General features: G+C 36.0%; 2 protein-coding genes across 3 annotated transcripts; both read right to left on the reverse strand.

Annotated features, from left to right (window-relative positions):
• Positions 1-46,536: 46,536 nt before the first annotated feature.
• Positions 46,537-49,023, reverse strand: LOC306862321 (homeobox protein Nkx-6.1-like; the record flags this gene model as incomplete). The annotated part of the gene is made up of 3 exons (XM_079405071.1): positions 46,537-47,511; positions 48,182-48,354; positions 48,483-49,023. 3 exons carry the CDS (start codon positions 49,021-49,023, stop codon positions 47,266-47,268), a joined length of 960 nt encoding a protein of 319 aa, XP_079261197.1. The 3' UTR covers positions 46,537-47,265.
• Positions 49,024-52,107: 3,084 nt separating this feature from the next.
• LOC306862586 (large ribosomal subunit protein uL22-like) lies at positions 52,108-55,468 on the reverse strand. 2 transcript variants are annotated; one of them, XM_079405473.1, is made up of 7 exons: positions 55,131-55,468; positions 54,957-55,006; positions 54,835-54,875; positions 53,420-53,554; positions 52,732-52,830; positions 52,397-52,588; positions 52,108-52,188 (listed from the first exon to the last, which is right to left on the reverse strand). In XM_079405473.1, exons 1-7 carry the CDS (start codon positions 55,196-55,198, stop codon positions 52,141-52,143), a joined length of 633 nt encoding a protein of 210 aa, XP_079261599.1. In that variant the 5' UTR covers positions 55,199-55,468; the 3' UTR covers positions 52,108-52,140. The 2 variants fall into 2 exon arrangements, with proteins under 2 accessions (XP_079261599.1, XP_079261600.1); XM_079405474.1 differs by having other exon boundaries at positions 55,449-55,467.
• Between the last annotated feature and the right edge of the window lie 11,387 nt (positions 55,469-66,855).

Below are 66,855 nucleotides of genomic sequence, written 5' to 3' on the forward strand. Positions count from 1 at the left end.
TATTGAATTGTTAATTAAAAGTACATCAATTAAAATCTGTTAAACATTGATACAACAACTTACCCTAAAGCTGAGTAAATATAATAAATAATTAAAATAAATAAATTGAATCTACGTTAAATACTATTATTATGATTAAATGTAAACATGCTGAATTATAATTAAAAGCAAAACCTTGAAAGGTTTTAAATTAGCTGCTGAGTAAATAAATAAAATGGATCATAAATTAAAATAACATTTGGATAATTGGATTTAAATGTAAAAATCATAATGGCTATGTAGCTAAAAAATATTGAATTGTTAATTAAAAGTATGAAATAATAATAATAACTTACAATCTGTTTAAAGTTGATACAACAATTTACCCAAAAGATGAGTAAATGTATATAATAAATAATTAAAATAAATAAATAGGATCTACATGTTAAAAACTATTATTATGAATACATTTAAACATACTGAATTATAATTAAAAGCACATAACTTAAAAACTGTTAACAGTTGACAAATTTACCCTAAAGTTGAGTAAATAATATAATAATAAAATAATTATAAATAATAATTAAATATAATTAAATGAAATAAAATGAAAATTAATTGAAAATCTATATTATTTTACTAAATATCTATACTAATTTTTTTCCTGTAGAGTGCATTCCCTGCCCTAAGTAGGCCTTTTTAGCCTATGGGGGGAAAAATATTTAAGTAATTTCTCACTTTTAGTCTTTAAATGTCAATGTTACTACGTACTACAATTGGATCCATTCCAAGCTACTTTTAGGGATAAAATGACACCTGTAATTGTGTGAGAAAAGGCTTTTGGTCCCACAGGAGCGAAAGAAAGAAACAGAGACAGGGCGACTCAGTCAGGTGAGGACAGGTGAGACTGACACGCTGAGTTTCTCCCTTCAGGTGTCTGTCATGCTCACGGGCCAGATAATTGGATCTGAAACACATCACACACATTGCCCAAGAAGCACAGTCAGGACCAATTCTGGGCTTGTTTTACTAAGTGACTGATGACCAAACTGGGGTCAGGAGTAATGAAGACAACAGACGTTGCTGGAGATCTGCAGGACACTTGTCCAGCAGGGAGGGGGGCAGCTCAGTCCATAGGGAGATAAATTCAGCCGGGACAAAGAGGACGAAAACAAATGACAGAAGCCCACTCTGACACCAGGAGTAGATTCACAGAGATCTATTAAGCACCAGGGCACAGGGCTGGATGATGTGAATGACGCGCACGGGAAGCCGAACCGGCAAGTCAGAAAACACATTTGCCTCCCACCCGTTAACACCATAATGATCTAATCTATTTCCTCTTCAGAAATTCATAGTTCCCAGTTATTTGCTCACATGTTAAAAATCAAGGTGTCAGTAACAGAGTTTGTCCCCCAACAGAAACATCTTGATCTACCTGCAAATGTCAACAGCTATATTTATGCGGTAATGAAGATAAGGAACGATGGCACACTGCCTGGGATTTATGTGCACTATCTTTGCCTTTAAAGTCAATTCCACCACACAGAGAGAGAGAATGTTCAGTCATACGCAATAAATTACCAACACAATCTAATCGTTTTAAAGTAAAATAAACATTTATAGTATAACAGTTTTTTATACTTCCATGTCTATTAAAATAACATACTCTAATGGTTGTGCCGATAGACAATAGTATCACGTATCGATGTCAGTCAGAGATAAAGCCAGTGTGGCTGATGCCTTTGACGATATCAAGATTATTATTATTATTGTTATTATTATCAGGCTAGTATTATTTGTTTATTTATTTGGATCCCCATTAGCTTCCACAATGTGGTTGCTAGTCTTCCTGAGGCCCATAAAAGTGCTGAAACGTGTATACAGTTAAAATACACAAATAATCTATTATCTAATTAATATTAGGGCTTGTTTGATCCATCAAATGTATTTTTTCACGTTTTACAGTGTTGCACGTTATAACCAATCACACACGATTCTGTTGAGTTTATGAATGCACTGGCCAATCAGAGGCGTCCAGATGAGTCATCGCTGAAACACTAGAGTTTTGTTCGCTGACTGAATTCTGCTCTCTTGCAAATTCTCTCATCGTAAACTATGTGCGATGTAAGTATAAGAGATTCATTCATCATATAATGTATGATAAAGTGCGTAAACCTGCGCTAGTCTGAAGTCAGTGGTGATGTTCTTTGATAATGTAAATATTCTTTGCTCGTTTTCTTTTGCCGCTGTTTGAATAAGCCTTAAAATTGTGTTTCTTTTAAGTTGTTAGTTATGTTAAATACAAATTCAGTCACATTAAAAATATTTTAGAATATCCATATGTTACTTGACTAAAAAGATATAATGTGTAGTTAATATATTACACTATGAACGCGTCATGCGAATTTTCTGCTCGAGTTGAAATTTTTGAACTTGCGCGGAAGACACGATTGAGGCAAATATTGCGCTTTCGCAGCAAACGCGTTTCGCCCCATTTGCGTCGTCTGGCACAAATTTACCTCTATTTGCATCTTTGCATTGACTTTGTATGTGATCTACTTGCATGAATAATTACTAGTGCTGTCAATCGATTAAAAAATTTAATCGCGTTAATCACAGTCCTGGACTGTGATTAATCACGATTAATCGCAAATTTAAAATACTAGGATTTACCTGTAAATGTGTTGAAATAAAGGAATGCATGACAAACTAGTTTAAGAAAACAGAATCTTTCACATCTCCGCCAGATATGAGACATAATCCTTATTATTCTTTTGTTCTAATTCAGCCATTATCAGCCTTTATACTGACAATAAAACGTTTACCAAGCCACGATCGCTTCAATCCCAGTACACATTTACCCAACTATTATCAAAAGTATTTCTAAATAAATACAACAAAACATTTTCTTGCGACCTTCCATGAAGTATTATGATAAAATGCATTATGAAGTAGAATTGGACCTGTTCTGCAGGTGCATTAGAGCTAACATTAGCATCATGCTACAGAAGACAATTTATGAGATTAATACACTTTTACTCAGAACTCACTTTAAACCACCATCGAGTGTTTGTAATAACTTCCTTTTGCAACACTGGTTCGCTGTACCATTATCACATATGAGTATACATAACTCTCGCATACTGTCGCTCTCTCTCTCTCTCTCTTTCTCTCCATGTTCGCTTCACTTTTGTCGAGCCCGGCACCCCAATCACACAATCCCTGCGTCCCAATGTGCATACTATCCATCTTATCTGCCCTAAATAGTATTGAAAATGACTAGTATCACATAGAATTTAGGATGGATAGGGACGCAGGCAATGATTACCTTCCGCGCTGCGATGACAGCAAGTAGGGTCAAACCTTATCGAATGATTAATTTGCGTTAACGTTGACAGCCCTAATAATTACATTCGCATTTGGTGTGAACATACCATAACATTAGGCTGCTTTTAGCCGTAGTTGGTTGAGACTACTCTCAACTCTTGATTGGTTGGAGAGTTGGTTCACTCTCCAGCTATAAATCTAAGTAAGTGTATCGGCAGTCTCACATGCTAACGTTAGGACGGTGTGACTATGGAGCATATCGCCCAACACTATACTCTATGTTGAAACGTTAAACTTATCTAACTCACAGGTTAAAATTGCCGACACCTCACATTACACCCCATTTAAATTATTCACCCCATTAGACATCAATAAGTCCTCTACCTGACTGCTCTCAGTCATGTCTATCAAATGTTATCGAAACCTCTTAGGGTCCTTTCTCTACTCAATAACCGTCACCTGGCGTGTTTGCAAAACAAAGACGTATGCAGTATATCCACATCTCGATGTCAACACACCCGCAGGTCATTTAGAAACAGCTCTGGCATCGTCTGCGGCTGATCGGAGAGATCTGTATTACAGTGAAATGTAGGTAGAGGAAAAACCCCTGTTAGATGCACGACCTCCGTCACAGAACACATTTTGACTGAATTGATCTGGATGATATGAATAATTTAGGAGACACCAAAGGAGGCAATATAAATGCACACATATATTCTAATCTCTCAAGCTGTGTTGCGTAAATGCTCTGTTTTCTGCTGTCTTGGAGCCGTGGAGCGCCGCCGCCTGCCCCTGGTCTAAATGAATCCAGAAATGTTTCCTCCTCCTCAATTCCACATTCAAAGTTATTCACACACAGGTGCATAATCATTATTTTGAGATTAAACTCAGGAAGGAATTTGTTTCCAGTCTCTCTGTTTGGGGTGCAATGAAAAAAAGGATAACTTTTTTCTTTTGCCCTTTAGCTTGCCTATAGGCACATTTCTCAGGTAAGTCTCACTGACATCTCTCATCTGCCTTTATCTGTCTCTAATCCCACTGACACCAGAAACTTTTTGTTAAATACAACTAGAAATGTTTTCGTGGGAAAGAAAAAAATTGGCAGACCCCACATGACACTCAAAAATGGAGGGGCTATTCTACAAAATGAGTGCCTTTTGTGTCCCTCAAATACATCTCTCTGAAACTTCAACAATGAATAGCAGATGCTAACCTAATATTAGTTAGTAAGTTAGTTAATATAGATTTATTATGCTAATTTAACATAGAAATTCAAATCTACTAATCTAATCTAAAATCTAATATAATAATAATAATATAAAAAAATTAAAATGCAGAAAAAGAAAAAGTACTACAAAAATGTGACACTTCTTGCCAGGATCATGTCATTAAGGCAATAATAATAATAATAATGATAATTATTATTATTATTATTTTCTTACTATATATGAGCAAGTATGCACAATTCTACACAAGGACATTTCTACTTTTGTCAATAAGTCAACTATTTAAATGTTTTTTTTTTTGTATTTAAAATGAAACAAAATAAATTTAAAATAATCTAATTCTTTACCACTTCATATTATTATTATTATTTATCCTAACTATGTGACCCTGGACCACAAAACCAGTCATAAGAGTAAATTTTTCAAAATTGAGATTTATACATCATCTGAAAGCTTTATAAGCTTTCCATTGGTGTATGGTTTGTTATGATAGGGCAATATTTGGCCGAGATACAAATATTTGAAAATCTGGAATCTGAGGGTGCAAAAAAATACAAATATTGACAAAAATCACCTTTAAAGTTGTCCAAATTAAGTTCTTAGCAATGCATATTACTCATCAAAAATTACGTTTTGATATATTTACAGTAGGAAATTTACTAAATATCTTCATGGAACATGATCTTTACTTAATATCCTAATGATTTTTGGCATTAAATAAAAATCGATAATTTTGAATTTGACCCATACAAATATACCCCAGCGACTTAAGACTGGTTTTGTGGTCCAGTGTCACATATGTGCAAATATGCACATTTTTACACAAGGGACTAATCCATAAATCTAAAAAAAAAATACATAAAAATAAAACTAACATTAATTAATAAAAAATAAATATATACAGTCCTGGTCAGAATTATTGACACCCTTGGTAAATATGATCAAAGAAGTCTAACCTTTCATTGGAGAATAAGAATTTAAAATGGGAGGAAATAACATTATGAAATATTTTTCTCTAATACACATTGGCCACAATTAACGGCACCCATTTATTCAGTACTTTTTGAAACCTCCATTTGCCAGTTTAACAGCTCTAAATTCTCTTCAGATTCCCAGTTCCATGTTGGTGCTTCTTCTCGTCAGTTCACCTCACTTATTTGCTATAGGGTTCAGGTCAGAGGACTGGAATGGCCTGCAGAACCTTGGTTTTGTGCTCAGTGACCCATTTTTGTGTTGTTTTTGAGGTTTGTGTTTGGATTATTGTACGGTTGGAAGATCCAAACATGGCCCATTATAAGATTTCTAACAGAGTCAGTCACTTGTTGATTTTTTATCTGTTTGTATTTGATAGAATCCATGATGCCATGAGTCTAAACAAGATGTCCAGGACCTCCAGCAGAAATATAGGCCCACAACATCAAAAATACAGCAGTATATTTCATTTTACACATGGAGTACTTTTTTATCCCTGTGTTCACCAAACCAATCTTGAGTGATTGCTGCTAAAAAGCTATTTTTTAGTTTCATCTGACCATAGAAGCCAGTCCCATTTCCAGTCGTGTCTGACAACTGAATATGTTGGAGTTTGTTTTTGGATGAGCTAGGAGAATTTTTCTTGAAACCCTCCCGAACAACATCTGGTGATGTAGGGGCTGTTTGACAATTATTTTTTAAGGTTTTCTGACTCTGAAACTCAACCTTTCTCTACAATTCTCCAGCTGTGGTCCTTGAAGAGTCTTTAGCCACTCAAATTCTCCTCCTCACCGTGCATTAGGACGATATAGACACACGTCCTCTTCCAGGCAGTTTCGTAACATTTTATGTTGATTGGAAATTCTTAATTATTGCCCTGATGGTGGAAATGGGGATTTTCACTGCTCTAGCTCTTTTCTTAAAGCCACTTCACTAATTAGTGAAGCTCAATTATCTTTTGCTGCACATCAGAAATATATTCTTTGATTTTTCTCATTGTGATGGATGATTAAGGGAATTTGGATGATTAAGGGAATTTGGGCTTTGTTTTCCCTCCTATTTACATTTCTGTGAAACAGGAAGCCATGGCTGGATAATTTCATGTTCATAATCCCCTGGAGTGCTCAAAATTGTAAATATGAATTGGAATATACTTCAGAGATATTTTACTCATAAGAATTTCTAGGGATACCAATTAATGTGTCCAACATGTATTTGAGAAAAACATTTATTTCATAATGAGATTTTCCCCCATTTTCAATTGTCTTAGTTCAGTGAAAGTTTAGATTTTTGTGTTTTTAAAAAAAATAAAAGATCAAAAGGATTAATAATGCAGGTTTATTTTCAGAGGCTTCTTTGTTCATATTTACCAAGGGTGACAATAATTATATATATATCTGCATTAGATTCTTGAAGCTTGTAGTTGCAAAACCCAAGCACAAGGCTTACAATACCTCCACCATCAACATGGTACAAAATGTTGAAAATGTCAACATATTAAAACTTATTAATGCTATTTTTAATAGCAATGCAATTTATAAACACTAAAAACACATTATTTGTCTAGTAGAACATTTAAAATTGAATAATAATGCACATTAAAAATCAGCTTATCAGTTTTATGGAATGATCCTTTCCATTACAGTTACTACTGAATTGTTTCTTTGAATCTATTTACCCCGAAGACAATACGGCACATCTTGCAGCAATCACAACTGTACGTTTAGTAAACTATTAACAGCGCAGCATGGTCTGGAGAACATTAAATCTGTAATGACTCTATGGTGATGAGGAGACGGGGCCAAGCCGTGCATGGTTCAGCAGTTTCAGCAGTCTGACGAGAAAATAGATAGGACGCAAGTAACAGATGGCCCATAGAAGTGTGTTCATCTGGACACAAACAAAGACCCTAGGAATGATTTAATGAACATTTTGGACCCTAGTAATGATTTAATGATCATTCTGGCCTCACCTATTATTTATATGGACATATAATCAACTGAAAAATCATATTTCACCACTGAACAACAAACGTCAAATGCAGCCCTCGCAGTCATGAAACCCTGTCAACAACAATCCTGACCAATCGCATATTCCCACTGCGACGGTTTGTTTGTGTACCGAGCTCCAGTTCTCATATTTACAAATGCAGCTGTTCTACTAATACATCCATAACAGGAAATGGTATCGCTATAGAAACGTTTTAAATCAAAATCCTCATAAAAATGACAGGTAGCTGCTGTAACGTAAATTACACACATAATTTGCATGGCTCATTAGACTCTTTTGATAAATATTAGCACAATATTGCTTTCACTGAATCATGTTTGTGGTAAACAAGGGAGGATGAAAATTATAACGGTTAAATTAGAAGTTAATGAGTGGCGTGCGTGTCACACGCGCCGCGTGTCGTGACGCGTAAAGGGAATTCGGGGTCGACCAAGACCGCAGGTTAATTAATGGACTGAATCGCACATAGATAGAATAGCACAAGGCTCAAGTTTAACTAGAGCAGCAGGGTATAACACTGACAGATGCCCTATTACAATGTTAATGATATCAGAACCCTGGACAAATAATTACATTCAAAGCTTTCCCTTGTAAAGCCACAATGAGCGGCACGCCAAAGATGACTTTCTTGATGAGAGGGCAACGCAGCTGGGGACATATGTGGCACGAGTCGGGGTATTCCCTCAGCAACACCTCTAGAGCCATTGTCTAACGTCCGGCGTGTGCTCGGGGCCACTGTGCCTCATGAAGAGGCTGATTTAGGCCCTGATAAGGGAGAGACTGCCCCATTTAGCTGTGCCATGTGGTCTCATCAAAGGATCATTGCAAACCTTTTAATTTACCTCTGGCCCTGATTGTCCTACTCCTCTCATTGTTCTGTGCTGGATAGGCTTGCCCTCGATCTGTGGTAACAGGTGCTGTGTTAACATCAGCATGGCATTGCACAGGCATCTGAACTGAATTTTTGTAAACATCAATGTCATTTAATGCCAATGGTAGACTGTATTGGATATCAAAGCAAAATGTGTTTTATATATATGCAATTTTTATGCATTTAGCAGGTGCAAAACAAACAAAGAAACAAAAAAAAAAACAATATTCAGTCAGACATTGTGCCGAATATTCACATTTGTCATGTAACATTTTAATGTATACTTTCAGGAACAAATTCCAAAAAAAGAACATTATTAGCGCAGGACCTTCAAAGTACAACATCAGCCCTTCCCTACCCCTAAAAGGTGTAGTATGAAATATCATATTAACGGTTCAAACAAAAACTCTTACCCCCGGTTTCACAGACAAGGCTTAAGCCTAGTCCCAGAATGCACACCTGGGCTGTTTTAACGTAAAGAAACTTGAACTGACATATCGTAAAATATATTAGTTCCATTGCACACCAGTAATGGTTTTTTTTGAAGGCATGTTTATAAAAGACACTTTAATGTCTTAATTGAACTATGACCTAATCCTGGTTTAATCTAAACCCTGTCTATGTGGTTCCAAACTTAATTTATTTCTTCTGCGCAACACAAAAAAAGATCATTTGAAAAATTATTTAGTGTTTTTTTTTTTTCCATCAATATAAATTAGTGTAATCCAATGTTGTTGTGGACCCCATTAATTTCACTGCATGGATAAAAAATATACTGTTTTCTAGAAAGAAGGTTTGTAATGATTTTTTGTTTTTCATTTTTGTTTAAACTATCCCTTCAAGAGCGGATTTTAGTACTTTGAGTACCTTAGGTTAATAATATGGCCCCTTCAGGGGACAATAAGGTGTAATGCCCCAAGTATACTTTGGTTTTTCTGCGTACACGAGGGTCCACGTACAATGCGAGTGACGCAAATTTTATCACCAGAATAGTACACGTGTGTATAGTACACGGATCCCCAATTTTTGTAACCACTAATGTCGCACATGTGCATTGACTTAGTTTTGCACTAATCAGTTGTTCCACAAGGTTTCACCACTGGCCCGTGTTTCACAGTAGAAAAACAAAACTAAAGAAACGGAACAACAAAACAACAACAACAACAAAATCGCGGAGACTGCAACAACAACAGATGGGCACATTGACGAGCCCTAATGTGACACAGCACTTATGTGAGAGGGTTATGAGAGAGCTGCAACTTTAGTTTAAAAAAGTACAAAAGGGGTTTTTAATCGGTCATAACTTCTGGAGAAAAACTGCAATTGTTTAATATGACAAACCATCATAGGTGATGTTTTGGCATCTTACAGCTTTGTAAATGAAACACACATGAACAAATTTGTTAAGGAATTAGAATATTAACAAGATGCATTAACATCTCAATGTTCAGTTCTGTATTCATCATGTGGATTTGATGCCATTTTGTGCCATTCTACAGAGAAGCTCTTCTACTGTCATCTCAACATACATTCTATACTGTCACATGTCAAATGCAGGAATAATTTCACATTATTGGACCCGTCCTGTGTGATGTAAACATGCATTATACAGGCATCAAGACAGAAGCAGCAGAGAGCAGACAGACATTAGGAGGCTGATCGGAGAGAAAAGCGCTTCACATGTAGATCACAAGATCAGCGCTTTGGGTCACCTTTGAAAGGCTGCCGTCATAATTCATCTGACCTCCACGTACCAACGCTTCACATCCTGTGAGAACTAATCAACAAAAGGTAAAGAATGGGGTGGGGAGGCCAATGGCACAAGATGGGGAAAAATGAAGAGAGCAGAGAAAACCAAAGAGCCAGAACATGAGTGAAATTTATTTTTTAACCCCTGTCCATACGGCGTATTAATCTTCTTGTGACCTCCTGTTCAGTGAAGTGTCATAGAGTGATTTTCTCCATCTCGAGCCTCTCACTCTCCACACTCTTCCGAAACATTAAATATCACCTGCCATGATTAATCCAAACTTAATTAAATCAATCAGCGAAACAATGGCAAGGCAATGAGGTATGTAATCATTGAAATACTAAATTAAATGATGTAAGGGGCCGCAGTTTGCATTATTGACAGTGATGGAGAGGAAACCGGGGGTCCTGGGAAGGCTGTGCCGGCCGTTCCGGATGACCACATTGGCCCAGCCCCCTTCGGCATGCTGGGGAACTTTCCAATCTGCGCCGCCACGCCGGACACATTTGAATTAATCAGAACCCTCTGCTGGCCTTCCCCAATGGCCCCTGGTTTCTTATGGATGACTTCCATTAAAAAGCTGTTACTAGTGTGTGAAGAGCGTATCTGTGTCACTGAGCTAATCACATGGATACTGTACACATGTGCCACAGATGCTTTTCCAAGACTGAGATTTATACGCAAAGTGTGTACATTGTGTTCATGAGATTTTCCAAGTGAAAACCATGTAACGTGTAAACCACAGATGTTTAAAAGAAAACACTATGTCAGAGACTAATAATGTAATTTTATTTTATCAAACATACTATCACTTTGCTTTTAAACGCAAGTCTAAGAGAAACCCGCAGGTAGAAAGTCATGAAGGACCTTCTGCTTGAAATCCATTGGTGAATAAGCAGTTCAAACTGAGCTGGATTTTGTAAACAAATGAGAATAAATATGATAATTAAACTGTATTTTTTATGGTTATATTAATGCTTATTTCAGTTCTTTTAAGGAATATTGGGGGGAAAAGAAATGGACAACAATATTTGTGTAACACACTATTGATTCACTAAAAAGAACTGACCATTCAGGAAATGGGCTTGGAGAACATTGCTTGCACTATAAAAAAAGTTAAGTACTTCAAGTATGTGAAGTGAGTGAAGTGACATGTGGCCAAGTATGGTGACCAATACTCAGAATTTGTGCTATGCATTTAACCCATCCAAGTGCGCACACACACACAACAGTGAACACAAACACACTTTATACTTTTTATTCACTACAAAAAATTAACTTTGGAGTCATTCATTCAAGAATCGGACAAATCTTTATGTTTTTGATTCACAAAACAGAACCAGCTGCATGGACTGCAATGTCTGTTTCGAGTTCTAGATCCAGTCATGGTTTTGCGGTGCTGTTGAATAAGTATCATAGAAAAGAGTACCATTTTCCGTTAGCATTGTGCGAGAACCATTAACAGAACCGAACATGATTCCATAAATGAAACTGGTTCTTAATAAGAATAAGATACTCTAGTATCCAAACCTGTCCCGATCCTGGAAACGCAAAGGATGAACAGATGTTTAAGGGTGAATGACTAGCAGGTGATGCAATCAAACGCTTCAGAGAAGTGTGTGTGTGCACTTCCTATTAATACAAAAGCAAGTACAAACATTTTGTCATAATGGGCAAACATCAGCCACAGCTGGGATGATAATGCTGGCAAATAAGATTATCACCAGAAAGGATTTCTCTTCTAAGCATTTGCCTCTAATTAGATTTCATCTCAGAAATGAATTGCCTTTTAGCAACGCAAGCTGTCACTGAGGGAGCAGTTAGCTCCTTATAACTGAGTTAAATGAATAATTACTAATACAATTACAATCGCAGGAGTCCTTTGTGAACGGAAAGTAAACATAGATCACAGACAGTTAGGGAAAGTTAAGTGGTTAAATTCAGGGCTCTTTTAGAGCCTGTGCTATCAAGTTTCTCACTGAAAAAGCACATTATTAATAAAAACTGAACAGAATAAAGACATCGCATCAAAGAAATGACATTATGTCAAGGGTATAAAAAACAAACAAACAAAAAATAACTCATGGCAAAGAAGTGACAATTAATGTGCAGAGAGGATAAACCTGACCTGTGAAAGACAACCAGCTGGTTTAAGTAATCAGGGTTGGGTTAGGAAGAGCAAGGCCATGCAGGCCTCAGCTGGCATGAGGACATCTTAGAGAGGAGCAAGCGAGACGTGGGTGAGTATGGATCCTCTTGCCGTGCCTCCCCGGTCCATTCATCACCCAACTGCCGCTGACAGTGACGGATGGGTCAGACCCAGGACTGGCACCGCACCAGCGCCAGAATCATCCGGCCCACGAGCCCACTGACAGCTGGAGCACTGTGTCAAGTGGCAGAGAGACGGTGGCCATTAATAATCCCCGTCACATGATCCGAATGGTGTATGGGCGGGAGAGGGGCCGCGAGTCAGACGGTGGCCCGGAAGGGAGATGTCACGTCGGGTAAGGTGACAGTCATGCAGGCCTGCTCTTTAATCAAGTGTGTAGAGATTGGATAATAACAATATCTCAGTCAAAGTGGAGGAGTGCAAGGGATAAGGATTTAAAAGAAGAGCTGTTTTAATAGCTCAGGTGTGGTAGGGCTATAGGGAGACATTAAATACTGTACCATTGCCTTTCCATCAACAAAGGATAAAGGATGCTGTTAAAAACACGCAATGAAAAATGGATTCTGAGGAAACGTGAAGGAAAAAACTGAATGGAAGATTCTAAATGCTTTTACTTTCCCAAAAAAATGTATATGCAAAAAATAAATAAATAATAACATTTTTGTAAATTCATGTAATCATATACGAAATGTGAATGTTGAAAACTTACCCCAAAAATTATATATATGTCTTGTGGATCCAAATAAAATAATAAAATGTGTGCATAAAATTTGATATATAAATATAAATTTGAACTTAAAATATACAATTATATACAGTAACAGTATATGTACATGAAACAGAAAATTATTTTCATTGTAGTTAAAATATGAGTAATTTTACAATACATTTTAAAATCTTTTGGGAATTGTAATATAAATTACTCATATTTTAAGTAAAATAAAAAATAGAACAAACGTACAACTATATACAAAAAACTATATATGGATTTTGAATGCTTCAAACTTTTGAAAAAAAAAAGTGTCCGCCTATAATTTAGCCCTATAAAATACATTAAAACATCCTGTCAAGTTAATTTACTATTTGTTATTTATTTTTAAAATATTTTTTTTAATAAAAAAATATGTTCATGTCTTTGTTAGTTCAGGATTTTATAGTCTCCTTTCAAACTCTCTCTAGACTATAACATATTTTTAAAATGAATAAAATAATTCATTAACAGTTGTGTTTTTTTGTGTAAAGGCGACTGGTGCCCCCTCAGGTGCATACTTTTGTGATACAGTCAACATAAACCTCAATATGCTTTAAATATGACAAGATATCATGCTATCTGTAATATTATGTGTGTTCCACTTAAAGTGTTCTTCTCACATAATAGGGTTTTAATTGTCTTTCAATTCTCCTTGCCCTGAAGAATGCAAACCATGTGGTAGAGTTGCATGTGCTTAAGCCATTTACTCTCATGCATTGTTTACGACCCTGGATCCCTTAATCCAATTCACCACTGCAATCAAAAAGCCACGTTTAATGCATATAATAACCAAACCTGTAACGTTGTCAACCATTTTGCATCTCATTACAGAGAGTTTTGCTGTAATAAAGTTGCTTTTAATAGGATTTAAAAAAAAAGCTCTCATATCATCCAAGTATACATGCATACTAATTTGGTTAAAAATAATTCAGACCAAAGACAATCCAACACTAGAAAGAGTGAACTAGATTTGTCCTCTAAGAACAAGGACCCTAATTTCAACCTTGGGCAGCGGTTCCCTTATTTGAGTGGGGAGGAAAATATCATTACCTATTTCGGTGTGATTAAGGCAGAAAGCCACCTGGCCAAATGCAAAGTGATTAACTTGAATGTCCTCCACAGCCTTATAAATGCAAATTTGGCAGATATCAGTAGAGACAAAGTCTCTAAAGTAGATCTAAAGTCACATAGAATTACACTATAATTAAAAGAATTACATTATAAAGCCATGCTAGAATTACACACCGCATTCTGTTACATTAATGAATTATAATATTAAACCTAAAAAAAAAAAAATATTTTACATTTCCACTGTTACTTGACATGTATGAAAAACATAGTTGACCCTTGGCTGAATTTATGCAAGTGTGGTTTTATTAAGCTAACTTGTTTACCCAAAAGCTTTTTCTCGGTTAAATTTACATTTATTTAAGCTGTGAGACAGAGACAAAATTTCTCCTGCCATTGATGAGCATGAAAAAGATGAATATTGTTTAACGACAGCTTTTAAGATCTCACATTTCATAACGGAGGGAGACAGACTAGGTTTAACTGGCGGTAAATGTTATTTACCATTTTTATGAAGAATTACAGATCTATAGATCTAGATCTGCGTCTATAATTACAGAGGAATAGCGGCTTGATGGATTGGGTTCATCAATTTAGAAAGATGAATGCATAAATTGCACTTGATGGACCAAGTTCTTAATCCATTAATTATGATTATTAGACTGCAAATTATACGGTCTTCAGTTATAAAAGTGAAAAACATAAGGCTTTTTGATTTGGAAGCTGAAAATAAACATTAATATTCCAGTTCACATTAATATTCTGGAGGCAAATAGCATTTAAAAGCAAATATGGATTCAGGAGAGCAAGGGAACACTTGTGAGAAATTAAATCTAGCTCTGAAAGAGCAATAACTAAATTACTGCAATCTAAGCCTCTCTAAGTCTCAACACCTGAGATCAGCCTTTACGTGGCATCACCACCACAGATTTCACACGTCTTATGCATATCTGAAGGATAATTCCATGGTGAGAGATTACACAGATGAAAAAGTCATTTCTGAATGAATGGTCTGTACAAAGTCCTGCCGTCTCACAAGCCAGAAAAGCACTTGAGGAATCTCAATAGGAAGGAAGTGAACAGGTTCAATTCTAAAGGAATCACTCTGTTCCAAATCACTTAAAGTGCCACACATGTATGAGATTTACACCTAAATCATGTGACAAATTACACAATTTACAGCAATTTTAACTAACAAGATAAATTGCCCAAAACAATTCAATAATTTAATTGAAATTAAATAAAATGAAATAAAAATTCCTTTGCCCTCAAATTAGCATTAATGCTCTTGTCATTTTTTAGGTATATATCAAAATTCTAAATGATAATGTCAGTTATGTTAATTATTTTCATGAATTAATGTTGTTAATTGTTAAACTGGTAAATGCTATTAAAATTCTAGATTTAAATTGTAAATTTATATTTAAATTCTTATATTAAATTTTTTATAAAGTAAATAATGTCAAACCTGGAATCATCTTATGAGCTGTCGGTTCTTAAAGAAGTTACTAAGTTTTTCTATGTCTATGTGTTTTTTTTTTTTTATTATTATTATGTAATGTAATGCTTGTTCAGTGTATGTGCAGGGTCCAAGACAAATTTCCCCATTGGTGACAATAAAGTGTATTGAATTGAACTGAATAAATTCGATTTTCAAAAATAAAAATGTACAAACAAATTAAAATTCAATATAAACCTGTAGTGACAAATTAAAAAACCTAATATGGTACAGATGCATCATGCAGCCCAATTTTATTGTCATAATTCATAAAATGCCTTCGCTAGCAAAAAAAACAACTTGACTAAACCAACTTGCTCATTTTATTCCATTTTTATTGTGCCACGGGACACCTGCAGGGGCAGACAGCCAAATCGGTGGGATGGTTGAGGGGATTTGGGGGCGGAATTCTCCTTAGCTAAGGAACACTGAGCTCTTTTTTCCCCACGACTCCCATCTGTTGAGTGGTCATTGTCCGTAAAGTGTTACAGATGCAAAGGACCAGTCCTACATTCTCCTGTGAAAAGGCTTTTTAACATATTCAAAACCTCCACAACCCATTATGCCAGTACTGTTACCGAGCCCTGATTTATTCATTGACTTTGCCTCAAAACCAGGCATTTGCACCCTGTTTAAAAACTTCACCCCCTACCCCTCTGACAGATTGGCTCCTCCTCTGGCCACCAACTCATTCAGTATTCTCCCTCTGCCTCCCTCTCTTTCGCACCACCTCGTAAGAGAGTCCTAAATGCGTCCCTTCCTGGTAGAGATGACATATGTTTTTTCGCCGCCGCCCAGTTATTCTGTGATCACATCCTGCTTGGGAATTGTTCATCCGTTCACTTGGCTTTTGTGGCCGATTTCATGCCATGTACGAGTCTGTGTTCTTGTCCTTCATGAAGCTGTCAGCCACATAAAAGTGGCCTGACTGGGGTCGTGCCACAATTGGTGGGAATGGGACATCACCACAGCTTCTTGGAGGAAGCCCACCCACAGTTCTTTGCTCCGCGGGGCTTTAATTTGACTTCGATTTTTATTATGCAGGCCCCCTGAGGAGAGAACACTTTTACAAGCCTCCGTAAAGCCCTTTTTAATAATGGGCTGAAGGGGCGAAGAATGGGCCCGCCACTGCTGTTTGACCACTCATGGCATGCTCCAATAAAGTGTGCTATTCATCCCTGCTCCCTTTCACTGAGTCACTATGGGGGGAATTTAGGCTGGGTGCTTATGCATGGAGTACCAAGGAAAGCTGGTGAAATAAATTTAATGGATCTCTACGATTCATGCACACATAGACTGAAGGTGGCCTTTTTCTCTTCACTTCCTTTGCCTCCCAGTTCTGTGCTTTTGTGAAGGACCAAGGGGTGGTGAAGCTTATAAGCGAAACAAGAGTCTAATTTCAAACGAATTGCAAGCAACCAACAGAGAAAGGACACATTGAAAATGTACATCAAAGATTGAGTGAGCAAATTTGTTTAGTCTGTATCGTTTTGTATTTCTCCTTTGCATTTCAAAAATGTAGGAAAAAAAAAATTCAGGGATAAGCAAAAAGGAATGAACAAATTTCAAGCGACCAGAGGGAGGACACTATGAAAATGTACATTAAAAAGTAGTGAGCAAATCTGTTTAGTCTGTATAGGTTTTTTTGTTTTTTATGTATTTCAAGTTAAAGCAAAAAATTAGAAGCAACAATTGTAAAATTCAATACAAATAAGCCGATAAATATTTTAATGGAGTGTTGTCAAAAGTACCAACTCCAGTACCAGTCAGTACTTAAATTTAAAAAATATGACGATACCAGCATTTTAAGAGCTGTTGAGCAGATTCTCAAACACCTCTGACTGGCCATTGTGTTCACATGCTCAAAATGCTAGCGGGAAATGCGGGTATCGTCACATTTTGACGACACTATTTTAATGTTCTGGCCAATAAATAGCTGATAATTAAACTGTATACTATTTTGCACAAATTTAAATGAAAATAAAACAGTTTTGGCATCACAACATTATAATGTACAGTATGAAAATGGATATTCCTTTTAAGATTTGCTAAAAAATACTTTTAACAATGCAATTAAATTAGTGTTTTTAAAGATTAACAGTATTCATAATTATATCGTGAATATCGAACGATACCGTTTGTGTACACACAAAGAAAAACTCTAATATCAGCTGATTGTTCTGATATTTCACACATAGCCAAACAGCACATTAATGGGAATATTAGAATTAAATTAGAATTAGAAAATACACTACGTCACCCATAACTGATTATTTAACTGAATGATGCATAATTAACTATTAACCCGTTCCATTTCAGAGTTTCACTATATTCTGCACGCAGCGAAAATGAAGTGGCTTTTCTATGGCATATCAAAAGGCACTTATGTATCATCAAGCCAGTCTAATGTCTCTTTGATTGTAGCCCACATTGGATTTTAAATAATGACAAATGACACACTTTTACAAACTGCATGAGGAGCGTTTTTAGAGCAGCGAGCCCAACTTAATGCCACGAGGTGTTAACGGATTGATTCTCTTAATCTGTTCAGCTACACCGCTTGTCAGTGTGGGGCAGCTGAATTGTCTTAAGACAGCCTGGTATGCTGTGTGTTAACCAATTTCACGGCCATCTGTCACGCACAGTTAAACTTTGCGCTGCCGTGTTGAGGGGAGGGAGAGCCCTGAAGAAACGGGAGGAGGAGAGGAAGGGAAAATGAAGGGAAGGGAAGGGAAAGCCGTTCTTGTCGCTGAGGCTGGGCAGAATGCATCATACAGCGGGGCTGTGTAGCCGTCCTCAAGTTCATTCAGAGCACTGCAACCAGACCAGTGACTTTTCTTCCCAGCTAATTATGTGGAAACTGCAAAGACAATAAAGCATCTGGTGGTCTTTCTTCCTGGTTTCAATTTTTCTCAATATTGTGACAGGCTAATGCATTGTGTCTGACTCAGCCATCCCAGCAGGGGATTGAGTGAAAGGCAGGGTCAGGAGAGAGCAAACAGATGAATTTATAACTTTGCCTTTTCACATTAAAGTAGCGAGATTGTTTCACTGGGACCCACTCCGCCCCCTCTCGCTGTCCCTCCACAGAGACCAAGACTCTCTCTGAAAACATGTTTTGTCTGTGCCACCCAAACTGAGTCTGGTCTTCCCCTTTCTGAGAGGCCTGGGTCACCACTGTTGGCCAACCTCCCCTATTCCTGCAAAACCTCCTAACACAGAGTCAGTGAAAAGAGAAGAGAACCGGTTCAGACATATCTGTGCTAAAGAAAGAGAACGACTGAGGAAACTGAGAAATGACTTTTCTTAATGAAAGATAAAACGTTAAATTTATGCTTTTCTTAGCGCATTGATAATAAACAAAAAGTCATTATTGCATTGTGTTGTATCATTTGCGAGACATTATACAGAAGCATTATAGAGAAATGTTGATGAATGCTTACTTCAGCAGTTCCCTAAATTATTAGCTTCAAAAGGCATATTTTGCCTCAGACCTGTTTGCATGCAACATCTACACCCCTAGATTTCACACCACTTGCAATCTAGACAGCTTTCTAGACTATTATGAAAGCAATCTTGTTTTGTTACATCACTCTGTGTGTTGAATATGTACTGTGTAGACCTATGTGACTATGTTATGAAGAAGAAAAAGGTTTGCAATAGTATCTGTCAATCAAAAAGTAAATCAATTACATAAATAGAAAAAGTATGTGAAAACGTAACTATTATGATATACAGAAATAAGTATGGTCGGTGATCTGTGGCCAACGTCAGAGAATTCATATGACTGAAATATAACTATATTTACGTTCATTCATAATGTAATGTCATGGAAATGTAAACATTTGTGAGTTTTTTTTTTGTTTTGATTTAAAGGCTGCTATGAATTTTGTTGAAAATGACATCAGTGTAATTTTTTATTCTTCTTGTTGTTGTTGCTATAACTAATTAAAAAAAACTAATAAAAGATTGGTAGTAAATAATATATTTATCTGATGTAGTATAACATTTTGGGAACCTTTTTTTCTGTACTTAATACTTTTTTCCCATGATGAATTAGATTATAAAATATATTCAAATAAAAATGCTTAAATTGTTTTGCTGCATATTTATTCAAATAAATGCAGCCTTGGTATAAAAGGTATAAAAGAGTTCTTTAAAAACATAAAAATTAAAAAAATATCAACCCCATTATTGACCCCAAACTTTTGAACCGTAGGGTAGGGTATATCTTTTTTTTTTTCTCTGCAGAAACAGTCATATTGTTAGGCCCTGATGCAACTTCAAAAAGTAACAGGTTACTGTCATAAAGTAATAGAATTAACAATACTAGAAGTAATAGAATAGATGTTACGTAACCCCAAACAGCCAACACTTATCAACATTATGAAACAAAAATCATCTGAATTTCTCAGAATGCAACAACGATGATTTGACAATGATCGTTATTTGCTAAAAACTCAATGGTGGCTCAGCAAGCAGACCACCCTTCTGGTTGTGAGAGAATCTTCAACCCTGTACACCCGATCATCCTCAAGTCACTGCTGATCTTCAAGAACCCTCCATTTCCCCTCTTTTCCCCCTTAATTAAATGTGCACTTCATTAATGTAAATTGAGGGGCTTTAATGCCCTTGTTGAAATTCTGAAGAAAGTGCTGTGGCCTCGCGAAAATGCTCAGGCATCATTGCAAATTAGATTAGGGACCAAGAAAGGCAGTAAAATTAGAATGATAATGGTTGATATGGCTGCCTGACAGGCATGACTATTCAAGGATCAATGGGACGTAGAATGCCTAGCGAAAGCCCACTCTCAAAGGCTTGGACCCCGTCAGCCTACAGATGTGCCTTTTGGAAGCACTTTAAATTAGTTTAATTTGGTAAATGGTAGGGATTTAGAAGCTCTTAGCCTGCCTATAACAAGACAGGAATACATTGAAATGTTTTGCTATTCTTTTATTAGCATAAAATAGGATTGAGGGTGATTTGCATTCCGAACAAGTCTACTTTTTTCTTCATTTACTTTTTATTTTTTATTTAAAATAGTATTTTCATCCATATCTCATGCCTGGACTTTAGAATGAACCCTTTTCCCAAGCTGCTTTTCATTCTACTTAATCCTGTTAAGGACGGGAATGGCGGCTGATTTGATTCAAACTAATCTCATCAAACACACCAATTACAAGGTAATTTTGATTAAAAACCAATGGCTGAAAAGAGCTAAAGATGTTTCCTTCTAACTTAAGATTCATAGCTGTTTGGGAGATCTCAGCCTATCCCTGTCGAAAGCTGCTAAAGCATTTCGTCCAACCAGAAGTTCATGGTTTAGACATATAAACAGTGGCACAAATCCACTAACACATCTGAAAACAAACTATCACCGAGTCAATAAGGAGGGGAAAAAACTCTGGAAACGGGCCACATGGGGCTGCTTTGTGCATAAGGACTGCTGCTTTTAATTCGACTCCAATTCTTTTCCATAATCTGACATCACTGGCTTACTTTGTTTACTCTCTTGGTAAACAGCAGCAGCGCTGTGGTGTGCTGTTGAAAAGAGAGAAGCCATGCTTGAGCTGAGGGGGCTAGGTCAGAGGAAGTGACTTTTAACAAGTTTGGTCTTTAGCCACTTAGGAAATGCAAAGAGAGGGATTACACTGAGATCTGCTGCATTGTTAGGCAGTGGAAGATGCACTTTGCCTATACTGCACCTACTCAAAAGCATGCAAAAAAACATGGGATGATTTCTGGCAGCATATTAAAGTGTGGTGAATGAGCAGGACTGTTTAACAACAGTGATATTGTGTTTTGACTGCATTCAAGTGACTGAATACATTATTGTAATATAAAAGTGATGGTGATCATCCAACTTATTTTTAACGTAAGAGTGGACACAGCCATTTGTAACTTCAATGTCCAAGACTTCCGGTGTCATTTGCTTCCAGTTATTTTTAGCTGTACAAAACAGCTTGTAATGCCGCAAACCGGTATTTCTTATATTATTTTAATGTGTTGTTGCAATTATAAACACACTTGTGTGTAGCGCAAATAATTTTGTCTTTTACTGCACTTTGTTATTCTTCTAGTTATTTACCTATATCGGCTAATGAATTGAAAGTCTCGCACATTCAGAGAGAACACCATATTTTTTCATTGAAAAATAAGATGGATTAATAGCTGTGGTGATGTATAAAAAAGTGAATAAAAAAAAATCTAATTCATGCTAATACATATAAGCCTACATTTTTTAATTTGTTATATTTGCTAATATAAAATAAATGTATAAAAATGGTAAATAGGCACATACATAGATTAGGTCTATTAATGCAGGCCTTACAGATTTACATTATTTTATTCATAGGGCAAATCCACAACCAATGGAATCATTCTTAACAAAGACAGCAACAAATGCCCAGAGAATCCCCATTAATATTCCCAGTGTCACCCCACAGAGGGAGGTCTTCATGAACAAAACAAGCTCATTTATCGGGCAGCAGGTCAGTACACTAGATACATCCGCATGCTATAGGATACTCACGAGCAGAGGATAAACACAGGTGTCAAACCACCTGTAGACAACGCTGAAATACCAAACAGACTATAAATGCAATTCATATATCTCGGGATGAGCTAGTTAATCTAATCCTGGAAATCACCATGCAACAGCATATAAACAGAAGAACAGACAGTTTTTCCGGTGTCCCTCCATTCGCGCCAAAAAAACATTTTTTTTCTAGTAAGTTAACTAACAGTGTACTACTATCGAGGGAAGTAATTATCAAACACTATCTCTTGAACAGTCCACTCTCTTCCATATGTGGAATGTCAGATTAATTCTAGTGAATCGGTTCGTTTGAATGGTTCATTTAAAGGAACTGTTTCAAAAAGTGTTTCACCAATGTATCCCTGCCTCCCAATGTGCATACTATCCACCCTATCTGCCCTAAATAGTATTGAAAATGACTAATTTCACATAGAATTTAGGATGGATAGTATGTACATTGGGATGCATGCTATGTCTTACTATTAGTAGCGATATTTACATAATGCAGTTTTTCAGTTCAAATATAAAAATCAGTTCTGATTAAGGTATAAAATATACTATAAACTCAAACAGCTGTAGCCTATTTTTTTTTTATTAAAAATAGGCTACCTCCTGAAAAGTAGATTCAGATTTAGATTTACAGTTTCAAAGTAAGTTCTCTAGTATCATATTATCAGCATTGTCAAGTCAATAAACAAATTTATTCTGAAAATGCAATGAGCAGATCTTATCATGTTCATTAAGTGAAATGATTTTATAGCCTGGCTGGTCTAAAAGGGCAGCAGAAAGCTAATGAGGCCCCTATAGGAAGTGAAGCCCCTGTGGCCGACTCTGTAATTAATCAGCTTCCTCTCTGATTATGGTGTCCATCAACAAGAGACACACTGCTGTTTGCTTCAACAGGCAGAGGCTTGGAATTAGACGCACGTAAGTGAAGTCTTCAATTGATGTTTCCAGTGCGGAAAGCATTGAATCACTGCAGGTAAAGGTAGGTCTTTGCGATTGTAACTGTAATCTGAACTATTATGTGAATAATGGATGATATAGGATAATGATAAATAAACATTTATATATTTTTGGACACGAAAATCTTTGGTTTTCAAGCTTTTTGATCGCCCATACAATTATTCCTTTAATAGCCTACGTCTTGGCTGTCCCCGACCCATCCCCCTCTAGGAATCTCTTCAGCAAGGATGCATGTCCTCCATGGGCCGGGATCAATGTTAAAAAGTGGAATTAGTCATTCTAAATCATGCAGCAGTGGTCGAAGGGATGGCCTCCGAAAATCATTAGACAATCATGTATTCCTATTGATTTATTCAAAGTACCTGGACTGAAAGCAGATTAAACAGCAAGTAAAAGGAAGCTAATGCTGATTAAATGGCAGTGGGATGGGAGGTCCTTGGGGTATGTTTTTGTCCTAATCAGTAGGAAACAATACTGCTGCAATCACTGGTCCAAACAGGTCTATTAAGGGCCCTTTACTTGATATATTTATGTATTTCAAATACTGGAGTGCACATTAAATTGAGTTTACTCACAGCACCTTTGCATCTAGTTGGAGAGCATCTGACATCCGGACAACATGGATGATCCCACTGCTGCCCATTCAATGGATATATATCAGTATCACAATATAAGACACTTTTACCAAAAGCAGTATATATTTTCAGACATCTGTTTCAGTTTTAAAAAGAAATCAGAGTGCAACGAATAACCATTTAATCCATTTTCAATAGTTTTCGTATTAATAAATTTTGATTCTAAGCATCAACACACAAAAAGTATTGACAAATTGTTTTTATAAAAAGTCCAAGTAATGTTAATACATTATAAGATATAGTAAAAAAAAAACACAAAAATATTATAGAATAAGATTACATTTTATCATACTTGGACATGAATATGATGAGACTGAACTAGAAAGTATGCAGATCAGAGCAGTGATTGTAACAACTAATTTTGGAAAGACATTTTTGCAATGACTGTAATTGAGTTAAAGTTTCATTCTTCATTTAACAGCACTGTATTGAGCTGAAGTTTAGGCATAATGTAACACCCCTAGAAGTGAAGCAGGCATATTTAAACAGCTGTGAGTCAACAGTGTCTTCTCTCTGGTATGGCGTCTGTCCTCTACACTGTTTAACCACATCCTCCAAACTACATATCTTTGTCTGAGCCAAACAGAGCAAGTACGGTCTTGTTTGAACATTTTCTTTTGACACATCTTAATAAGTTCAAGAATTCGATGAATCAAAACAAGATGTGTCATGAAGTGCACAACAGACATAAATACATGACATGGATTTTATACATGCAAATAAAATGTGAATTTATAAATGTAACTAGAATAAAATAAGTATTGAGTATTTTAATAATAAATAAAATAAAGTTAATAAAGAATAAAATGAGTATTTTAAAATTCAAGTTTAGTTCTATAAAACATTAAACAAGCAAGTTAAACAATCATAGACAACATGACAAATAATGCTGAATGCACATGATAAAATGTAACTTGCTATATAAAAATTATGCGTTTTCTTTATAAAAAAAAAATAATAATAATAATATATACTGTTTTATTGACTATCTTAGATTGCTACTTGATGCCCAATGTAAAATCCAGATCATGACGCAAAACCAACTGAGATCCACTGCTATAAAACCACCATGCCATCTGAGGATAATTTCAGGTAATGTAGTGCAGCACTGAGCTCAGTTAAAGTCATAGAATCTGAAAAGTCATTTGTCTGTTTTTTTCCACAAAACAGATCTCCACAGGCAAGTCGACCATGAAAAAACCAGAACAAAGCAAAAAGTCAATTCAGCCTGAATGAAACCTGAGGTAACAAAGAAAAATCATGTCATTTTGAGAGAAAGAGAGAGAGGGTCTGTATACAGAGGGGCTATAGCAGGATTTGATATAGCATGCTTATGCTTGAAATCGACTCTGAAGCACAGCCTGCTTGTGTCAAGCCATTGCACAAAGATCAATACTTGTTCAGTACAAACATACAAAATAAAAGCCTGTTCATGGGCCGGCTTTTCTCATGCCTTGAGGATCTACATTGACAGCAGAACGGGGGACTGGGTGGGCTTCACGAGGAAGGTAATCAATGAGGCAAAGGGTTGAGATTTACTGATTTACTCCTTCATGGGGTTGATTAGGCTTTAGGGACATTTGAAGCAAGCAGAAATCATTACAGCAGAATGCGTAATCCATATCAACATCAGCTCCGGAAAGATTTGGATGTGATTCGACTGGTGCATGTGCATAAATCACCATGTGAGCTAAAGGAATACAGCTGGTACTGCTTGTAAATCAAGCCAAAACATCTAGTCGGTGCTATCTATCTCTCTATATATGTCAGGTCATTCATTGATAGATTAGATTAGATTAATAGATTGATAGATTGATAGATCCCACTTACAAAGAATGGAGAGATCTGTCATTTTCATCGTAGGTACACCTCAACTGTGAGAGACAGAATATTAAAAAAAATCCAGAAAATCATATTGTATGCTTTTTGAATAATTCATTTCCATTTTATTGCATGAAATAAGTATTTGATCACCTACCAACCAGCAAGAATTCTGGCTCTCACAGACCTGTTAGTTTGTCTTTAAGAAGCCCTCCTATCCTCCACTCATTACCTGTATTAATTGCACCTGTTTCAACTCATTACCTGTATAAAAGACACCTGTTCACACACTTAGTCAATCAGACTTCCAACTAAGGAGTGGCTCTGTAAGAAGCATTTCAAGGTCCTGGAGTGGCCTAGCCAATCTCCAGACCTGAACCCAATAGAAAATCTATGGAGGGAGTTGAAACTCCATGTTGCCCAACGACAGCCCCAAAACCTGAAAGATCTGGAGAAGACCTGTATGGAGGAGTGGGCCAAAATCCCTGCTGCAGTGTATGCAAACCTGGTCGAGAACTACAGGAAATGTCTGACCTCTGTAATTGTAAACACAGGTTCCTGTACCAAATATTAAGTTCTATTTTTCTATTGTATCAAATACTTATTTCATGCAATAAAATGGAAATTAATTATTCAAAAATCATACAATGTGATTTTCTGTTATCACATTGTATGATTTTTTAATAATTAATTTCCATTCTGTTGATTTTATATATATTCTGTCTCTCACAGTTGAGGTGTACTTACGATGAAAATTACAGATCTCTCCATTCTTTGTAAGTGGGAAAACTTGAAAAATCAGCAGTGTATCAAATACTTATTTGCCCCCAAGTGTAAGGTAAGTGTGTGTGTGTGTATATATATATATATATATATATATATATATATATATATATATATATATATATATATATATATATATATATATATATATGCATACGCACACACTTTCCTGACACATATATACTGTGTGTGTGTGTATATATTCGTTTTACAAAATTTTAATGTTTTTTTTATTTTTGAAACTTCTTATTTCCAGCTTTAAATCAGATTGTGAGTGTCAGATTTTTAGTGAGATCAGACTTTTTGTAAGTCTCTGTAATAGTAAATAAGTCTGAAATCTATTCAGAGCAGCTAATGTTTAATCCAAGATGTTGGCTTGACTCTCTGGTATTAATTTGCCTTCAATGCCCTTTTGTTGACAAAGCTAAACTGATGACAGTTTAGAAAAGCCAGCACTCGGCCATGTGGAAAAGGAAAAAAAAAAAAGATGTGTTGACCCTTCCTAGATTGAATTTAGCACAAGGCTGGATAGCAGCAGTTGCAGACATGATGGATTATTGTAATGACCACCTCCACGGCCTTTTTGTCATGTTTAAATGGCAATAAATTTAAGCAGAAAGCACAAACCACATGTTTGATGTGTAAGTAAAATGCACTTCATCAACCATGCACATTTTAAAGTATTGCAAAATTGGGTAGGATTATATTTAATCTCTATCAATATTTATTCAATATTAAGTGAAAAAGAACAAAAAAATTAAAACTGTACATTTGTCATTTCTACCTAACCTAAATAATGTAACTAATGTAGTCAGGTTAATAAAATATTTAACTGAAATAAAACCACTTAATTTAGATATTACAACATGAAATATATTTTTCAGGTTACTTTACAAAACATTTTTACAGTAAATTGTCAGGTTGTTTTTAACCATTAGAAGGAAATCGCAATAATGAATATTGAAAGGGCCTAATGAGATAACTAAAGCATGAGGAAGAAGTAAGATGTCTGAATGCATTCAGTCAGCTTTAGTTTAGCTTTAACGCAGTGTTTGCTAATGGATGATTTTTCATGCGCTGAGCGTTGTGGATGAGGAGCTGATACCGAGCATCTTTCTGTGAGAAGCACTGCATTTGCTGTCGTTTAAGAATCTCCTGGTCGATACGTTTGGGAGTGCAGAGGTATGAGTCTCTGCTGGCCTTATCTTCTGCCCTCCTCCCTCTTAACACCGGTGATTGAGTGCTGGATATTAGACCCTCAGGCCACAACATACACACACACACACATCACACTCTCACTCACACACACACGCACACACACACACACAGACAAACACACCCGTCACACATATATTACCCAGGTTGAGAGTGATAGCTTGTTCCCACATAACTCACAAGGAACTAGGAACAGAAAAAGGGAACATCTGGTCTTGAAACAAACACTACATAAAGTTTCTTATTAAACTTCTAACCATGTATATTTATATACTGTATATATCTATTGTTGGCCTATGAACATTGTAAGTAAAGTAAAAGATATTAGTTTCTTTAATAAATAATAGCAATTAAATAAAGCTACCACATAAAGTTTAAAGCTTCGCCATTGTACAAAAGCAGGATGACAGGAGAATGGAACAAAGGAGACAAGTTCATCTATTTGGTGATGGACAGAGTGCCCAGGCAGGGGCAAACAGTCTATAACAGCATGTAAATGAAGTAGCCTGTGCCAACACACTAGCGCTGTCTCTTTATCATGAATAAATATTGGTGGTTCTCACCATCCAACTTGCGTGCTTGCTGTCTGACAAAGCCTTGTGCAACACCACATTCCAAAGCATCCTGTTGCTACACTGGAGGTTTTTATAAAGGTGAAAAAACCCTGTGATCACTTTATCAAAGAACAGGTTAGTTGGTAAACACAAAGTCATTAACCTTTGACCTTAATGAATTTTAGGCCAGGAGAACACCACCTGACCATCTGATTGTTTGGGAAAGGCATTTCCAGGCGCTTCGGTAGAGTCAAGTGAAAATGTTCTTATTTATTAGACTTGACCTTTATTACTTAAGATTTTATATATATGTGACCGTGGACCACAAAACCAGACATAGGGGTACATTTTTTGAAATTGAGATTTGTACACCATCTGAAAGCGGAATAAATAAGCTTTGATGTATGGTTTTGTTAGAATATGACAATATTTGGCTGAGATACAACTATTTGAAAATCTGAAAGACTGGAATAATGGCTTCAGCTTTACCATTTACAGAATTATTCATTTTAACGTATTAATTTTAATGTAAATCTTTTACATTTACTACTAGATTGTTCAAATCAAAAGTTGTGTCTGCTAACATTTTTTTAATGGAAGTGATTTGACATTAAAAGTGAAAAGTTAATGAACATTAAATAAGATGTTAAGATAAAACCATTAAACAAGAAAATACTGTAACAAATGTGTTGCTCATTGATAGTTGATGTTATTTAAAATAACTAATGTTATATAATATGACCTTATTGTAAATGGTTAGTTATTTATATTGTAATAATATTTTACAGTCATTCTGTTTTTACTCTATTTTTAATCAAATAAATGTAGCCTTGGTGAGCATAAGAGACTTTTTTTAAAAAAAAACATCTTGACTCCAAAATTTTAAACAGTAGTTTATTCATTTCTTATTCATGGGGAAAGAAAAAATATTTTTCTGTAATGTCCTATTGTATGTTAATACTTTAGCTTATAGTTTGGCTTATCCAGTCCATTGTAACATTAATAAAAGTTTTTAATGGCATTGTTTTTTAAATGCAGTTTTATTTATTTATTTATTTTTTGTTATATAATTGCCATTTTGGTACTATATTAGATCAGTACTATATTAATCTGTGTCCTGAAGCAAAACCAGTTGAGAACCACTCTACTTTAATCATATTCTATTTTATGAGGCTTGGAAACACAAAATCTTTTCAAATAAAGAGGCAACAGATTAGAGGAGCCCTGTGAGGAGTAGCAAGATTGCTAAATGTGACCTAAACAGGCAGCCATCTCCAGACCTGATTTGAAGGAGTGTCTCCAGTGACAGAGCGCTGTCTCCTTCATGCTCCGCTATAAATGGTTGCACTGTCGGGGAGAATGGGTGGAATAAACTTCACTCTCCAATCCCCTGGCCCATTTAAACAGCAGATGAAAAGGTGGAGGGACAGGCAATACATGTTACTCCTCTTTCATTCGCCGCCCGGCAGCTGATAAACAAAACAGCAAATATTCAGTGCATTTCTAGACAGCCGCTTTTCACCTGTCACTCCACATAAAGAGACAAGCTGGGATTCTCACATGCCACTTTCTCTATTGCTGTCATTCACACAGCAGCCTCCCAAATGAGGTTGTATTTATCATCTTGCAAGGCCTCTCTCGCTCTCTCTTTCTCTCTCTATGTCTCCGATGGCATAGTGACACAAGATTAATTCCAGTCAGCTGCTGAAAATAATTATTGCATTATGGGAACAGTGATCATTATTTAGAACATGATTAAATATGTCTGCATCTATTGACTCGAGGCTCTGTGATTTATGTATTTATTTAGTCAATAGTCTAATGTAAATGATGTAATTAATTATAGATAGTGGTGTCGGGTCGTTGGTGAGAGGAACCAGGCGTGCCACTTTGTGCCGCTCGCTCTGACAGATGTGAGAGGAGGTTTCGGAGCAGTTTGGGGAATTCCTTGGCCCCCAGATCTATTTCTTTATCTGTCGTACCTCCGCCCTGTATATAGGCTCTACATCTCTCTCTCTTTTCACGGCTGCCATTACAACTGATGTACTTCTGACAATACACTCGCTCCCCATTCATTCTTCAAACTGAGATTAGTATAGGGCACAGTTTAGCTCCCTGAACGGTGTAACAAGACGAGGCTATGGGATGGAGAAACGGGCTGAGTGTCAAAAGGGACTTGTTCTCATTTGCAGCTGGGTAAAAATTTATGTTTTTCAAATGAAGCTATAGATGAGCGTGAGTAGAGCGAGCTGTTCAGAGAGGTTTTTTTTCCTCTGAAGGTGGATGATGTTCTTGAAGGCTGTCATCATATATTTAAAATATTTATAAATAACAATAAAAAAACTTTATTTGAAGTACTACTTGTGTACAATGCACGTTCTTTTAATATTAATCCTAAAATATGTTTTAATGTCACGATTGATGAGAATTGTATGATCTTTGAATAATATCAGTCTTTAAATGCAAGATATTTAAAGTGTACCTGAAGTACTCTTGCAGGTACTTCCAATTTAGCACAATCAAATATGCTTCAGTATATCTTTAGTTGGACTTCAGCACTACTTATGCACAATTAAAGTGCATTAAGCACAAAATTAGTTGTAGATCTATCTATCTATCTATCTATCTATCTATCTATCTATCTATCTATCTATCTATCTATCTATCTATCTATCTATCTATCTATCTATCTATCTATCTATCTATCTATCAGATAGATCTAATAGTAATATATATATACTATTGTTTAGTAGTTGTAAGTTTAGTTACTTATACTTTAAATATACATCAAATCGTATATATTATGACAGATAGATGTATTCTATATCGATCTATCATATATATTAATATATTTATTTATTATTATTCTTCCATCCAACAATATACATACAATATATATCTCTTATACATATGTCTTATTCTATTATCTATATTTTTCTATATTTTATTTATATATAACAGATCAACAAAAATTTTCATTTTAACTCATTAACCTTGTAACCTTTCTGAAGCATAACTTTATATTAGGCTACTTTATTACAATAAATTCAAAATAACTCAAAATAGAAAAGGCCCGCGATTCATAGAATGGCCCAGAAGCATGACTGATTTGTTTACTCCCCCTGAAGAAAATCTTTCTCCTCCGCACCGCCCTGTTCCCCCTCTCTCCCTGTGGAGCGCTTCATGACTGCCTCCCTCCCAGAAGGATCATTCGGTCAGCCGCCAGTCTCACTGGAACGCCGGGGGTCACGTAGTGTCCCTTGTCATGCCCGAGTGAAGTGATTTCCATTTTAATGTCACACTTCTAATCTCTCAAAGATGCAATGTACAAGGCACAAAGGCTTTAAGTGGTCTTCATATATCACTCATTCCCAGCGCTTTCACTCAGGTAATCATCACGATTGCTCTCCATATCTCAATATCTGCAATTAGAGTCCTGGCCGGCCATGGCTTACAGCCTCAAAGGAGACTGAAATTTGTAAGACATCATCCAGTCCCCCCGCCACGCGTGTTTCGTGCCACATGGGGACCGAAATAAGTGAACCCCATCCATTTAGCTGTGTCAATATTTTGCTCATTTGGGATTCCTTTAATGGATCAATATCCTGCTAAGATGTTATTCACTGACCCTAATGATAATGGCACTCTGACTGCAATAATCATAAAAACTTTGGCAATAAAAACTCACATTTTAAACACCTTGTGCTAATATCCAAAGGAAAAAGCCCAGAATGTGTTAAAAAACAAACAAAAAAAAGGTCTCAAATTAATCAACCCCATTAAACCTCAGCATGCATCTTCATGCATTTCCTCCTATCCTATCAAAAAGCAATCTAAGATTATATGCAGAGTATATGTTTGCAGTAAAGCCAGCCTAGTAGAAAACCACCACAAGCCCATCTGGAGCACGATCAAGCTGTGTGGCTATACACACTGTGTCCGGGTGACTGCTCATCTGGCACAAGGCACACCATCATTTTTCCCTGTCACGGACGGAGGGGGGAGGAATTTGCGGAGGAACCCCACCGTGGAATGTTTATATTTCATAAACAAAATGATGTTTTCACCATTGGCTGGGACGGGTGGTTCCAGTTGCTGAATTTCTCCTATGCCTGACGCAGATTATTAATGCGCTCGAGTAACTGTTAATTTCACTTTGGGGGAATGATTTATGGGCAGCCTAAGAAGAGAGGCATAATCTAATTGAGATCAGAATAGCTGTTTCTCCTGTAGTCACAGCAGTCCCATCCAGATGGGGCACTATGATTAATGCCTAATGAGCAAATAATCCATGAAATTAATATAAAACCATTTTTTAACAACACGGCTCACTTTAGGAGGGAATAAATAAATAAATTGAGACGGAAGTGTTTCTTTCTCTTCTTTGTGTGTGAGTGGCTGCAATCAAACCGTGGAAAAGGTTCTCGTTCGGTTAAGAGATTGGATTGTTTGCTCGCCCGGTTTACAAAGAAAAAAATAAACAAGAAAAGCGAGATTTGATGGTAGGGCAGACCCAAAATGCGACGGCTGGAACAATTACATACGCATTTAAATATCAAAATGCCAAACATTATCACAGCCAACTAGAAAATAATCAAAACAAAATTACTGGTGGTGAAACAAATTATTTTGTGCGAATGTCTGCCAAGGGCTTGACGTGGCATTGGGGTTTTAACTTGAAAATGGATCCAATTACATTAGACATCTTAACAGAGGTTTCAGATGGGGAATAATATGCAATAAAAGCCAAAGATGAACGGCTTATTAAAGTTAAAATGTTGAATGCAGTCGGCAGAATTAAACTTAAAAACAACTACGATGCACTTTAAATGATTTGTGTTAATCGAGAAGCGATCTTATAATGAAGAAACAGATCTTGGATCAGAAACATCTGATGCTTATGTCAGAAAGATCCATATTAATAAATGCTGTCATCTTCCTTAGCCATTGTCCATATTGATTTTTCATGATGGTTTCATTGGTGAGCACTATAACATACTTTAGCAGTACCTTTAGCTGGGCAGCTTGACCAAAAATCATTGAAAGACCTTTTTTAATGCTTCATTACTGAAATGGCCTGCTCACATCATTCAGCCCAGTTGCTAATGAGGTGCAGTGTGAATTTAGGTCAACAAAAAAGACCTCCTTATGCAATTACGTCAGGTTATTTATTTAACCTATGCTGGCCAGTACTGTTTACATTGCATATAGAGTTTTTCCAATTTATACAGCTGGATTGTTGCTTTTTAGGACTGAGGTGTGAGTTTCCCAGTCTCACATTTGATTTTGATTTCATTTTGTGGTTCAGTTAGTGTTATTTTCTACAAACGGATAAACACATTGTTTATCATTTCAAATTCAAATAATGTTATTCATACAAAAACAACATAAGGAAATGCACATATAGTTTAGTTGTAATTCTAATTATTAATAATATAACTTTACTGTATCCACCTGTCATCAATCTGAAACTCAGTATCAATTTATTCAGGTGAGCAGCATACGGAGAAGAAAGACTTCAATTCACTTTGAGAGCAGGGCTGCACTTTCCACTCCATAAACACCTGAGAATTAGATTGGACACACTTTAACTCATTGGCTGTAAATTGGTGAGACTTTGAGGTCACCCGACTTTACTGAGCTATTATAATGTGCCAGTGAGTGACCTCTTCAAGAAACCTATATAAAACAAGACATTTCGCCTGTTGCATTGTTGAGGGTGAGGAACTGTACAGCACAAACATCCCTGCCCATATTACGCACAACAGATAATTCAGAAAAACTGAATTATTAAAACACTTTATCGTTTTCAGGGTCAAATATATTGAGCCTGCCAGGGTGTGTGGGTGGAAGCTGAGATTGATTGTCTTCTTCACTGTGGTTTTACATTTCTGCATGCTCTTAAGTGCATGTTCCCTGTCTCTTAGTGGTTGCTGAAAGGATTCAGTCACGTAAAAAGTAATTGTGCATGAACCTGCTGAAATTGTGTACTGTGATGGGCTGTTAATATTGAAATATATCAAATAATCCACAGTTTTAGTGGATCTAAGTATCCTGAGATCTTGCATGCATTTGCCAAGATTTTACAAAATAATCTGTAAAATCAGGATTTTATTACCAATTTATTTTGCGCCCAGTTACCCAGTCTGTTTGGAATTTTAAATTCTTTATCTAATGGTAACCTCATTACTGATCTTCAGTTTCCAAATCTACCCGGTACATCAGCACAGCTCTCTTAACTCTCAACTTCAGCCTCTGGAATTAAGTTGAGAGCCATAAACTCCACTGCTATAAAAGAGGAAAAACAAATAAAAGCAGATTTGCCAAGAAAATAAAGTGAAGGCACATTTCAGAACATGCTTGACAAGATTGATCTGCTGACTTGTGATTTTTTTAATGCCTTTTATTTTCATTTTGGGATGTGCTAGTGGGCACATGTAAGCTTTCATTTTTCATTTTCATTTCAATTTATTGAAAAGATTCATTATATTATATTATAATATATTATATTATATTATATTATAATTCTTTAAAATTATAACTCAAAATATGCATGTGAAGTCTTGGCTACTTGGGTGGGAATCAGTGTTCTTTTAACTGCCTGGGCTGCTGTGAGACAAATTGCTACAAATTGTGAATTTTCCATTTTAGAGGATTACAAAGAGACCCCATTGAGCCGCTCTCCACAGCACACACACTAGAGCAGCAGGAAACCAGAGCAAAGCTTAATGAACAATGAAGCTGAGAGAATTATCTGAGTGACAGCCAGCGTCTTTTCAGCATGAGATCTCAAGGAAACTCTTAAGATACTGATCCTCTTTCAGGAGGAAGGTGTGGCTTGGTGCAAAAGGTTTGTGAGAATTTGTTTCTTTTTATCAACAACCTTTGATTTTCAAAAAAAGAAAAAAATGCCGTTAAGTAAAATAATTTAATCAATAAAAATAGTCTTTTTTTTTTTAAAGAATTTAGTGTTTAAAAATCTTTCAGTTGCACTTTCATGTGGTTTCTCAGCTAAACTCCAGTTCTAAAACAGTAAATAATCTGATAATTTACCATGCAACTGAAATCCTGATTTATGAACCAGCTCTGGTCTGATTTTTCAAATATGTTTGTGCTTTGGTCCAGAGAAGGTTAATATTTACTCTCACAGTTGTCCCACAGGCCTTTCAAGACCTGGCCTTGCTTGAGAACAGACACAACTTGTGTTGTCTACAAGTGAGAGGTGAAAGAGAGGCAAGACCCAGGAGAGCTTGATTTATGGCTGTGCTCCCCAGAAAACAGTCTTTTATGTACCTAATCCTGCCTGGGAAAGTTGGTATACATGATAGAAAGTTGTCAGTTCCACGCAGATAGGGTGAGCAAAACAAGGCTCAAATTGTTCTTTTTTTCTCCTTGTCAATTTGCTCCCTGGCTATAATGCTGTTTTCCCATGCTCGCCAAGGCCCTGTCGTTTGTTTAGCAATGTCGCAATTGGGTGTTAATGCCTCTTTAGTTATGTCACCCCTGTCTGTTGAGGAGCAGGAGAGGCGCCTCGGTGTTTCCTCTCTCAATCCTTGACTGTTTCAGAGAGGGGAAATTAAGACAGTGTTACTGTGAGGTCAGAAAGCAACAGCGCAGGAATCTAATGCGTTTTACACCGTGACAGGGTAGAATCTGACATATCCTGTGTGGCAGCTGCTCTCTACGCCTTGTAAATGGCCAGCACATCAGGACACTTAGCCTATTATTATGGCTTTTGCAATAATGACAGACTGACTGTACATCATGGCTACACATCGAATAATTAAACATGGACATGAAATATTGTTTTGAGTTAAATTATTTTATAATATTACCTGTAATATTTTACAGAGGTTCCACTAAAGAAAACAATCCATTACAAAAGCTGACAAAAGTTTAATTACAAAACAATTTGCCTACCAACAAGACAACCACTGTAACAATCTTTCAGGAAAATTAAAGGGATAGTTCACCCAAAAATGAAAATTCTGTCATCATTTACTCACCCTCAAGTTGTTCCACACCTATGAGTTTATTTCTTCTGTTGAACACAAAAGAAGATATTTTAAAGAATGTTGGTAACCAAACTGGTGCTGTTGGCCATTGATTTCCATATATGGAAAAAAATACTATGGAAGTCAATGGGGCCCAAAAAACAGTTTGTGTTCAACAGAAGAAAGACATTTTTGGGTGAACCATCCGTGTAATACTTAAGACCTCTGAGGTCATTTTTACTACAATCCATAACTGAGGTGTAACAGTCGTGTTTAAATGAAATTAACTGAAAAAAGTTTGGCATAAAACTATTTTCAATCAGAAATTACAATTACAATTACAAAGCTGTGTCAAGTAACACACTGAATTAAGCATGACATTTTGAAGTAGAATGACTGAAATAGTAGAAATAGTTTGTTTTCTTTACAACTTTGAAAGTTTTTATATGATTTTTTTAAAAGGGTAACTTATTGAGAATGCAGGCATCTGATCATTAGAAAACATAATGTAAACTCATAGTCATAAAGTCAAAATTTTGTATGATTTGTAGGGATTTGTAATTTTAAGGGGAAAAATGTTAACATGAAAGTCCACCACAAATCTAAACAAGTGTGTCCAACATCTGAATAAATTACAAATCGGCCACCATTTTTCCAAAAATAGTTATAAATGACCATTTCAAGAGTGTGTTGGTGTGAAACTGCAGTGTTGCCATGGATGGTGATGAATATTAAGAATTGTCATACCGCTACAAATGATGCAATTGACAATCAGAAAAAAAGCATATTTCATAAACCAAGTCCAAAGTATCCACAGTTAATGTGGATACTTTTGAGCTCTAAATTATGGTGTAACAGGAACAGGAACATTCATATATAATCTAAGCCTTTTGTTGGCTCAGAAGCTTAACAGAGCCTTTCGAATCTAAACTTTTGACCCCTGGCCACTGTGGTACAGCTGATGGTGTTTGAGGAGAACGTAATGGGGCTCATTTCAGATGGAATCATTCCAAGTGTAAACAATGATTCTGATGCCTCATCCAGATTCTCCTCACACACTTAGAGGAAGGAGATCCTGGCCTCATTACTGCAGCCAGTGTGACGATCATGTCTAGAGCCAGAGGGACTTGACATTTTGCCCTCTTCCACGAGGAGAACTTCTTACTATTGTCTTTAATATAGAAGTCATCCAGCCAATATTTTGTCAATGGTGCATTAAATAACGAATTGTCATGATGATGGATATCTTAACACATTGTGTTGATAAAGCATGTATAATTTCTTAATATGTTTCCCAGATTGTTGATTTAACTTTAAGTCATTTAAAAGACAAAAAACATAGCTGTGTATTAATCTATTTTGATTTTATACACAAAAAGCAACACATGTGCATGACCCTCTTCAATCTAAACATTGGTTTTCCCTGAAATGTCTTTCTTTTGGCCTTGTTAGAATTGTCTGTTTGACCTTGCAATCTCCATTGCAAACCAGCAATGTCTATTTCATCAAGAACCCACGGTTTGTGTTTGTTTTATTGACTGGCCACAGACCAGAGTTGTACCTTCTTAGAGTTAAATGGGTTTTCATTTTTTATTGGCAGGCCACTGACAGAGGTGTTTTATTGAAGCTCTTTAGAGTTTAACAGCTCGGGGCATCAATGTGTGCTAAAGAGATGCCTATAAAATCAAACAAAATGAAGTAAAATAAAAATGAGATGAGAAACACCTCAAACTTAATGGGAAGTAAAAAAATTAGAACCATTAACCTCAGGTGATTAAATGGTAGCATTAGCCTGTTTAGTTTTATCACTTTAACATTCACAAGCATCATGTTTGTCATGTAGATCTCAATCGTTTACAGGCTGTTTCAATATTTTCTGTTTCACATTATCAGCAGACAAACTTTTAAAAACAGACTCAGCTATATATTTAAATGTTCCCATTATGTGCATGTTATTTGTGAATGTTCTCTTACTGCTCAAAACATCCAGTTTTTTAAATGTTAAAACTTTTTTTGTTACGTGAAAGTTGAGAAAACGTTCAACATTTTTTCAGTTTAGGAGTTTTGAATGTTCTTTGAATGAAAAAAAAGGAAAACATTCAGGAAAAACATTTTATGAACAATGTGTAAATAACGTTTTGAAAACATTACAAAAGACTAGTATAACACTGAATGAATGTTCTATTAATGTTCTATTAATGGAAGAATGTTTATTCAGAATGTTGTTAGCTGGGAAGCCAGTGGATAAGCATTTCTCTGAAAAGGTTATTGACCACATCTGGATAGCATTTAAGTGAACAAAATATAATTTTTTAGTTTTCAAGAGGAGCATTTATATACTGCTTCCAATATTCAGTGACAGCAATAGTGATAAATATCTCTATGAAAAATAAAGAGGCACGAATAGGATCATAGCCTACTGAACTTGAGGTCCTGTCATTATTGATTATGGAAATATGCCTGACTATGACCTAGGGATTTTATGAGCCTTAAGCATTGATTAAATACACACCAAAACATCTTTGGCAGTAAAATCATGAGTCCATTCAATTAGCGGCCCCCTGTCTTAAATTCGTCCTCTTTAAAAGCATTTCATTCTTTTATGTATTTACTCCATTGTCCAAATATTAAATTAAGCTTGGGCCATACTGATGGCGAATGACCTTATTGTGGAACATTTGACCTCCGACTTTTGACAGAGAGGATCGTCTGGGGCTCTGGTCATGTGGTGGATCAGAGAGAAGAGGTCAGAGCAATGCACTTAAGTTTTTCTCTGCCCATGGTCCTTTTGCATGAGGCTACAGCTTTAGATTTGGCATTCAGATCAATAGATTCTCAAAGATTGACTTCATAAGTAGGTCATAAGAAGCATTTTAGATATTAGCGCCGGTCAGCAAGAGGCTGTGCAGAGTTCATGCTCTGGTCTCTCACTTAAGCTCTCACCCTAGCAATAAAATTGAGAAACATATACATGAATCATCTCAATTCAATAGGCAGAAGGAGAAAGAAAAAGGCTGCATAATAGTCTCCTCCGACAGATGATAGACAGTTAAACAACTGAGTTTTTGAGTTAAACTCCTTTTATTTGTTTGTTTGTTTTTTTGGTCTTCCTTTTTTTCCATTGCTTTGTTGATGTTTTTTGATTAACTCAGTTTTTGAGTTAAAATATTTAGATTTGTTTGTTTGGGTTTTTGTTTTTCCTTTGCTTTGTTTTTTAGTATTTTTATTAACTCCTTTTTTGAGTTAAAATATTTTCATTTGTTGGTTTGGGTTTTTGTTTTCTTTTATTTTTGGGGGGGCTTAGATTATTTTCTTTGCTTTGTTGACGATTTTATGAACAACTGACATTTTATTTTCAGTTGTTTGTTTAGATTTTTGTTAGTTTTTTTGGCTTTTAGAGTTAAACTATTTTCATTTGTTTGTTTTGTTTAGCTTTTTCCATTTGCTTTGTTGATGTTTTTATTTTTGCTGTGCTGTGCTTGGATTTTCTTTTCTTTCTTTTTTATTGTTTACTGTTTATTTATTTGTTTGTTGTTATGGTTGTTATTGGTTTGGTTTATGGAAGTTTACAGATTTTGTCTTAAATTAAATAGTTTTAAATTGTAAATTGGTCCATCCTTCATCATTTAAATTGAGCCTGATTTTGTTTTCGTTATTAACCTTAAACCTTAACCTGTTATAAATAAAATTATATTAACATTATTGTTAATTTGTTAATAAATTGTTATTATCTTCAGTCCAATATTTAATATCGACCACTAGCTATGTTTAAGTTGCCCACATCAGTGTTTCTGCAGCGATAACACATCGCAGCATCATGACCCAAACTAGTATACATATCATTTTAAACCACTAGCTAAAAAATATGAAAGACATCTTGAGACAAATGATAGAAGGATACGCCCGAGCTCATCAATGAAATTCACGCTGCGAATTGGTTTAAAATTCCATATTTCAAGAAGCGAGCACGCGGGGCAGAAGAATAGCCTACCACCCCAGAGCTGCGGGATAATATCATTTCCATGTTCACTTTTTCATCATTTTTCATCAGACCCAATATTTAATGCTGTTAGCCAGAACGCACCGGCGGTCACAATGAAAAGCTTGTCAATGGCCGCATGTGTCAGACACACAGCTGCTATTGAGTGAGCTGTCTCTGTAATGGAGTGACGAGTCTGGGGAGAGACACCCCCTGAAACACATTTGGGTAATATGCCAGGGCAGTTCCTGTTTATCATGTGATTCATTCACGGACGGGCGCGGTACATTATGTACATAATTCACTGCTTACATTTGTCAAAACATGGGTTTGTATGAGAGCTAATGATCCGCGTTAAATTAATGACACCATAAAGGAGAAAAATCCACTGTTCACGCAGGCATGACAGGATCCACTGGCCCTGCTAAAGCATTAAACTTATAAGGGGGTAATCAGGCCCTGAAAACACAACATCCAGCCAAACACAACACGGCAAACGGCGTGGAGAATGTACCGTACTCACTATACTATGCGCGGTTCATAAAACATTTTTTCTAGCTAACCACATCGCGTTTTGTGCAGGCTCAAATGAAGCTTAATTTTTTTTTTTTAATTAAATTAAAAAAATGTAAAAATATATATACTTTATACAACGAACTATAACTGTGTAATATAATTGATAGATTGCGGCATTAAGGAATCAATTTTTAAAATGTATTTTAAACATTATTATTAATCTTATATATAAAATAGGCAAAGTAAATCTATCTATCTATCTATCTATCTATCTATCTATCTATCTATCTATCTATCTATCTATCTATCTATCTATCTATCTATCTATCTATCTATCTATCTATCTATCTATCTATCTATCTATCCAAATAAATTGTTTAGTATGTGTAAGTTTAGTTAATGTTTTTATTATAGCCTATTTAAAATTTAAATCTAAAATTAAAAAATAATATATAAATATACTTTAAGTATACATCAAATTGTATATAATAATCAAATTGTATATAATTTTTCCTACATTTCACTGCTGGTTATACCCTGTATAATTGTGTATGTGACAAATAAAACTCTTGAATCTTGAATCTTGAATCTTGAATCTTGAATATGATAGATAGATTTACATTTACATTTATGCATTTAGCAGACGCTTTTATCCAAAGCGACTTACATTGCATTCAAGTTACAGTTTTTACATTTTATAAGCTCTTGCTTTCCCTGGGTAGATGTATTGCATATCTCTGTATATATCTATCTATCAATCATGTATTTATATATTATCCCTCCATCCAATCCATACATATATATTTTTCTATCTATCTATCTATACATACATACATACATACATACATATACACACATATACTTTTTCTACTCACTTTTGATCAAATGTTTGGAGCTGGATAACACTTGCTTGGCTTCATCTCTGTGTCCTCCAATAGCAGGAAGTATACACTATCAGCTGATTCCTGCTCTACCCATAATCCTCTTTCTCTCTCTTGCTCAATGTCACTATTGCTGAATGATACGAGACATGACAGAGCTTCTCCACTACTTTAATTTCATTAAAAGATTTAATACATTCAGGGTGCACTTTATCACCTTTTTATTGTCTTTTTAATTCATCGCACTGGTCCTCTTTGTGTCGGCCATAACTTTTCTCCCGGTGAGCGAGGGCTACGCATCTTGCCACACAATACAGCCCTAAATGCATGTATAATAAGGCTTTGATTTCAGTGGCATGCTGGGTCTCCTCAACCAGCCAGGGAGAAATCTATTACTCCACTGCCATTTTCCTAAGTGTTTGTACCCTACCATGACCCTGCTACTTTATCTGTTGGTTTTTATTTTCAGAGTGCATGCTGTCCATATGTTACTCTAATAGTTGCTATAATTCTTGGCCAATAGGGCTCATGTTTTATTGGGAGTAAGTTAAAAAAAAAGAAGACAAAAAAGAAAAAAGGACAAGGCAAGAATGCATTTTAATAAAAAGCCTCTTTAGCAAAACACTAAAGGGCTGACATTGATGTATTTGCATAGAGATGAATTATACAGGCCTGGCTTGACGTGACTTTTAAAATATGATTGAGGAGGTTATTATTGCTGCACCATGCTACGTGTTAGCAGGTTATTTTAGCATGGCTAGTGCTAATAAAATGCAGGACTCAGGACTTGGCCGATGAGGGCAGTTTATTCATGGCCTGAGCCATCTATTGAAGGTGCTCATTTTGCCATTATTCCCCCCCAGACCCCCACCATTATAAGCATTAAACAAAATGCCAACAGCTTGTTTTATGGTTTTTGAATGAGATTATATGTACATCACGGTTTCCACAAAAATATTAACCAGCGCAGTATTTTTACCTGTGATAATAATAAGAAATGTTACTTGAGCATCAAATCATCATATGAAAATTATATCTGAAAGATCATGTGACACTGATGACTGGAGTAATGATTGCTGAAAATTCAGCTTTTCATCACAGGAATAAAATAGAAAACAGCTATTTTAAATATAATAGAACAATTTTGACTGTATTTTTGATCAGCCTTGGTGAGTATAAGAGACTCAAAAGCATTAAAAACCTTACAAACCCCAAACGTATGAATGATATTTTATATGAGATGTTGAATAATGTACAAAGAAATTAAGGTGAATGAGAGAAAACCCGCCCCTTATTCCACAGTGTAGGAGTCCTTCCGTCAGATTAGTTTAAATGTGCTTATCTTAGGTTGTTTACCACCATCTGATTGTGAATCCAGATTTGTTTGTAAGCCACTGCAACTAGAGGCTTTGACAGATTATGAGAACATCATTAGACAAGATTACAGGAGATTATAAATACTAGAGTGTGTTCATAACACCCAGGATGCCCTCCGAAACCTCAGCTCCTGGAGAACAATACAAATATACTCAAGAGACCACACAGCAACCTCAAACCCAAACCTCCACGATCACCTGCACCTCTATGAGTACAAGAGCAATAATTAACCAGACAGTTCATTTGCTTTTTTAAAATAGATCATGTGTAAATACAGCTTTAATATAACATGAGAGAAGACTAAACTGTATTATTATGGACACTGTGTAATCATAAGTGTAGAAGTAAAAGGCAAAATAAGAGAAAACCTTTCATGCATTGAAAATATCGCAGTGAGCTCATTGCCCTGTGACAAGCACCCAGGGTATTCATAATAGGGGATCCCAAGGTGCTCTTTATCAGGACTCTCCAAATGGTTGGGAAAGAGATAAGGCCTGAGGCACATAAGCCAGCATTTATTCTCCATGCCTGCAGCCTCTTGTGACACAGTCTTGAATGTAATCTCTTGTAGTACACGTTCAACTGAGAGCACATCAATGGGGTTCTTTATCCAAAACACAGTTATCAGCAAATTAGTCACATCACTAAATGTCAAAAGACATCTTACCAAGTGCCACGGATGAAGACATGCAGAGAAAAATGCATGGGAACTGCAGTACAGATGAGATGCAATGTGTATTTTTATGTAGTCGGAGATGATTCTATCTATCTATCATTTTTTGTTATGTTTTTAAGTTTCCTTTTTTTGTTGGTTTAAATTTCAGAACTTCCAATCAAGGTAATATTAGTTCAAATGAAAAAATTGCCGTTATATTAATTCAATTAATTTTAATAATTCTTCCTTACATTCAAATTCAAACTACAAATCTGCACCCTGTTTGCAGCTCAATAAAATGTGTAGCTCTATGAATTTATTTAAATTTCAGTTAATTTGAATTCTACTTCCTTACATTCAAATTACAGTTCTGCATCCTGTTTGCAGCTCAATTTATATTCAGAAATTCAAAAGGCATTTCTGATTTGTGCACTAAAAACTGGTGATAAACTGCCCAATCCAGATATGCATGTCTTCTCAGGTAAAGGCTGTGGAAAACAATTGCTATTTCTCAACTAATTAACCTCACTTCCAACAAGTGTCTGATGGGAGAGCAGTAGTGACCCAGGATCATGTGGCCAGCTGCAGCCCCAGCACTGTTCCCGGAGCAGTGCATAACACAGCACTGCATCAGCAGGCACTCAGCAGATGCTAAGATATCTCCCTCGAGGTACACACGCCATGTTCACCACACCTGGACCACGCTGATGGATCATAATTCTACCCAGATCAGAAGAACAAGCAAGCCAACAGAACCAGGTCTTTCCTGCCTATGACTGGTCCACCTGTTATGCCTCCTCATCTTACACTGTAAGGATGTTATATGCAAGTGTTTGAGTTGAAAATTTGTCTATAATAAAATCTACAATGAAGTTCAAATGGAATGGCTGTTGTTTAGCCTAATTAGGACCTGGTTTAACGGTTAAGCCCCATTCATACGTAATCAATATTAAACTATACAAAACCTTTATTAGCCTATTTGATTCATTATTTTTAATTTAGTGTTGTAAATAAACATTGGTGTGTTCAAAATCACTTACTTTCACTAATTTTCAGTCACCATTCAGCATTGCTAGTTCTTTTGTATTAGATAATTTCATGATGTCCTCACTGGAAATGGCTTTGTACAGTAAGAGAGTTGATGGGCATAGTCATGAATCTATTTTAATGTGAAGCAATCAGAGATTAATTATTGCAGATGAGAGTTCATTAAGCTCTCACTCAACAGTAATTTGATACCTTATTGACATCAGGTCATTGGCCTACACATGTAGCCAAATAAAGAGAGATTCATTAGAGTTTGACATGCTGAAATATTCAGTCCTTGAGCTTAAGATAATAATGCAATGAAAACAACATTGATGGTTTTGTAAAACTAAATCAACCGTTGAAGGGATATAGAAAACAGGAAGTTTTCGTCTTGGAAAAAGTTCTCAAATTTCTGTTTATCAAATTGAAAAGTCAAAGTCTAGCTGGGTAAACGCCATTTGATAGACGCCAGAGATATTGTATTGAAATGGGGGAAATATGGGGGAAATGGAAAAGCTTGGACAATTGGGGAAAAACGGCCAAAATCGAGCATGTTTACAACGCTGTTCTGTTTTATTTTATTGATACAGCCAATCAAACGTTCAATAGTTGATTCTAGATAAACTGGCTTGAAGATAATCGCTGAAACAAGTTTGTTCTCATGTCTCACGTTACGCGTGTAAATTACAAAATTATAGGGAATAGAAATTATCATTTTCTTTGACCGTTTACTTTGCGCAAAAAACAAATCTTATTCGAAAAACTGTTAAAATGCCATTTTTATCACAGAACAGTGACAGTTTTCATTCTGTGATGCACTAGCTAAATCATCAGGCATTTATCTTCTTGAGATGCTTTAAATTATGCATCTTTTCTTTGATTAGTAGCATTAATTTTCCAGTTATTAATTCAGTCTAAAATATTGTATTTCAAACACGATTTACACTGAGCACACATCCAAGTGCACGAGGCAGATGTAGTTAGTCACTTTTGTCAATAAGATAACGTGTAAAACGCTGAATTGCGAAAGGTGTGTGTGGCTATATATTTATTTTTCTTTTCTTTTCTTTCTTTTTTTAGGATATATAAAAGTTTTGAACTATTTCGTTTATTTGGCAGCTAATGTTGTAATCTAAATTGTGCATCAACATCTAAATAAATAGGCCCAAATGTGTAAAGATTAAGTGCGTGCCAATTATATTTAGAATGTTTCAAAATGAATAAATTTTTTTGAGGTTAACTAAAGGTCTGCCTGCAATGATAAATGTAACCTAATAGATAATACTGCATCGCTTCCAAAAAGTGACTCATTTGGGTTGAGTAACCTGTGGAGAAGCACTGGACCTGTTGTCCTTCAAAAATACTGATAGTAGGCTACAACTGTACATGCATCATTTCACCTTATAAATTACATTTTTCTGTTGGTTTGTTGAGAACAAATCGGTTGAGTAATTTCCAATTTCCAAAGAACATGGATATCTAATCTCGCGAATCAGCTGACATATAGAAACTGTGACGCGATAAGTTGAAGACCACCCAAAACCGCTTTTTATTACCCCCAATATATGTGCCAAAATGGCCTTTTCATCGATATTTCTCAATTATCAACATTTTAGGAAAGTTGAGCAAATATGTAAGTGCGCAGAGTAATGGCGTCTTTATAATAAAACGATTAAATATGTGTTCACACAGAGCAATAAGGGAGAGCATGATTATTAATTTAGTGAAATGAAAACATATAAATAGGGCTGTTAAAACGAATAATAATAATAATAAACAGAAAATATTAAAATGTCTTTGAATAAGCGTTGCCATGTTGATAACTCTTTAATGAGACAGTTTCGAAATTGATCAATCATCAGCAAGCATATTTATTCATGCTCGAAAACGTTGTTGCAATTTATTCACAAAATATGAATAGGCCTATTCGATTTAATAATAACAAAAAGAAAAATATCTCATATGTTTAACATTTTATTAAATAAAAGTGCAATACACACGAACCTGCAAGGCGCATTTTGCAGGATTCAAACACTGTTACAAACTTAAAATATCATAAATTAATCATGAAAAAAAATTAAGAAACATCCTAACATTGGGAGACGAACACTATGCATTATATTACAAATATATGGTTAGGTGTTTGTTTATTTACACTTGTTATGACCAGATCAATTTTTTGACTGAGCCTCAATTTAGGCTGTTGCTCATTTTACCATTAGTGGTAAATTCTGAAAATTATTCTCTATTTCTATTGTTGATTATTTTTAAGAATCAAAGGGCTGAGGCAACTTACACCCATAGAAAAAATAAAAATAACTCAGGGCGATCAGCACCTATACAAATTAATTATATGAAAATGCAAATCACAAAGCTTAAACCAAAAATTAAACTGAAGCGAAATAAACGAATTCTGCCATGTTTACTATTCAAAATATTTTACACATAAATATTCACAGTAATATAATTCCTATGCGATACAACTCACGCCGTTAATTTACAAAAAAGTACCGTTGTCTTTAAGTTGAAACGTGTCTACTGCAGACACTGATGCACGTTCAGCTCCACCAATAGTGCATATTCCTCTGATTTGCATCCTTCCTCTCAAACCAGAGCTCAAACTTGGTGAAAAACAGTAGCCTACATTATATTTTGACACCTCTTGAAGAATTTAACAACCCATTTCCCGTTTCCATTTTACGAGCTCTCGTTTTCCGACGTGTGAATAATAAGAGCTGAGTTTGGTTTGTGTTTTTTCAGTAACTGCGTTATTTTTTCATCGTCCGAGTTTGGGTCTAAAGGTTTGTTGTAGTCGTCGTCGTCGTCTTCATTTTCCGAAGCCCCTTTCAGCCTCTCGGTCTCTGAATCTTGTTTTTTCTTCGCCGAGGCCATTTCAGCCGCGTGCCGTTTTCTCCATTTTGTTCTTCGGTTTTGAAACCACACCTTTACAATAAAAATGAGATGAAAACGTATTTTAATCCACACAGAAATAGTGATTCATCTCCATCAAAAAGTAGGCATACAAAATGGGAATTATGTCAAGCATATTTATGTCAATGTCAAGCAAGTTAAACAGATTTGCCCTGTCTAACTTGAAAGAAGTGATAGAAATAATTCGAAGCTCTTCAAATATCTGTAATATAGCCTAAGCACCTCCAGTCTCTGAGAATAAATAAAATACTGAAACATGTTTAAAATATTTTAACAAAGAAAAAATAAAACACATTTCAGTGGCTTTTAAACTGAAATTAAATTGTTTTCTTGCAATAATTCATAAACAATTTCAGTGGTTCACACTGCAATTATTTCAACTTTAATGCGTAAATAAATTTGATATGAATGAAAATAATAGTTTGCCTATTGTAGGCTACTCCACGAGGTCTTTGCATTAAATTTAAATAATTTGCTATAGAGAAATAAATAGATGTATAGCCTATAGCTAAATCCTAATCTCTAAATTAGAGAGATAGCCTATATAGGAAGGTTTTGATAAACACATTAAGGCCGATTCCACATCTAATTCTCTTTTTATGTTCCATGGATGAATGATAATAAACAATCGAGTTAGTCGAGGTTTTTGCTTGTCATTCATAAACTATTAGGACCGTCTTACCTTGACTTGGCTCTCTGTCATTCCTAAAGAGTAGGCCAACCGCGCTCTCTCAGGTCCAGCTAAATATTTCGTTTGCTCAAATGTTTTTTCCAGGGCAAAAATTTGCTGCCCCGAAAACGTTGGACGCGTGTGTTTCCTTTTCCCATCTTTATCCAGGAGCACTGAGTTGTGATCTGTCAGGGGCGAGATAGAAAATTCACCTAACGTTATTAGGCTATTACATCCTATTACGTTATTAAATGTGTGTTTATTGTAATATTTTGGATCGCTATCAGCCTTCAAGAGTTAATCGTGCACTTACGTGGGGAACAGGCGAATCTGGCGTCTCTCCAGTGTGGGCTTTGCATAACTCCAGGCCAGAATATGGGGGTTCTGCCGGGAAGGTCTGTCAGAGGTTTCGGATAGCGAGCCACCGCCACGGCCGCGGCACTGGGGCTAAAATACAGCCCTGGAGGCGGCGGGGGACTCAGGCTGCTGAAGCGGGGCAGTCCAGACAAGATTCCAGCGGGAGAAGATGCCACCGCCGCCGCTCCGGTGACCATCACGGGTCGACTGAGGATGTCGTTTATTCCGTGAGGTGTGGCGATCGGGCACTGCTGGTGTGATCCGAGAGTCGAGAGTCCGGTGGATATTTTGATCCCCGGGGACGAGACCGGGATACCGCCTGGATTCGGAGAGGTAGCTGTCGGTGAAGTGGAGGATGCTGGTCCAGTGGAAGATAACGGGTAGGCTGGGTAAAGTGGTGTCTTCATTTCGGTCATGCTATGTAAAGCAGCCAAAGGTGGGGTATTGAGTAGGAAAGCGCTCTGGCGAGACCCGTCCATTTGCCCCACCGCTAACATTACCAAGAAACTACAACTTTAACTAAATATTGCGCAAGAAGCAAGACGGTGGAGACCCGCGCCAAACGTAAGAACAAACCTAAAATAGTAGTGAATGAGGCAGAAAGAAAAAAAAATACTCAAGGCTTAAGTAAAAAAAAAAAAGAATATTTTCTCTAAAAAATCCCAATCAGTTGCACCGAAGCTTCATACACATCTCCTCTGGCAAAATCCATTCCCTTCTTTCTGTTCTTGCAAATATAGCATGATACAACAGAAGCGCGTCCTTTCAATGAGTGTTTTTGAAATCTATACATACAAAGAGAGTCTTTCTAGGCAGTTCACATGAAGATCTGGAAGATAATAAAACATTTTCATCAACCTGCTGTCTTTTGCTGCAAAAAGTCAAAACTTTGAGAGCGTGCCTGGGAAAGTAGAGGGGCTCGGTGGGATGTGATTGGCTAAGGCCGGCAGTGACGTGGCCCGTGTCAGCTGAGTGTCTGAACTGAATTTAGGAGTCTGTCCTCATTGGTTCTCATTTGCACATTAAAAGAGCTGCCATCCGACCTGCTATTAAATACAAAAAGGGGACAAAATCAATCTAGTCAATTTGAGATCTATTTCTTAAATAAAAGGACATCTGCGTGCGTGCCGGTCATGTGAGGCAGTGGGATATCTTATGAGCTTAAAAGTCTCTGTAGACAAGGCTTAAACACTCCACAGATAAATCGCAATACAATCACAGAATGATGAAGCTTGAATAAACACTATTATTTTAATTTAACTTTGAGCTGTAAGGTAAATGTGTTTCCAACCACCTCATAAAAAACCTTTTCTGCCAATTTTCTCAAATGTATTGTTTTGTGTGTGTGTGTGTTTATTTGGTTTCATCTAAATACACGAAATGCCAGTTGAATACATGCGAAACATTAGAAACTCACAGCTGCAGTCTTTAAGCTTCTGTATTTCTACCTTTGTATGCCAGCCACAGGCTATTGCCTATCTACATTGTATCAAGAAATGTGGACTACCTAATTTACAAAACACAATCATCACTGTATTAAGTGCATCTCCATTAAAAAAAGAGGCGGATTTGGAGTTGCATCTTTTAAATAATATTCTGCAAGACAATCAAATGTAAACTATTTTTTTGTCATAGCGTTTTTTTTTCTTTCTATAATAAAACCAGTAATGCCAAAAGCCAAATGCAAAGTGCAATGCGTTGCGGCACCTACTGGTCAAAAAGTAAAATGGCATATAATAGTATGTGGCACCTGTTGCATTAAAAATTCTTTAATTCATGTTAACAGTTATGCATATTTACATGCATACACACACACAAATATATACACATATAAATATCCGTAGATCTATCTATCTATAGTATATATGCACATACATACACACACACACATGTACACATTATACATACATCTCCTGTCACTTTAACAGACTGATAAGCTCTTCTTGCACTACACATATATCTGCACAGTTTTTGTTTAATTTAGCTGGTTTGCACTCTATCTGCCTTGTGTGACTTTATCTCTTTTTTTATTTTTCTACAAATGTCCTCAGACTGATAAGCTCCTCTTGCACTATATATATATATATATATATATATATATATACATACACTCTATACATATATAACTGCAGTTTTGTTTTATTTAACTGGTTTGCACTCTATCTGCCATGTGCCTTATGCCACTTTATCTCTTTATTTTTTTACAATGTCATCATTTGTATATCGGTATAGTTGTATGTACATATGTTTAAACTGCACTTATCTGTATTTGAACGTCTACTGTCAGTGTTTAATGTTAACTGTATGCACCAAGGGTCTGAGAGCAACGCAATTTCAGTTCTCTGTATGTATGTGTCGTACATGTGGAAGAATTGACAATAAAGCAGACTTGACTTGATCCAAATGTATATTAAGAGTTACAAAAACTATTAGTTACAAACATTTAGGCCCGGTTTCATAGACAGGGCTTAGCCTAAGCCAGGATTAGGCCATTAATTAGGACACAAGTCATTTTTATAAACATGCCTTAGAAAAAAGCATTACTGGGGCCTATTTCATAAAACAAGTTTACCAAACAAGCCAGGTTCATTTCAGTTACTCTGACTTACTTTGAACCAAATCAACCAAAAATAATGGCTTATTTGGTCAACTTGTTTTATGAAAAAGCTCTCAGGCGTGCATCTTTAAACAAACCAAAGGCACTGACATGTTTTAAGATCAGTCAGTGCTAATTTCCTTCAGTTGAAACGCTCAGATTTTCACTTTAGTACAGGACTAGGTTTAAGCCTTGTCTGTGAAACCAGGAGGTAGACTATTAATATTGGGAATTAGTTTACCAAATTCCTTTAGGAGTATAAACTATAAACCCTGAAACAGCAAAAATTATGCAGAAAAATAACATGCAAGATGAGCAGATTCACAGTGCTATGTTGCCCTCTACTGGTGAATCTAGCACTTTATCCTCTGGAACTAAAATGCTTGGAAGTGCAAACAAGACCAAATGAGTTTACGAGTCAAAATTTAATTTCACCCAGCCTCCTAAAATGTGTATGCATATATTTCCTATACAGATGTATATATAGAAGAAAGAGAATCTTTATTTTCTTATGTATCTGTAATATCTCTCTGTATTCCTCACGTATATTCCGTTAACCTCGCTGCATGCATAGTGTCTCAACATATTTGATTGGACAAGAAAGTATCTACTAAATGAAGTAAAACTACTTGATTCATAAATTAGGCTCCCTTTAGGAACATTATCTAAACTCAAGATTTTAACATCCTAAACTCTGAACTTTAACCACTAAGCCGAACACCACGAGACATTTGTCCAAGCATGCTCAAAAGACTTCAATGATAGAGGTTCAAACACTGCAAAAAGTAAATTTTTAACCAAATAAAGCAACCACAACATGGTTAAGTACTGCACTGCTCTTTACACCAAATAGTAAATAGATTAGATTATTCCAATTTTCCCTCTTTTAAATGACAATAATCAAATCACAAGCTTACTCGTCTCATCTTCAAGCCATTATGTCCAAGTCGATAAATAAAAATCACAAAAAAAAGGAACAGAGTCATTTTGTAGTACGAATGTTGGACTTTATTTACATTTACTCCCGAGCCATAAGTTTCTGCTTCTTCAGTTTCTTCTGAGAAACCTGAGAAAAAAAAATTTGGTTAAGGAGCGTTCACCAACAGAGGTTTCTAAGATATCCAGTCCTCCACACATTTAATGGACAACGGCTGCTCAGAATATGATTCCTTTCATCATTAATCCAAAGGTGTCCTAAGTGGTCATCACTACAGCCAACCGTACAGTTTGTATTTTTATATATTTTTTTTAATTCAGAAAAACATTAATCATACCTTTTTCTTCTGAGAAGCCTCCTCCTCTGGTTTGGGAACAATCTGTTCCTTCTCAGTCAGGATCATTTCGATGTGGCATGGGGAGCTCATGTAGGGGTTGATGCGTCCGTGCGCACGGTAAGTACGCCTGCGCATCTTTGGGGCCTTGTTCACCTGGATGTGCTCAATCACCAGAGAGTCCACATCCAAACCCTACAAGATCAAGAGGGTTGATATTAAGCCCCCATAGTAGTGAAAGCTACTATGATTTGAAAGATTTCAAATCATACACTGAAGCAAAAATACGGTTTAATTCTAAAGATTTATTCACAGAGTAATGGTTCATACAGTCTTACCTTGAGCTCAGCGTTGCTTTCTGCGTTCTTCAGCATGTGGAGCAGGAACTCAGCACTTTTCTTAGGCCAACGTCCCTGAGTCCAGTTATGCTGCTTGGCCTAAAAACATCACAAGAAAGCTTAAGTTATCTTAATTTGAGCAACACATTGAGCTTTACTTTTATTCAAAAATTTAGGGTCAATAAGTTAAGAAATTAAGTTATTTTCAACACTAAATATAAAGTGTTAGAAACTGCTCAAAAGAAACAAACTAAAAATTATCTATTCATCCAAAAAAAAAAAAAGTTTCATGGTTTCACAAACAATGATAAGAAATGTTGAAGCACCAATCAGCATATTATACTGATTTCTGAAGGATCATGTGACACTGAAGACTGGAGTAATGAGTGCTGAAAATTCAGCTTTGTCACAGGAATAAGCTAGGTTAAAATATATTCAAACAAAACAGTTTTTAAATTGTAGCAATCTCAATATTGCTGTAATATTGTATTGCCGCTCAAATAAACTCTTGGTAAGCATGAGACTTTTAACCAAACCCAAACTTTTGAACTTGAAGTTTAAAGTGTACATGTTGCTCAGACTAATAGGTGTTTTCATGGTCAATTCCAAAGGTGTCCTAAGATGGTCATCACAGCAACATGAGCGGAATGGTTTTAAAAGGCAGCTTTAAAACAGGACAAAACCTCACCTGAGCACAGCGGCCAACACCACCATTGTAACGACGGAAGGGAACACACTGTTGCTTCACGATAACATCCTTCAGGTACTTGTTAGCCTTGCGGATGTGCATGCCTTTGATGGCCTGGGCAGTCTCACGGGTGTTCTGAGGACCAAACGTTACACAACACTTAATAACAGGTAGCTAAGCAAACCAGCCTACATCACCTTACAAACTAGAAACGTGGCTACTCAGAAGATACTTAATTCTCTTCATGAATACATCAAAGGTGTCCTAAGTTAGTCATCATTGCAGCCACACTGTACATTTGCAAACCTTCTGCTCAACCAATAAATAGTTATGTTCAGTGCAACCATCAAGTTAAAAATAAGTTCACATTAGTTTCCTACACAAGTCCTGATGTTTAATGATTATGCTAGATATTTATTGCATATTTTTGTAAACAAATATCCATGAATTAACTTTTGTTTTTGGTGCACAGTTCCCTAAAAAAAAAAAAAAACCTCCATGCTTCAAAGATTCTAATGCATTGGTCTCAATTCCTGGAGGGCCGCAGCTCTGCACAGTTTAACTCCAAATCACACCTGCTTGGAAGTTTCTAGCGATCCTGAAGAGCTTGATTAGCTGGATCAGGTGTGTTTGATTAGGGTTGGAGCTAAACTGTGCAGAGCTGTGTCCCTCCAGGAATTGAGGCTACGTCCACGGGTTTCTCCTTATCCGATCTTTTTTGTGCCTCAAATTCCGTAAACACGGAGTCGTCTCTGGAAATATCTGCATCCACACGGAATCACTGAAACCGACTGAAAACGATGTAGTACACATGCCAGACCAAAATGTGGCGCTGTAATTCTGCCACAGAGATACACAAAAAAAAACAGATGACTTGGACCATGTGCGTAAACCTTGCGCGCTGAATATAAACGAACACACAAAGCAGAAGATTTTGCTTTAATAAAACTAATGAGCTCAGTAGGTTCTGCAGCACGAACACAGGCACGTAGTCTGACATTGTTGTTGTCGCTGTTATGTGACGTAACGGTGTCTGATTAGGGGCGAGACGTGGGCTAATGACGTCATCGTTTCAGAAAATATACGGATTCGCCGTCCACACGAAATCATGAAAACGGCGTTTACAAATGTATCCACCCTGGGACCCGGTTTCACTCTTCGAAAACGCCGGTTTCGTGTGGACGAAACGCCTATACCGTAAAAAATGTATGCGTATACAGAGAAACCCGTCTTCGTGTGGACGGGGCCTGAGTTTGAGACCAGTGTTCTAATGCGATTAATCTCAAGAGTTTGTTGGGTCATAAATTACAAGTGAGAATTTTTAAACACCTATGGAGATAATTAATTCAGAATTCACTTTTACAAACAATGTTGTACTCTGTTCAGTGAACTGTCACGAACAGGTTCATTTTTACCTTGAAGTGAACACGAAGGTTGGAGCCCCTCGACTTGCATGCTGTTGAACAGAATAGGAATTACTAAATTACACAGGTTCAATACAGAGCAGCCATATGGTTAAAGGTAGCTGCCAGCTCACATTTAGTCGGGTTCTCTGGGTCGAGTGAGTAGCGGACCATTTTCAGAGATCTAGAGAGAGAATGGATGACACCAGATGGTTAGAAAAAGCTTCGAAGACAACGGTTCAGAAAATTCACAGAAAAATAAAACATTGGCATTTGCGCAAATACTACGCGCACCGCATGGGACATACATCGATACATAGAAAAACTGTAGCAAGCCGTCTTCAGTTCTGTTTGTCTTTAGTAAACTCGCGCACATGTAGCTACATTCATCTGAAGGAGTCACTGTGCAATGCCAACACTAGAAAATGGCAGAGCACAGGCGACCATCTCTTCTGTAACATAACATTAGGAATTTAACTTCACGACGGACCATATTCTCTGAAAATGTTAAATATAATCTAAATAAACATGTCGATGTATTATTTGGACATAAACACTTGTGATGATGGTGATACAAAAGGGATTATTTCGAACATCGCTGCAGTGGGATTCTAAATGGCACTTACGCTCTCAGGCCGCGGAAGGGAAGAGGAAGTGAAAGGCATTCTGGGAGATCAAATCCGTTCTCGTTCTTCGTTGAATGTCATCTGTAGAAACGTGCGCTTTGATAAATTGGTAGCGCCGCCCAGTGGATCAGAGAGCTGTTAATTAATTTTTTTTTTAATGCAATAACAAAACAACAATTACAAAGACAAAGAGAGAGAGAAAAAAACACACACACAATGAGGGTTACAAACAATAATCCAAAGCATTATCTTATAAGACTTACACCACAAGAGAGTCTTACATGCAACAGAGTTATTACAGTTACTCAACGAGTTTACATACATATCAAAATCTTTCCTAAAAATAAAAAATAAGGAGTTTTCTTTGAAAATTTACATTTATGAATGTAAAATTGAGCAAGAAATAGCAATAGATGAGATCTGTTAATTTGAAGGCAGGTGAAAGAGATAGCGTGACGAAAACACATAAACATTATAAAAATGCCAGTAAAAGAGCTGTTCAGATAATATAATATATTATATTATATTATAACTTATATCATATAACTAAATGACAACATTTTAACGTGTCCAACAATGGAGCGCTAGGGGATAAGTGGAAAAGTTTAGGGGGAAATGTGTGTAAAAATAAATGCAAAAAATATGATTAAACTAGCAAATAAATAATAAACTAAATAAATAGTTTCATAAATTAAATAATCAATTAATTAATTAAAAATAAATAAATAAGAGTAAAATACAATATAATTCAAAATAACTTAAAATAATCTAAACAAAACAAAAACCAAATTGATTTAAATAAATAATACATCTAACAATACATTACTAGTCATATTAATTATTATTAATATTTTATGCATATTTATAATAGGAATTTTTCACAGTATAAATTGGGTCCGTATAAATTCTGCCTGTAATACTAATATATATATATATATATATATATATATACAGTGGGGGAAAATTATTATTATTATTATTATTATTATTATAATTATTATATCTCCTGCTATATATATATATATATATATATATATACAACGCTTAAACTGTACTCGCCTTGCTAAAGACTGGTAACACTTTTATTTTTGTTCTGGAGCTCTGCTGCCTCACTGGAGCGCACTCGCCACCATCTGGACAGGCGTGTGAATTACAATACATCACTCTCAGTGTAATCTGACAAAATGACGGAAAGCCTTCAAATTTTTCCGTCACTGCTAAAAAAATACTAAGCGATTAACTGATTATTTAAATGAAATTATTATTTACTCAACCATACATAATCTTTCATCATATTAGAAATAGTGAAATAATGTTTTCAGCGCAAGAGGGCAGCACAGGACAAAATTACAAATAGCGGAACCGAATGGACTGTAAAACCTCTGTCTCGGTCTCAGTTTATGAAGGCTTAAAAATGACACTCAGATTTTCTGATACTCCAAATTTTGATTGTGTTATGATGCCTTTTACTTTTATGTTGTATAGTATGTGCTTGAGTCTAGTATTGCTGGTGTGGTCAAAGACACATTTCAACCACGGTTGATAATACAAAAAATAAAAACAGTGACCATTTCAAGGAAATATATCATGTCAGTAATTAGTTATAACAGATAACACTTTCCTACATCTAAGAGCATTAGAGCATCATAGCTGATTAGGCCTATGTATTGTATTGATAATGAATTCAGCGATCCATTATGAGAAATAAAACACTTCTAAGTAAGATACAGGCCTACAGCTGCTGTCTGTAACTGTACAAATAAGGACAGAAATGTGTATCATGATAAAACTGCCTATTATTATAAGTAATAGCTTGGACAATGAGACTATGCATATGGTATCAGTCAAAGCATTCATTTGGCAGAAAACACTGGGCAAGAACTCAGAAAACCTTTATGAGACTTGTAGCCAGAGTCAAAAACTCAATATTGCAACCACATTTCCTGTCAAGAGGAATAATGCCAGCTCACTTTTTTCTTCAGTGTGTAAAAAGCTGCTGAAATGAATACTGCTGCTGCATCAGTCAGACATCCATCTTTACTTCCTTTGTTTCTCCTTAATGCAGTGCTTTTGTTCTTGGACTGAGAGATGGTGAATGTGAGCTGGCACAGGTAGACGTTGTAGATTTTCATGTTGTTCCCATTAAGATGCTTGTGTTTTTGCTGACTCTTACCTGCACAGAGGTAACATATCCAGAGAGTTTTGGAGCCTTCCACTCCGCAGTATCGAACCGATTCTCTTGTATCCTGCTCGGAAATCTGCTGAAGCTCACATCCAGGTTAAATTACGACGCCCCTTGAGAACAACTTCAGGATGATGTTAGTGCTGCAACTGGTCGACGTGTGCCCAGCATTACATTACAGCTGATTTGTTAGCCTTGCACGGCCTTGTTCAGTGCGACAACAATATATTGATCCAATAAACCTGTAGACCTCTGTTATTAAGGCTTTTATATGCTGAGCTCATCCAATATCTGATTTTTCTCTACTATAAATATAGCATTTTGCTACTTATTGTACATCTGAATGTTGTTGGCACTGCATTAGTTTCTGCTTGGTCATATCCTCATGGTACCTTGTTCCACTCGCTCAAGCATTTTTCTGACATGCTCCTGTTCTTAAATAGGAAACCTCAGTATATTTCCAGTGAAATCTTAATCTAATACATTTGTCTTTGTCAGGTAGGAGTTTCTAAGAATAGCACATTATTGTGTAAGAATTGTGATTATCTATTTTAATCACATCTCCAGAAATATCTTGAGCGATTTTCCATTGCATTGATGGCTTGTTATTTTGCTGATTGAATTTAGGCCCAATCTGAAAGAGGTCCTCAGATGCTCTCTAGTTCAGGGCATCCCAGGTTGCACTGATCATATGGCGCTTTCTAGAACTCCTTGTCCACCTGTCAAACTGCGATATGAAAAAAGTCAGTAAATTCACAAAATAAATCAAATAAGTCCTACTGAGTTTAGCAGTTTATCTGCAATCACCCAGCAGGATTTAGTTATAGTGAAATATTTTCTGTTATACAGTCACATATTTGGATACGTGTTTAAAAAAAGAGCATGCTGTTATTGCTCACTAAAAGTATTATCTATATGTAGAATAATATATAAAATAACTTTAAGTTTAATTTAGTGAAATTACCAAAACCAAGCAAAAAAAAAGCTATAATAAAAAATAAATAGAAATGTAAAAAAGTAAAATTAATGGCAATAATAATAATAATACAAAATTACCTAAACAAAAATTTTAATTAAAACCAAAAATATAAAAATAAAAACAAATTCAAATTAAGAATAAATACTATAATAGTGTATTATTGATACTAAAACAATTGGATATAAATAATATAAATATAGCCTAATATAATATAATATAATACAGATAAAATATTTTAGATTAGATTATGTTTTATATTTTTCTTATCTAGATTAGATTATATCTTTTTATATTATATAAATAAATCATATATTATAAATAATTTGCAGCAAAATGCAATTCAGTCTCATTTGAAGTTTCATAAGTTTATGCTTCAATAAATCAAAGAAATCAAGGCATTCTTCTTGAACCATACGGGATATAATTATTAAAACAATATTTTCTATGCAGCAAAAGGCAGTTTAGCCTTGTTTATTGTTTTATGCAAGTTAGTAAAACTTAGATCAGGCAAAACTGTTGCAATGCGATGGGCCTCCCAAGAGTTTTTCATTTTTTATATATATCCCATTCTAGCTTGAAGAACTAAGGTCTTGGTGCTGTTTCTCCTGTGAGAGGGCAGTGGGTTAGAGAGCTCTGATTAATAAGAGGCCGGAGGGAGGACAGTCATGCAAGAGAGAGAGAGAGAGAGAGAGAGAGAGAGTGTGAGTTATGAGTAAATGTACAAGACTCTGTGAGCCTGAGTCACTGTTGGTGGAATGAATTGAAGTCGTGAGGTGTGCTCTTCCTCACGGCATCTCTTCTCCTCTCCCTCCTCCTCACTGCAGATAACTAGAGAGTGATCAAGAGGAGGGGTGAGACATTTGGAATAGGAGAGACTGCAGTGCTGCAGAAGCTGGGCGTTGGCTGTGAATTTGAGGAGAGGGAGTAATGCTAGATGGTGAACAAATGAGGCCCAGTGGAACGACTGAATGTAAAAGAGGAGATAAAACGGGAAGGATTAAATGCTAGAGGGAGTGAGAGAAAGAGAGAGAGAGAGAGAGAGAGAGAGAGAGAGAAGAGGTTGTATTAACACTTCAGTACTGCTGAGAAAAGACTGCAACTGACATCTTCAAGTCAACAGTTAATGAGCATTTAATTGCTTATTGATGATTTTTCAGTGACCTCTTTCACCTTTGTGGTATTAACCATTTACATACAGTGCAATACAGGACAGATGCATGTAATAAATGAAATAAAAGTCAAATTTATTAAAAAGTAAAGCAATAGCAAAATTATTGCATTTATATGAATAATTAGAATAAACATGATTTTAAAAATACATGACAAATATTACTGAAAAAAGTGAATGAATGTTGTTTATAATTAATCAGAAATAAGTGTATAATAGGGAACTGTGTCGGAAAAACAATATGATTATTACAAAAAGAAATATATTTATTATTGCAAATTGCATAAATACAAATTGCATAAATACAAAAATACATGAACTTAATCAAATACAAAATTATATGATAAAGCTTGTAAAAAAAGCAGGATTTTTGTGCTATGTATACTACTTGTGGCAAATAGTGACAATTATCTGCACCTCAGTATTGTAGTAAAAAAAAAAGACAGTATGCAATAATAACGTACTCAGTGTAAGTTATAATTTTAATTCAAATTATTAAATGGATGCCACATTATTGGTACAATAAAGTCCTCCCTACACCTAACCGTACCCGATACTTTATTTTGAACTTTTTGATTATTTCCTCAACTTTTTTTTTAAAATAAATGCCTTTCTGATGTGATACGAGATTTGAAAAGGGAGAAAAAAAAAAGTTCAGCAAAAGTAAAAAAAAAAAAAACGATGACACGCGATCAACCATCTGCGCCACTGCAGCCAATACTTCAGTTTACTCTGCTGTTCTTATTCTGGTTCTTCCTGTACACCTTGATTGACAGATGTCCCGTCCAGTCAGCGGTGAGTAATCTATTCCCAAACCAATGGCACTGTCTCAAACTATACTTACCTCTTCCGGTTTGTCTGATTTGTAGTTGTGTTTTCTGAATTGTTATTTTGCTTTTTATATTTGCATTTGCGTTCGTAATTTGTGTTTTGTTTTCAGAATCGTGATTTGTTTTGCACTTCTCTGCCACCATACCAGCCTCAGGTGCACCCGTGATCGTGCTGGGCGATTTAAACCAATGCAAATTGGAGACTTTGTTGACAGGATTTGAACAGTATGTAAAGACTCAAACAAGAAATAGCACTATTCTTGATAAGTGCTTCGTGAATGTCAAGGATGCTTATCGTAGGGATGTGCCCGAATAGAGAATACGTAAGGCACGGAAAATAAATAATGCATTCTACGGAGCCACAAAAGGGACACGGTTAGCCGCTTGCTAGCAGTAGCCTGTTACATTACAGTACATAAAATTTCACTTACCACATAAACAGAGAGAGGTAAGGAGAGATGACTGATAGGACGATGTCGAATGATTTGCAGATCCTGAGCACCACTGGCAAACATCTAATCTTGTGAAATGAGTGGTAAGTAGTACCGCAACTCCCTGAAAAGCACTGAAATATATTTTTCTCATATACAGTATATCATATTTATTCCCTTTAGGGTTGCCATAGTACACATCATTACCTTTCCGAATACAGTAGGCCTATTCGGATTCAGGCACATGAGTGTATGAGTATTTTAAACTCTGACCATAATGTAGTACATATGATTCCTGTGTACAGGTCCAAGCAAACCAGAAAAGAAATTGATTAGATGGTGGGCGAATGAAAGTATACAACAACTGAAAGCTTGTTTTGATGGGACCAATTTTTGAGGAAGGCTCACTTGATGAAATAACTACAGTGTTAAATGAATATATTAACTTTTGTGTGGAGCTGGTCATACCCACAAAAGAGATTAAAGTTTATCCAAATAACAAACCATATGTGACTAAGGATATTAAAGAACTTATAAATTTGAGGAAGGTAGCATTTAGGAATAAGGATATTAGGGTACTTAAACAGAGAGAGAGTTAAAAATTAAACTAAAGGAAACAAAAGAAGCTCATAAGAGACGTTTGGAGGAAGCCTTTAAGACTAATAACACAAAAACGGTTTGGAACATCATGAAAACAATGACTGGATTGTCATCTTCAAACAAATCTATTGTAACTGATAATTAATTTTGTTTTGGAAATGAATTAAATACCTTTTTTACCAGATTTGAATCAAAAGGTATATGTCAAATGCATTGAAATATAGATACTGTGGCTCTATCATCATCAGACAGAATTGTAATTGAAGTCGAGGATATTAGGAAAACGTTTCAGTCTATAAATACGAAAAAATCGGTTGGTCCATGCAGGTCTTTTAAAGAATTTTGCGTATGAAGTGGCTCCAGTGTGGTATTTCAAGCCTCAGTTGATACACATATTGTCCCTGTGTTGTGGAAGACAGCATATATAAAACCGTTACCTAAAATTTCATGTCCAAGAGAATATAAAGATTTTAGACCAATAGCCCTTACCTCAGTAATTGTGAAATGTCTTGAAAGATTGTTACTTCAGCACTTGACTAGGATGGTTGACCATAGACTTGATCCCTGGCAGTTTGCTTAGGTTGGAGTACTGAAGATGTAGTTGCTGCTTTGGTGCATATTATCTCTAAACAGTTAGACAAACATATTTAAATAAATAAACAGTTTATACTCAACCAGAATTATAAAATGAGGTCTAAGGTTAATTATTATTATTATGGGATATTTTACAGAATCTGTTTTGTTATGTTTTGTTTTGCAGAACATATAAGTACACATGATTAGGGAAATCATATTTACAATAATATTCAACATTTACAATAACAAAAACCACAGACATACGGATTTACATACACTGTATGCAAAAACAATATTAAAGTTAAACTATATCTTTAAATAAGATTTCATAAAGAATCAAACATGTTGTGCTTTTTGTTGTTTATAAGTCTTATAAACTTATAAGAGGGATGAAATTAGAGAGTTAAATTTAACAAGAAAAAGTGGAAGACAAACTGTGAATGAATAATTTTGCATACAAGATAAAAAATGAACAATATGCTAAAGAGATTAAAGTTTCTTTTATAATTTTTTTTAAAGAAATATTATATTGCCTTACTACTTAACATGAAGATATTGCAGCATCAAAAGAATGTAGGCGGAGTCAAATCTCAAGGAGCAGTTCCACCTAGCAATGAACACGATTAAGTACGATTTCTAAAATAACTCCCAATGGAAATGTGATTTTTATTTTAACTATGTGTTCAAACTCTGCAATATGTGGCATGAAATTCTGAAAGTTTCTGCAACACTGCTGGGATTTTACCAGTTTGGTAAGGAAATAGGAAGCTTTGTGTATCTCGATTACTAATAGCTGCGTTTAGAGTTTTAAATATTTAATGAGAGGAATCTGCAGAGACCAGACTAGATGCCTGCATTTATCATACCGCAGGAGCTGCTTGGGGACATTCGGAAAGGGCTTTTCATCAAGGACTTGGGCCGATCTCATGAGGATCAGCCAAATGCACCATGACTAACAGAGGCACGCATAGTTCTTCATACCACAGCATTCAGAGGAGGAGAACAAAGCTCATCTCCCCAGAGAGGAGAGAGAAGTGCTCTATGGCCTATGATACTGCTGTGTCTTTGATCTCAAAGCAATGCAGGGTGAATTAAACAGCAGGCAAACTATGTGGGATGAAAGCAAAAAAGTTTTCACATTTGAAAAAGCTCCTCCTATTTATATCCTTATGTTTCAGAAGTCTAACGCATTTCTTTGGTGATGCAATATAAAGGCTGGTCAAAGCAGTCAGACTGCAGGGTTCAAAAGTCTGAGAGCACATTGAAAATCTGGGATTCTGTATCTAATTCAAACCTGGGGTTAAATGCTTTATGATTTTAACAATTGAACATTACTGTGTAAAAGACACCAGAACTATTAAATATTGTGCACTAAATGTCTACAGGTAGGTCACTAAACTAAGTAAATGTGACATTGTTCATCTGAACTCCTTGTACAGACGGTCAGATGTTCTTCCATTGAAACTCAAGATGTTCTTCTGATCATTCTGTTCATTCTGTACCTTCATAACATATTTTTGTCATGATGATAGTACAATTTGGAATGAAAAACCTAAATTATTAAATAACATTATTATTATTATTATTGTCTCAGATGAACACTATGATGTCAGAAAATATTTAATTAATTTTTTTATTTATTATTGAGAACTGCATAAATAAACAACAATTAGCATAGCATTGTAGGATAACTAAATAATATAAATATAAAATAATTTTTACACAATCAGAAATAAAAAATAAGGTAATTTGTTGTTGTTATTATTATTATTATTGAAAAACCTAAATCATTACAATTATAACATGTTATCATTTAACATTATTAATTAATTATTTATTACATTAGAGGAAGTGCACTGGCATGGTTCAAATCGTACTTATCTGACCGCCATCAATTTGTGGCAGTAAATGAAGAGGTATCATACCAATCACAAGTGCAGTATGGAGTACCTCAAGGCTCAGTACTAGGCCCCTTACTTTTCACGCTTTACAAGTTACCCTTGGGAGATATCATTAGGAAACATGGTGTTATGGAATATGGATATTAGGAAACTGTTATGCTGATGATACTCAGCTCTATATTTCTTTGCGACCTGATGAAACATACCAATTTGCAAAAATAACGGAATGTATAGTTGATATCAAAAACTGGATGACTAGCATTTTCTTACTACTAAATTCTGAAAAAATTATTATTGTTATTTGTTAATTTTTTTTTAAAAATGTTAATTATTGGACCAAAAACGTTTGCATGTAATAACCTAGATCACTGTCTAATACTTGATGGCTGCTCTGTAAATTCTTCGTCATCAGTTAGGAACCTAGGCGTACTTTTTGATAGCAATCTTTGCTTCGAAAAACATGTTGCATTTGTAAAACTGCATTTTTCCATCTTAAAAATATATCTAAATTACGACCTATGCTCTCAATGTCAAATGCAGAAACATTCATTCATGCGTTCATGACTCGAAGCTAGATTATTGTAATGCTTTATTGGGTGGTTGCTCTGCACGTTTAATAAACAAACTCCAGCTGGTTCAAAATGCAGCAGCTAGAGGTCTTATACTAGAACCAGGAATTATATGATCATATTAGCCCAGTCCTGTCAACACGGCACAGGCTCCCTATTAAACATTGTATACATTTTAAGATCTTGCTAATTACCTATAAGGCCCTGAATTGTTTGGCATCTCAGTATTTGAGTGAGCTCTTATCACACTATAGTCCTTCACGTCCGCTGTGATCTCAAAACTATGGCCATTTGATAATACCAAGAATATCAAAATCAACTGTAGGCGGGAGATCGTTTTCCTATTCAGCGCCGAAACTCTGGAACAATCTATTTAACACTGTTCGGGAAGCAGACTAAAACTCTGTCAGTTTAAATCTAGATTAAAGACCCATCTCTTTAACCTGGCTTACACATAATACACTATAGCATTTCTATAATTCAAATCCGTTAGAAATTCTAAATAATTCAAATCAGCGCCTAGAGATGACCTATACAGCCCTGAACATCAGCGGAGACCAGAACAACTAGATGAGCCCCAGAGACTGATCCCCAGTGAAGACCCTGTCTCCTAGACAGCCATCGGGACGAGACCACAGGAACCAGATGAGTCCTTTGCACAATCTGACTCTGCTGCAGCCTAGATTTAAACTGCTGATTTTGTCTGGCCAGAGGAGAATGACACTATTTCGACACAATATTTCTCCGTCTAAATACTGTAAAGCTGATGTAAAGCCACCCAGCTTTATATGAAGCTGATGTAAAGCTGCTTTGACACAATTTGCAATGTTAAAAGCGCTATACAATAATAGTGACTTGACTGAGGGATTTATACAGGGAAAATTTCTTCAAAAAAAGAAGAAGAAAGACTTTACCTCCATATTAAGCATGGAGGCGATGGAACAACACAAACAGCGCTTAATAATCAGTGCATCAATATCTTTTTAAATTCTCTCTTTTACTTTTCCTCCCTCTCCTTCCCATGTCCTCTTAGTTTCTCACGTTTTCCACTAAGCAATATTCTTCCCTCTGTCCATTCTTACACAGCATGCATTTTCCCAAGGTCACCTCAAATTATCTCATAGCCCACGGATAGCTCTATAGCTATGGCTCTTATGAGAAATATGCAGCTATGTATTGAGAAACAATTTTGGAGATGAATCCTCTACTTATGCAGCTGTCTCAGCAGAATTTTTCAAGTCTGCAAGTCAGCACTATAGTGCCCCTGTGTTCACGCTGCCCAACAGAGGGCAGCATTATCTGTAGCTGAATGTAACAGAGCACCACCAAAACAAAATCTCACACACACAAACACACGCTCAGATGAACACACAGGAAGTAAAGCAGCTCTGCAGTGCAGAAAAGAGGCTGCACCATTATCAATTACACCTTCATCTCACATCGAATATCAGCTAGTGGGCCTGCGGACGCAGCACATTTCCCCCAGCCCAGACCGACCCAGTCCAGAGCCAACAGCAGCAGAAACCTTAGCTGGTCTCCGATTCACAGGGTCCCAGTGCAGGGGATTCACTCCACTTTACAAAACATGTTTATTTGGAACACCAATACAACACTTCACAATAATAATTTTTTTTATATATACACTCACCTAAAGGATTATTAGGAACACCTGTTCAATTTCTCATTTCTCATTAATTATCTAATCAACCAATCACATGTCAGTTGCTTCAATGCATTTAGGGGTGTGGTCCTGGTCAAGACAATCTCCTGAACTCCAAACTGAATGTCAGAATGGGAAAGAAAGGTAATTTAAGCAATTTTGAGCGTGGCATGGTTGTTGGTGCCAGACGGGCCGGTCTGAGTATTTCACAATCTGCTCAGTTACTGGGATTTTCACGCACACAACCATTTCTAGGGTTTACAAAGAATGGTGTGAAAAGGGAAAAACATCCAGTATGCGGCAGTCCTGTGGGCGAAAATGCCTTGTTGATGCTAGAGGTCAGAGGAGAATGGGCCGACTGATTCAAGCTGATAGAAGAGCAACTTTGACTGAAATAACCACTCGTTACAACCGAGGTATGCAGCAAAGCATTTGTGAAGCCACAACACGCACAACCTTGAGGCGGATGGGCTACAACAGCAGAAGACCCCACCGGGTACCACTCATCTCA

This window comes from Barbus barbus (genome assembly GCF_936440315.1).
Source record: "Barbus barbus genome assembly, chromosome: 43".
NCBI lineage: Eukaryota > Metazoa > Chordata > Actinopteri > Cypriniformes > Cyprinidae > Barbus > Barbus barbus.

Excerpts from the sequence above, each read along its gene's own strand:
- LOC306862586 (XM_079405473.1), bottom strand. The coding sequence starts at position 55,198 with ATGTGCGCGAGTTTACTAAAGACAAACAGAACTGAAGACGGCTTGCTA. Across the intron at positions 53,555-54,834 it reads ACCTTCGTGTTCACTTCAAG|AACACCCGTGAGACTGCCCA; the intron begins GTAAAAATGAAC and ends TTTGGTCCTCAG. Across the intron at positions 52,831-53,419 it reads GTGTTGGCCGCTGTGCTCAG|GCCAAGCAGCATAACTGGAC; the intron begins GTGAGGTTTTGT and ends TGATGTTTTTAG.